Source organism: Triticum dicoccoides, chromosome 3A (assembly GCF_002162155.2).
Source record: "Triticum dicoccoides isolate Atlit2015 ecotype Zavitan chromosome 3A, WEW_v2.0, whole genome shotgun sequence".
NCBI lineage: Eukaryota > Viridiplantae > Streptophyta > Magnoliopsida > Poales > Poaceae > Triticum > Triticum dicoccoides.
The window spans coordinates 724,265,510-724,337,598 of NC_041384.1; the positions used below are offsets into that span (position 1 = coordinate 724,265,510).

Genomic DNA, 72,089 nt, shown 5'->3' on the forward strand with positions numbered 1-72,089 from the left:
AGTGGCAGTTAAAGTCAGAATCGATGCTCTGTCAGATGTTCCTGTCAGTTTGGCGGTCACCGGGGACAGGCATTTCGAAGGTGAATCTTGGACTTGCCCAATCATTATTTTTCAGGAAGAGTTGTTGGGCGGTGGCCCCCCAGTTGAGGAGCCCATTCCGGTAGATGGCAACCCACACCCAAGACCTCTTGAGCAGCATCACCATCCGAATCAGCACAACCTCTTCTTTGGACCTGTACCGCAGCATGAAAACAATGAGCAGCCTGAGACTGCTCAAGATGTTCAGAATGGAGATGCACAGAATGCAGATGATCTTGGTTGGGGCCACTGGGCAATGCCTCCTCTCCTCGATAATGCGCTGGTGCAGAATCAAGCTTCCGCGCAAGCTCTTGAGATGGATCACAGTGGCCTCACTCTCTCTCTCTGGGCATTGACTCCAACAGTGTTGAAACTGCAAATTCAGTTCAAGGTGCCGACAATCTTTTGTTGTTTGGAAATCTCCTAGTTCCACATGATCCGCCAGTCTTGATGCCAGAGATTCAGCTTCCAGATCTCAATATGCCACTTGAGGTGGAATTGCAGCAACCAGAGATCCCTGTTGCATTGCTGCATGCTGACCTGCAGGAGGAAATGGAGCAGCAACTGCCAGAAGCCCATATTGATGTTGCAATGTTTGTACCACCGGATGTGCAGGTTAATGATGCCACTGCCTTGCAGATGTCACAGGATCAGCCACCTCCAGGGATGTCAGAATTGCACAGCCAGGCCGATCCGCTACCTGATAACGCTCTGCTTCCACATCATATGTTGTCGGCCCCTTTTGCTTCTCAAGAGGACAACTTTCAGCAACAGATAGTTGGTACTGCTGCTGAGCCTGAGGAAGCTGCTTCGGATAAATTTCAAGAGCCTGTTATTTCTGCCACAGTCAACCAAACTATAAACACTGCAGCTTCAGAACTACCCAGCCTAGATTCAGGTAGTTCTAATCCTCCTCCTGGCTTCCCTTTGTCCATTTTTAAAGACCAAATTCATGTGGGTGCTTGTCAACTTTTGCCTGATGGAGCAGACCCAGTCATGCAAAAGATGTTTCTGTCCCAAGCACAGGAAGAACTACACAAGGCCTGCACTGGTCATGAAGAAGCAGAGCTTTGGAAGAAGTATTTTGCTCCTGAAGGGCAGCCTAAGGATGTGATTCAGGTACCTAATGAGTGGGCAAATTTTATTGCTCTTGCACTGCTTACTCCAGATAAGTTTGAGTGGGTTAAACAGTTGCTTTCTTCTCAGTTATGGAAAATTATTTCAGAAGATTCAGATAGCTCCAACTTGAAACCTTTTGTCTTACCTGAGAAATGTGAATCTGTCCTGCAGAGCATTTGCCAGAATCAGAATGATAAAGAGGTGCTCCCCACTGTCGTGGCTTCCACTCCACCTTCAAAGCCCTCATCAGTTGGAATGTCCTCCAGCACCTCTGCCATCCGAGTGTACAAAAAGAGGAAGGAAAAAGCTCCACTGGTTGAAACCCAGGTGAGAAGAAGTTTTAGAATTCAACAATTGAATCATGGTTACAGAAAGAAAACATGCATGGATAGAAACTGCTTGCCTTGCAATGTTAATCCTCCTTCATTACCCAACAAAGTGGTTAAAAATCTCTCTATTGCTTTTTGCAAGATTCCTGAGAAAGACTGCTCAGATGAGGCCCTACACCAAGCCTGAAGGAAATATGCCCTAGAGGCAATAGTAAAGTTATTATTTATTTCCTTATAATCATGATAAATGTTTATTATTCATGCTAGAATTGTATTAACCGGAAACATAATACATGTGTGAATACATAGACAAACAAAGTGTCACTAGTATGCCTCTACTTGACTAGCTCGTTAATCAAAGATGGTTATGTTTCCTAACCATGAACAATGAGTTGTTATTTGATTAACGGGATCACATCATTAAGTGAATGATCGGATTGACATGACCCATTCCATTAGCTTAGCACCCGATCGTTTAGTATGTTGCTATTGCTTTCTTCATGACTTATACATGTTCCTATAACTATGAGATTATGCAACTCCCGTTTACCGGAGGAACACTTTGGGTATTACCAAACGTCACAACGTAACTGGGTGATTATAAAGGAGTACTACAGGTGTCTCCAAAGGTACATGTTGGGTTGGCGTATTTCGAGATTAGGTTTTGTCACTCCGATTGTCAGAGAGGTATCTCTGGGCCCTCTCGGTAATGCACATCACTTAAGCCTTGCAAGCATTGCAACTAAATGAGTTAGTTGCGGGATGATGTATTACAGAACGAGTAAAGAGACTTGCCGGTAACGAGATTGAACTAGGTATTGGATACCGATGATCGAATCTCGGGCAAGTAACATACCGATGACAAAGGGAACAACGTATGTTGTTATGCGGTCTGACCGATAAAGATCTTCGTAGAATATGTAGGAGCCAATATGGGCATCCAGGTCCCGCTATTGGTTATTGACCGGAGACATGTCTCGGTCATGTCTACATTGTTCTCGAACCCGTAGGGTCCGCACGCTTAAGGTTACGATGATAGTTATATTATGAGTTTATGCATTTTGATGTACCGAAGGTTGTTCGGAGTCCCGGATGTGATCACGGACATGACGAGGAGTCTCGAAATGGTCGAGACATAAAGATTGATATATTGGAAGCCTATATTTGGATATCGGAAGTGTTCCGGGTGAAATCGGGATTTTACCGGAGTACCGGGAAGGTTACCGGAACCCCCCGGGAGCTAAATGGGCCATGATGGGCCTTAGTGGAAAAGAGAAGAGGCAGCCCTACATGGGCTGCGCGCCTCCCCCTTCCCCTAGTCCTATTAGGACCAGGAGAGGTGGCCGGCCCCCTCCTTCTCTTTTCCCCCTCCGCGAATCCTATTCCAACTAGGATTGGGGGGGAATCCTACTCCCATAGGGAGTAGGACTCTCCTGGCGCGCCAAGCTTTGCCGGCCAGCCTCCCCCCCTTTAGTCCTTTATATACTGAGGCAGAGGCACCCCAGAAACACACAAGTTGATCCACATGATCTATTCCTTAGCCGTGTGCGGTGCCCCCAGCCACCATATTCCTCGATAATACTGTAGCGAAGTTTAGGCGAAGCCCTGCTGCTGTAGTGCATCAAGATCGTCACCACGCCGTCGTGCTGACGGAACTCTTCCCCAACACTTTGCTGGATCGGAGTCCGAGGATTGTCATCGAGCTGAACGTGTGCTCGAACTCGGAGGTGCCGTAGTTTCGGTACTTGATCGGTTGGATCGTGAAGACGTACGACTACTTCCTCTACGTTGCGTCAACGCTTCCGCAGTCGGTCTGCGTGGGTACGTAGACAACACTCTCCCCTCTCGTTGCTATGCATCACATGATCTTGCGTGTGCGTAGGAAATTTTTTGAAATTACTACGAAACCCAACAAAGCCAAGAAGAAGAAAAGGAGCAAGGACAAAGAGGTGAAAGAGAAGAACAAGAAGAGCCCACAGAAGGGGGGACTGCCCAGCCCTGCATAAGGATTTCTTAGGAGATCTGTCTAGTTTCATTTTGAGCTATGGATGTATTGGTTATGTCATATCTAATGATCTTGTGTAAACCCATGTTTTGGGTGAGGTTGAGATGGCACTTTTAGTTCTGTTGCAGACTGAGATCTTTAAGTTATTCAAAGCTATGCAGAGTTTTTATATCCAGTTATTTCTGCATTTCTATCATGAATAAGCAGTGGAAAATCTTGAAATGTAATGTTAGAGGCATCAATGATAAAGATAAGTGGTTAGCTATTAGAAACAAAATTGATGAGACAGACTGTGACTTGATTTGCATCCAAGAAACAAAGAGGGAAACATTTGACAGCAGGTATCTTAAGCAGTTTTGCCCAAAACGTCTGAACAAGTTTGATTACCAACCATCTGTAGGTGCATCAGGAGGGTTACTAGTGGTCTGGAATGATTCCCTTTTCACGGGAGAGACTATCTCTAAAAACTCCTTCTCTATCTCCATTCGGTTCACCTCCAAGCTCTCTTCTGATACCTGGACTTTATCAAATATCTATGGCCCTTGTCATTCTTCTGACAGGGTTATTTTCATGGACTGGTTTTCTAATATTCACATTCCTGATGATTGTAATTGGTTGATGCTGGGGGATTTCAATTATATTAGGTATCCTTCAAACAGAAACAGAGAAGGGGGTAATCTCAATGATATGCTCTTATTCAATGAAGCAATCAGCAATTTGGGCCTTCTAGAAATTCCATTGAAAGGGAGAGCATTTACATGGAGCAACATGCAGACAACCCCTTTACTTGAGAAACTTGATTGGGTTTTTTCTTCTGAAGCTTGGACTTCCAACTTCCCTAACACCATGGTGTTGCCTCTCTCAAAGCCTATTTCTGATCATGTCCCATGCATCATTAATATTGGCACCAGGATTCCAAAGTCAAAGATTTCCAGGTTTGAAAATTACTGGGTGCAGATTGATAGTTTCAAGGACACTATGAAAAATATTTGGCAACAAGATGTTAATGAAACTGATAGTTCAAAGAGAATCACTGCTAAGTTTAAGAGATTGAGAAAGGGCCTGAAGATTTGTGCCAAAGAGCTCTCACAGCTGTCTAAACTTATTCAAGCTTGTAATGACCTCATTCTGCTTTATGACACTTTTGAAGATTTTAGATCTTTATCCACTGTTGAATGGAATGGCGGAGAAATTGTTAAAAAGCATCTTCTTAACTTGTTGGAAATGCAAAGAGCATACTAGAAGCAAAGAGCAACAATTAGATGGATCTTGCAAGGGGAGGCTAATACTAAATATCTGAAAGTAAAAGCGACCATTAATTTTAGAAGAAACTACATTGCTAGTTTGCAGGATGAAGCTGGTAACATGCAAGATGATCATCAGACTAAAGCTGCAATTCTGTGGAAAGCTTTCAAGCAGAGACTCAATGCTTCTGTGCCCACTTTTGATCTTCTGAACCTTGAGTCCCTTGTCCCAAAGATGCCTGAACTAATTGAGCTTGACAAGCCTTTCACAAAGGAGGAGATTGATGCAGTGGTTAAAGATCTCCCTTCTGATAAAGCACCAGGGCCAGATGGCTTCAATACTAATTTTATCAAGCATTGTTGGGACATCATTGCTCCAGATTTCTATAAGCTGATTGAAGACTTTTACAATGGCAAATTAAACTTGCAGAGTATCAACTCTTCTTTTATTACTCTTTTGCCAAAAAAAGATGCTCCTGTCAATGCTAATGATTTCAGACCAATCTCTTTGTTCAACTGCTCCATAAAAATCATCACAAAGCTTCTTGCCAACAGACTGCAGGCTATCATCCTAAAGCTGGTTCATCAAAATCAATATGGGTTCCTTAAGAAGAGATCAATACAAGATTGTCTGGCCTGGTCATATGAGTTCATTCACCAATGTCATCAATCTGGGCAAGAATTAATTATCTTAAAGTTAGATTTTGAGAAAGCTTTTGATATGATTGAGCATGAAGCTATCAGGAAAATTCTCATTGCTAGAGGCTTTGGACCTAAGTGGGTTATGTGGATGGATATGATTTTCTCTTCTGGATTTTCTTCTGTGCTGCTAAATGGGGTGCCTGGAAAGCAGTTTCTCTGTAAAAGAGGAGTTAGGCAAGGGGATCCTCTCTCGCCTTTACTATTTGTCATAGTTGTTGATCTGCTTCAAACAATCTTAACTGAAGCTATGAGGAATGGTCTGATCTCTGCCCCTATACACACTAATTCTGATCAGGATTTTCCTGTAATCCAGTATGCAGATGATACAGTCCTTGTCATGCAAGCCAATGCTGCTCAGCTGCACCAGCTCAAAAACTTGCTCATGTATTTCAGTACCTTCACTGGCTTGAGAGTCAATTATGAAAAATCAGTGATTGTTCCTATTAACACTACAAATGATAAGATGCTGGAATTGGCTAATATTATGGGTTGCAAAGTTGGATCTCTTCCCTTCACATACTTGGGTTTACCTCTCTGTCTGTCCAAGCCAAAGATTGAGGATTTTATGCCCATCATGCAAAGAATTGAAAGAAGGCTCGCTGGTTGTTCCTCCCTATTATCTTATGGAGATAAATTGGTTCTAGTGAAGTATGTGTTCTACAGCCTGCCCATTTTCTTCATGTGTACACTTGCACTTCCAGATGGTGTCATGGAGCAAATTAAGAAATATCTCAAACATTTTTTTGGAGGAAATATGGAATGGAAGACAGGGGCACTGCCTTGATTGCTTGGGACAAAGTTTGCCAACCAAAAGAAAAAGGAGGACTTGGGGTGTTGGATATTGCCAGTCACAACAAATGTTTACTTATGAAGCACGTCCACAAGTTCTTAAATCAATAGAATATTCCTTGGGTCAAATTGATTTGGGAGACTTATTATCCTGACAGAATGCTTCACACTAACCCACAAGGATCTTTTTGGTGGAAAAGTGAAAGGACATGCGGTGCCCCCATGTGTGGTTTTGCTAATTGATGACAATCTCTATGGACTAACGGTTGCCTTGAGTTATATTTGAAGCATTTGTCCATAGGATTGTCTTGAAGTCCATGTGTTGGTTTCAAGGAGTTTATGAGATGGCCAAAGTGCTTTTCAAGGAATTATCCAAAGATTGGTCATGTGTGGGTTGAGATGGCCAAAGTGCTTTTCAAGGAATTATCCAAAGATTGGTCATGTGTGAGTTGAGCTTATTGCAAGCATGTCTTGAAGAAGAAGATTGTGCGATCATTCATGTTTACCTTCAAGACATCATCCAAATGAAGAGAGTTGGAAAGATTCAATGTTGATCAAGACTAAGTCAAGGGTGAATCAAGTTGATCAACTTACAAAGCGTAGAAGAAATACCGAGAGGGATCAAGTGATCCCATGGTATGGTAAGCATTGTCCATTACGCTTTGTGTACTAACCCATGGTCTACGTGAGAGTTCTTTGTGGGGTTAGGTATGTTTCCATGGTCTTGCGTCAAGAGGAAGATCTCATACAACCCATGGAGGATGACATCAAGTGGTGATCGTCATCAAGTTTGCAGTGTGCAAGTTCAAGTGGAGCAACTCGAAGAGTGGCTCACCCATAATGGAGTATGGGGGAGCAATCAAGCTTGAAGCTTGCCGTCCATTGTGGTGTCAATGGAATTGTGAAGATGTGCCAAAGAGTGGCTCACCCATAGTGGAGTATGGGGGAGCAATCAACTAGTCTTCATCGAGCCAACACAATTAAGAAAGGTGGTCCAACTTGAGGAAGTCAAGATCGTCATCATCTAGCTCAAGTGGACTATGTGCAAGGCAAAGGTTTGCCCTTGATAGGTTTTCTATTTTACCGGTCTCATAGTGGTAGTTGGGAGACCGGGTTGTAGGATCGATTGCCGTACTATCAAGGGGGGCTCTCTAGGGAGTAGCTTGATCATATCATTAGTCGAGAGCTCAAACCATTGCATCCTTGCATCATCTTTCTTGGTTCTTATTTGGTTCCATTTGTGAGTCTGAGAGCTTATGGTCATCTTGATGACAAGCTTGAGTTCATCGAAAACGGAGTTCGCATGCATCTTCTATGATGTTTTCGGTGTTGGAGGTTTTACCGGTCTTTTCGAGGAAGGGTTCTCACCATTTTATTGTGGTCCTTTTCTCATTTGCTTCTTATTGATATTTCTCTCAAGATTGTGTTAGCCCTTGTCATTAGCTTTCCAACAAACTTGGTTTCGTTGAATTCGGAGCTCGTATGCGAAAGTTGTGGCTGTTTTGATATTGCCTGTTTTACACAGAGAGGTTGTACCGCCCCATGGAGAGGTTATACCGCTTGACCGGTACAACCGGTGTTTGGAGCGGTTGTACCGCTCCAGAATTGGTTTGGAGGTTGTACCGGTCATGTACTGCTCTACCACCGGACTGTTCTCTGTTGTTGGGCGGTTGTGGGCCGGTTGTACCGCTTATTGCCTGTTACCGGTTGTACCGCTTATTGCCTGTTATCGGTTGTACCGGTGCTCATAGAGGTTGTACCGCTTCTATGTTATTTTGTACATAACGGGCAGATTCGTGGGGACCTATTTAAGGGGGTCTTCTTCCCCAATGGTTCCCTATCTCTTGAGCTTGTTTTTGCCCCCATTGTTGACCTTCTTTGAGCTTGCTAACTCTCACTCCCTCCATGGATTCTTGCTAGTTTTTGAGGGAAAAGAGAGAGGAGATCTAGATCCACATTTTCACCAATCACTTTCTCCTCTATGTGAGGGGAACCCCTTGGATCTAGATCTTGGAGTTCTTGGTGTTCTCCTTCTTGTTCTTCCTCTCATTTTCCTCCCTAGCATTAGTTGCTCTGGTGGGATTTGAGAGAGAAGGACTTGGGCACTCCGTGTGCCCTTGCCATTGCATTTGGTGCATCGGTTTGAGTTCTCCACGGTGATACGTGGAAGTGAAGTTTGAGAAGCTTATTACTCTTGGGTGTTTGGGCACCCTAGAGCTTGTTCCTCTTGGGTGCCTTGGTGCCCTAGACGGTTGGTGTTGTTCGGAGCTCAATCATTGTGGTGTAAAGCTCCGGGCAAGCGTCGGGGTCTCCAATTAGGTTGTGGAGATCGCCCCGAGCAATTTGACGGGTACCGGTGACCGCCCCCAAGGGTTGCCAAAGTGTACGGATTCGGTGACCGCCCCCAAGGGTTGCCATTTGTACGGGTTCGGTGACCGCCCTCAAGGGTCCCTTAGTGGAATCACGGCATCTTGCATTATGCGAGGGCGTGAGGATATTACGGTGGCCCTAGTGGCTTCTTGGGGAGCATTGTGCCTCCACACCGCTCCAAACGGAGATTAGCATCCGCAAGGGTGTGAACTTCGGGATACATCGTCGTCTCCGCGTGCCTCGGTTATCTCTTACCCGAGCTCTTTACTTATGCACTTTACTTTGTGATAGCCATATTGTTTCTTGTCATATATCTTGATATCACATAGTTGCTTGTCTTGATTGGCATAAGTTGTTGGTGCACATAGGTGAGCCTAATTGTTTTAGGTTTTGTGCTTGACAAATTAACCGCTAGTTTTATTCCGCATTTGTTCAAGCCTAAATTGTAATTATTTTAAAACGCCTATTCAACCCCCCCCCCCTCTAGGCGACATCCACGATCTTTCGAAAAGTATTCTCAAGTTAGTGCCTGAGTTTAGACAAGCTGCTGTCCCCCAAGATAGGCTCTGGCAACACTATAAGATTTTGGTTTGACAACTGGAATCAAGGCATCTTGAAAGACAGATTCCCTCAGTTGTTCTCTTTCAGTAGGCAAGAGCAGATTTCTGTCCAGAAAATCAAAGGGTTGGAGGATGCATCTGAACATTTCTTTACTCCACTATCAACCCAGGCCCATCAACAATTCCAAGAACTATCTGCCCTCATGCAGGCTACCCAATTGAATAATACTCTGGACACCTGGTGCCTACCATGGAACAAGCATAAAAATGATTTTTCGGCTATCAAAATGTACTGCCACATGCAAGGAAAAGAAGTAGCCTCTCCACTCTTTAAGAGGATGTGGAAAGGTGCTGCCATGTTAAGATATAAGATCTTTCTATGGTTACTGCTGCATGATAGAGTAAATGTCAGAAATCTTCTTGCCAGAAAGCACTTTCATCTGCCAAATTACAACTGTGAACTTTGTAACTGCTCCTGCGAAGAAACCAACCTCCATCTCATCTGGGACTGCCCTTTTGCTCTGCAATGCTGGGATTCAATTGTTCCTTCCAAAGTCAGAGGTATAAATGCTTTCGATGAGATCAACTTGCTGTCAACCCATCTGCCCAAGCAGTTTGCAATGAGCATCATCACCATGGGTTGCTGGCACATTTGGATGCAGAGAAACTCCAAAATTTTCAAAGCGCAAAACCCATCGGGAGAAAGCTACTCAAAGATGATCTAAAGTTGATGATTCTGAGAACCAAAGAAAAACACAGGGAAGCTTTTAGTGGATGGATTACAGATAATCTAAATTAATTGATCATGGACATTCCTAGAGCTGGTATTGGTTAGATGGCTCCTTTTGTTTTTTCTTTACTTGTATGTAAATAACTTTGAGTTACTTTGAATGAAAATTGCCGTAGAACGATTGTTCTACGGTTTTCGGTTCAAAAAAAATACCCATCCTTGTTCATACTCATGATTTAATATGCATATTAAAACCTCCTTCTAGTTTCACCTAGAGTTGCAATTTCGGTATTGTGCTCCCTGTTCAAGAATTCATCCGATTAACCAGTTAATTTGCCGATTAATCCCTACTCATAGGGTCACCGAGTAGCCGATAAACCGAAAAATCGTCCGATTAATTGATTAAATGGCCGATTAACTTGCCGATTAGCCGATTAATACCCTACTTGCTAGCCAACCGAGCAGCTACCAGTTAACGATTTCCTCAACAATGATTGTGCTAATGAAATTTGTCTTCACCTTTTCTTTATTATCTTGCGTAGTCACATTTCATTGTATCTTTCGAGCCATCCCGATGACCTTGTTGAAGTGTGGCGGCGTGTACAATGCAAATTTTAGGTAAGGGAGGCGTTGATGATGATTTACCTCGCATGTCCAGCAGAGCTGGCCAGACGGGCTGGCCCGGCACGGCCCGACCTGGCCCATGCTAATAATGCCAGGCATGGCACAGCCCACGGGGGCACGTTTAGTAAGCAGGCCGTGTCGTGCTGACCCGTGTGCTGCGTCTCCAGGCCCAGACACGGCGTAATTAGTAAACGAACTGGCACATTGGCCCATTTAACATGCTGGGCTGCATATATAATTCCAAAAGGTATAAAAGAAATAAACAGGCCATGCCCTGCCTCCCCGCATGCCCAGCCTACAGGCCCAGACGACACGACCCCAGACGTGCCGTGACACGGCACGTTTACCCCGTGCCATGCCTGGTCCATGCATGACCGACCGTGCCGGTGTGCTTGCGGGCCGGCCAGTCTGGCCAGCTTTGATGTCCAGCAGCGCGCTGGGTTCGTCCACCTCATGGGCAGCGCTGGCGGAGCCTGCAATTCTCGACGACTTGCGGTGCAAATGAACGTCCTCTCTTGATCTGCTTCGCGAAGGAATCAACCTTAGCTAATGGCAGCAGCACCACGTGGCACGGGCAGTGGTGTTTTGATGGTTTCACTTTCACCTCCGTGGTTCCAAGGGCAAATTAACACCCAGCCAGCCGACACCCCAATTGCTGTAGACACTGCTAGTCCGTCCTCAACTACAGTTGCTTGCTGCATGTGTAAATACAAGACAAGACCGTCAGATTCTGCTCATCCCTCCATGCAGATTGGTCTCGCAAAAATGGGGGCAGTGGAACCGTGATTGATTGATGCAATGGCTGTTCTAACACAAATAGTCACTCACTCACTCACAAGTTTCGATGGGCTCCAAGGGAAGGGAACGCACAAGATGGGAAGACTGAAAGCAGCATACAAGTACTCAGATATAGTGGGCACTCAAGAAGGGCTAGTGCATTGAGAAACGGGAAGAAAATCAAGAGACTAATGATTAAAAAAAAGACTTTCGTCTCATTTTATAAATAGAGCAACATACAGAGGTAGAGCATACACAATCCTGTCGGGGATTCCAGCTATCCAAGAGAAGCTAAAAATGGCTAAGCAGGAAATAAATAAATAAACAATGATGAAACAAAGCTAAGCTAGGACAAGTTGATTACTGCATGTGCTGCCAATCTGTGACATGGGTTTTGATTCGTCCTCAATTTATTATGTGCGGTACACTGCGGACCAGCTTTTACTCCACTGTGTCAGGTCTGACATGATGATACAAAGAATTGAACTGCTCTTGTTTAATGTGTCAACTACCACGAGGGCAGCAATCAGTATGTACAGCAAATGAACAAGATACGTAGCTTGTCATTTCCGATCTGTTTAGAGCATATGCAACGGTGAGAGCATCTCCATTCGTTCGACCCCAAGCACACCGGGGATTGTGGTTTGGCCCTTCGGCCGGCGTTTTTTGGACCCTGTGGGCGATCTAGTTCCCAGTCATACGCCCTCAGATTCGGCCTCAAGACGCGTAAATTCAAACATGCCATTTCCCGCTACACAAAAAGATGTCACAAGTTCGACGTTCAACGCACAAAGTTCGGTGATCACCATGCCACAGTTCGGTGATCGATCATACTCGAAAGTTCGGCGTTCAAAAGGAAGGACGTGTAGGCAATGCATCGTGCTACTCCGGCATCGGACTGATAGGAGTCGGCGTGCTCGGGCTGGTCGGCGTCGGCGCGGCTTCTGTGCTGGGCGTCGTGGAGGCATCCTCACTCGGGCTTGGCGGTGGCGTGGGGGTCGGCGTGGAAGTTGGCGCGGCCCTCGACGTTGGCACCACTTTCCGAGTAAGCGGCGATCTCCTCGACGATCCCATGACATTTGTTGCATGCCGTTTGGATGAGCGCCCAATGGTTCGCCATGACCTTCGAGCCACGCTTCATGTGGATGGTGGTGAAGTAGGGGCCGACCAACTTGCGCTCGTCGAACTCCGACTTGATACGCTCCCAGTAAGTGTCGGCGCTCTGGTTTGTGCCGATGATCGGGTCGAGGCAGACGGTCTTCCATGCTTCGGCGAGGCACTTGTCTTCTTTGGACGTCCACTTGACACGCGGCTCGCCGGTCCTAGCCCCCCGCTTCTTCTTTTTTCCCTTTCCTCGCAGGCGCAGGAGCCGGCTCCTCCTCCTCTTCCTCCTCCTCCTCCTCGTCCTCCTCACCGTAGTCGAGCTCGTTGTCCATGTCACCGGCGAGGTCCATTGTACCGTCTTGCGCCTGGAACCCGGGGGAGGCAATCAGTATGTACAACAAATGAACAAGATATGTAGCTTGTCATTTCTGATTTGTTTAGGGCATATCCACATGAACACCCGTAAATTTTCTTCGTCCACTGACACATATATTCAAAACATCTGGCTAAACATTTGGCTAAATGAACCTACTAAAAGCATTAAGCAAGCACTAAACAAGGCTACTAAGCACACCATCATGACGGAAGCCAACCTTCCGCCAAATCTAAGCCAGGCTAACAAGCATGCCATCCAATGGCGGAAGCCCGCCAAATGAAATGAGCACCTTCCAGTCAAATAACTGGCTAATTTGTTTAATAAAAATATTAATTAGCACCTTCCACCAAATGAATTATACTATTCAGTACTACCTTCCGCCAAAATGCTAGCTATCCGCTGTAATTAGCACATTGCATTTCGCTAAATACTAGTCATCATGGGCAGACGCAGAGTAGAAACGGTATGTGGCGGCTTTTTGTTGGTCATGCAGATGTCCGGACTCCCGCAAAACTCTCCTACGTTTGTCTCAGATTTGCCGAAAAAGGTACGTTCGGACCGCTCGACAGACCGATGCAGGATCGCATTGGATGGCAAAGTGTGTCTAGACACCATGGTCCGGATACTTGCGGAGGTTTGAGGGTCTGTCTTGGAGATGCCCTTAGGTGGGAAGAGAGATTGAGAATCATAGAGAGAGGTCTTTGTCGCTAAATAGGTTGATGGGATAATTCAAAATTGTGGCAACATTAATCATCATGTCACAACCATAATTTCCTAGCCTCGTTATATAAAACATCATAACACTTCATGTTAAAACTTAAAGTATTGCTCGAGAAACTTCGTATGACATGACCGATCTGGATCCGCTAATTAACATACATAAAGAAAGTTAGAGAACCTAAAGTATCCTGACTTGCCTTCTTTCAATCCATGCCTTCTTTCAATCCATATGATAAAGCTAAAATGACTTAAATTGATTTACAAATTAAAGATCTATTGTGTACATTTAGATAGTTACATACAAACAAATTGATGTTGAAATAAAATTAATTATAGACCATGTATATGTACAGTAAAAATACCAACAGTAAACAACCTGCTAACAGTCTCTAACTTTTCTTCTTCATTTTACACTAGGCTTGCAGTGCAGCATCGTGAGTTTCCTTCTCTAAGAGCATCTCCAACAGACGCGCTATACAACCGTCGCGCTGAAAAGTTAGTGGTTTTTACGCGCGCTACCGCTCCGGGCGCTCCAGCGGAGGCGCAAAAACCGCGCGTGCGGCATAACTAGTTCAGCGCGCAGACCGAAACGTCATCGCGTGCCATTTATTTGTTGCGCCCGCTCCCGCGCGCTGGACACTCGCATGGCATGGCCAATTCCATGGCCCAAAAAAGGGTTCCACTATAATCCTTCAAGCAGTGGCCGATCAAGAGACTTGGATTTGGCATGCTTTTTTTGGAATGTCTGTATCTTTGAATGACATCAACGTTGTTAATCATTCACCACTGATGAATAAGATTGCAAATGATTAATTGCCACTAGTGCAGTTTGTAGCAAATGGCCGTACATACAACTATGGCTACTATCTTGCAGATGGCATCTATCCAAAGTGGCAAACATTTGTGAAGCCGTTGAAAAAACCGAAAGGTAAGAAAAATCTTGATTTCCACAATGCTCAGACATTGGCTAGACAAGATGTGAAGAGAGCTTTTAAGATTTTGCAAGCCTAATTTGCTACTGTGAGAGGACAGGCTAGATTTTGGGATCAAAAGATGTTTTGGTACATCATGCACGCTTGTGTGATCATGCGCAACATGATCATCGAGAATAAGCGTGGCCAAGATTTAGACTACTCTCACTATGAGCTCTTGGGACATCTCGTGCGAGTGCGGCGGAGGGCTGCCAGGGTGGCCCGTTTTGTTGCTTCCTATCATGCCATTCGACGTGCCGAAACGCATGATGATCTTCAGAAGGATCTCATCAAGGAGTGGTGGGCATGGAATGGCCGACAAAGAGCATCATAATTTGTGCGTTTGATGTTGTAATGTTGAACTATTTGTTGTAGTGAAAGATAAACTATTTGTTTGAGTTGTAATAACGGAATTGAACTATTTATTGTTGATTTATTTTGTTTGCGGTTAATCTTTTTGGTTGTGTTTGGAGTGCATATGTTATTTGTGCGAGAGCGCGCGTGCAGTATTTTTGCAACGCCCGCTAGAGCTACTCGCGCGCGCTAAACTTTACAACAGCCGCTAGAGTCAGTGCTTCGTGCCGCGTAAAAACAGACGATCAACGCGCTGCAAACGCTTTTTTAGCACACCACGCGTTGGGCGGCTGTTGAGGATGCTCTAAGTTAGAGGATCCGGTTCCGACATCTTCATCATCTAAGTTGGATGACATTTTCTTATGTCAAAGTCGGTTCAGTTTCAATTTACCAACATTACAACTTGTACTTTTCACTAAGTTGCACTTCCTTCGTTTACATTTATGTAAGCAGTTTTGCATATTTTAATACGGACTACATATGACTGAAACGGGTGAACAAATGCACTAAAACAAGAAGTCTATATACATTCAATTCAGAAGAAAAAAAAGAGGCTAGAACATCTTATATTTATGAACGGAGGGACACTATTTTGCATGTAATTTGTACTTTTCATCAATGGAAGTTGTACTCTAGAAGTTGTACTCTGTAAACCTAGAACTCTACAGTAGATTTGCTACTCCATGCTAAATTTGGGACATATACCCACCCTCATAAATCTCTGCGCTCTCCGCATGGGCACAGCATTGCACCAGCAGTACGTCCTCTGTAATTCAATTCGCTATATGATTGTGCTTGCCCCACTATTTTTTTCTACTTTTGTAGAGCGATCTCCACCTTATATACGTGGCGCTGCCTCCTGCAACAAACACACGCATGCACTCCCTGTCCTTCGTCTTGCTCTGCTCACGCTCGCCCACTGTGAGACGCGCGCAGGGATGGCCGAGACCAACGGCAACGGCAACGGCAATGGCGCCGCGAGCGGCGTGACCGCGCCGCTGATGCTCCACGGGCGCGTGGCGATCGTGACGGGCGGCGCCGGCGGCATCGGGTCGGCCGTGTCGAAGCACCTGGCGGCCCTGGGCGCGCGCGTGGCCGTGGCCTACGTCGGGGACCCGGCGCCGGCCAAGCAGCTCGTGTCCGGCATCAACGCGGCGCACGGCGACGGCCATGCCATCGCGGTGGAGGCGGACGTGTCGGACGCGGCGCAGGTGCGGGCGCTGTTCGACGCGGCGGCGGCGGCGTTCGGCGGGGAGCTGCACGTGCTCGTCACGACGGCGGCGGTGCTGGACTACTCGTACCCGGCGCTGGCGGAGACGAGCGAGGCGACGTACGACGCCGCGTTCGGTGTCAACGCGCGGGGCACCTTCCTGTGCCTCCGGGAGGCGGCCAACCGGCTGGCGCGCGACGGGCGGGGCCGCATCGTCACCTTCTCGTCGTCGGGGGTCGGGTCGCTGCGGCCAGGGTACGCGGCGTACGCGGCCAGCAAGGCGGCGGTGGAGACGATGACGAGGATCCTGGCCAAGGAGCTGCGGGGCACGGGGATCACCGCCAACGCCGTGGCGCCGGGGTCCACGGCCACCCCGATGTTCTACAACGGGAAGACGGAGGAGGAGGCCGAGCGGTACATCGCCGAGGCGCCGCTGGGGCGGCTCGGCCTGCCGGAGGACATCGCGCCGCTCGTCGGCTTCCTCGCCAGCGACGCCGGCGGGTGGGTTAACGCCCAGGTGCTGCGCTGCAACGGCGGCACCATCTAGACAGTCTCCCTCCCTCGCTCGTCCTTGGCGAAATGAGCTAGTCGTATCTGCTTCCGTCAGCGTGTTCTCTGCATGATCAAGGAGTTTGTGTTCATCGTTTTTGATATAGCTTACCACTCATGCGGAGTGGTAAGGAGTTTCTGTGTTCGAGTGACAAACATTTGTGTTCCTATGCTATGCATGGGTGTGTGCGCTCCGTGTTTGGTCTGTACTCAGTAGTGATCTAAATGCTTTTATATTTCTTTACGGAGGGAGTATTTGTTTTCGGTACAATCCCTTTCCATATATTGTCTCCAGGATTTACATTGTTTTTACATGAAGTCTCATGGATTTACATACTATTCATTTCCCTTGGGTGGGGGTACGAGAATATTGATGTCCAAAGGCGCTTTGCTAGAAAACCAAACACAAATCGCCCATGCCCAAGTACTTCGAGTCCAACACTGCTTTGACCCATTTCTGCGCAAATTCGCTTCAAACCCAAAACCCTGATCTGCAAATAGCTTGACCATTCAGACCTACATTTGAGCTCATTTAGTTGCAGATGGTCAAGCTTGGTCCTGGTCGACATTAGCCAATTGCCCATTGGCCACCGACACAATGCACCGACATAAATGTGAGATCCACCATTCATTTAGGCTATCAGTTACAACCGAGCAGTGATATTAAGCACACCTCTCCAAAATCAAGGAGCAGGTAACTTGCAGCATGTTTCAAACCTGCTGCATGCTGAACTTTTAGCTTTCAGCAAGCTATGCATGCTGCTATTCAAATGGGTTGTCAAAAGGTGATGTTTGAAACAGATTGCATGGTGCTAATGCAAACTATTACTCCTTCCGTTCCAAATTAGTTGACTTGAATTTATTTAGATACGGATGTATCTAACACTAAAACATGTCTAGATATATCCGTATCTAGACAAATCTGAGTCAACTAATTTGGAATGGAGGGAGTATTTGCGATGAATATGACCTGTAAACTATAGGCGCTTTGTTTAAAGAGGTTAAATTTCTTATACATGTCATAGTGCATTGTAAGCGTGAATATAACATAGCCACTCACACCTTAGCTGTAATGTAGCAGCTCACAGTTTAGCAGCCAGAGGCGTTTATATTGAAGTTCCCTGTTCTGATAATTGGCTAAGCCAATTTCCAAAGTTTGTATCAAATGCTCTAGCTGAATATATGCCAAGCATTTACTATATTAAATGCATTGCGTCCCTTTCTTTACAGAGGGAGTCTGTTGCAGTTAACACCAACTCCATGACTTGTGGTTTTGTGATATTTTTAATCAAAAACACAACTGAACTGAACATACAAAAGGTTTGACATGGGAGCTTCTATGAGCCCGCATGTCTTCCTTAATTGTAAGACATGCAGGCTTGTTCAGAAGAATGGACAATAATTTTGATGGAGGGTTCTTTCCCAGTTGCAAAAATCTTCAACAGCACAACTAGACATTATAGGTAACATAATTGTCCGTGGTACATCAGAATGACAGTGTAGACGACCTTCCAAAACATACCCAGGGAGACTGCCCATAAACATGTAAATAAAACAAACCGAGAAAAACCATACACATATGGACAATCACAAAACAAGCTAGAGCATATTAGGACCTTGCAAACAGCACAGCACTCAGTCCATGTACAAACGAAAGAATGACCTATAAAATTCACAAAACCAACCAACCAAAGCCACAGGTAGCCGTTCGCACAAAGATGACCAGCAATGGATCGTGCCAATCAATCAATCATGATGAGAGGGATAAAAACAAGCACATGATTGATTGATCTCATTCTGCGGGAGAACCGGAAGCAGCCGCTTATTTAAAAGAGGTCGGCTTTCCGCTTCTGAAGCTCTTGCTTCCACCCTGGCTGCAGGTAGAACGCGTCCTTGGTGATGCCGAAGACAGTCTGGAACTCGCTCTCCGATAAGTACGCCTAGAGAAGCAACAGCCAAAAACATCAGCAATTCCGCTGCAACCTAAACAAGCTTAACCCTAGTCTAAGAAACAACGCTAAACCAGCAAACCTAAAAAGTGCTTCGGAAGAATAACCTAGCAGTACATGTGGACTCTGGATATAAAGTGTTCTCGAGAACAAACCTCTCTGCGTTTGTAGTCTATCCCGCGGATAGGATCAGTAGATTTAGATATCAAGCGGTCGTAGCTAAATGTTGCTTCACCAACATGCTCAGTTTCTTGTTCCTCTGGCACCTCCGGCGCCGCAGGCTGTGCTACATCTACCTCAGGTGGCACCTCATGCACTGCAGCATCTTTCTCTGACTGAAATTCAGAGGATTCCCCAGCTTCAGAGCGAGGAGATGCCTCCGCTGGAGATATTACGACGACCTCCGCTTCTGCAATGATTAAAGGTAGCAAGCTTTGAAAAACAGAAATACCAGCAAGTCCATAAGGGCTCACTTCATCTATGGATCTCCCCACTAGTCTGGTGAACATCACGCAGTTACTCCAGTATACCAGCAAATTAAATATACAGCACAGTGGACATGCATTCACTATTCCAAAGTTATTTGCAGAGAGACGAGCACAATTGTTTTGAAGTCTTGGTGGAACACTTTTACAGAAAACACAATCCACAAGTCATTATTGTTCTCTAAGAAGATGAAATTTAAAAGGGGGGTATGGCTGTACCAGTCTTTTCTGATGTTGTGCTCGTCTTGCTAGCTCTGAGATTCTCAGATGATCCAGACTGCTCAGCAGTCAGCACAGAGGATAGCGCAGCAACTGCAGCTGCTCTTTGTGACCCTTGACCTGAACGTGACGGAGGTGGAGTTTTTGGTTTTGAGGATGGATTAAACGCATTGGACAAGGCAGCCAGTGCAGAGGCACGTTGAGTGGGTCCATCACCCGAGCTTGGAGACCTACTGTCAGTAGCCTGAAAGGGATTGCCTAGTTAGTTAATAACATGATATTCTGGTAGAGAGAATATTGAGCATTTACCTGCTTCTGCTGCGGAGCTGGATTGAATGCAGATGAGGACAAGGCAGCCAGTGCAGAGGCACGTTGAGTGGGTCCATCACCCGAGCTTGGAGGCCTACTATCATTAGCCTGGAAGGGATTGCCTAGTTAATTAATCACTCATAATATTTTGGTAGAGAAAATACTGAGCATTTACCTGCTTCGGCTGCGAAGATGGATTGAATGCAGATGATAGAGCTGCTAATGCAGATGCCCTTTGAGTGGGTCCACCATTACCAGAGCTCCTAGATGCACCCTGTAAAGTAATTATGGCATCAATATCATGCTACTATTATATTCTCTATATTTTGCATCTCCAACGAATTCATGAAATTTGTATCATGTACTACAGCATGATCAATTGTCTAAATATTGGGTTTATGAAGTTCATTCTGTAAAAGCAATTCAGCTATACTATACTTGTTATACATCCAAGCAATGCTGCGAGTGTTACCCAAATTACCTCTGAGCGTAATCCAAAAAGAAGTGAAAGTTTCTTTTGGAACGAATTCCCATGAATCTGCACAAAACAAGATACCTGTTAATAGCCCATAACAAGCGCTAACAGAATAAACAACACGAATAGCATACACAAGTAGAAGTGAACAAGGAGAACTACAACGAAGACTGCCTTCAGAAGTACATGAAACCACAACTGTTCAGTAGGTTTTCACTTTAATTAACTTAAGTAGATCATATCATCACTATAAATTAATAATAGACAATAGCACACAAAGATATAGCAGCATAAGATATCCGACAGCATACCACAGATTTTGTGTTATCCCAAGAGAAGTATGTCTTGAAGAAGCATGGCTCATTCCCTTCAGAGACTTTGTAAAGTGGTACATACGGGGAAAGATCTTCAATCGACATTGCATGCTCTATGTATTTCTGTGGTAAAGAGGTATAAGAAGAATCAAGTGTTGATTGTAAAACGACAGCAAACTATAATAACAAGGTCAAAGCTTCAGTTCACCTGGCCAACTTCGAACGCCTTTTGTTTCTCTTTTGGTTCCACGCACTGACCAATCCAAATAAAGACCTCTCCGTGTGTGTCAAGAATCATCAAGTCTTCAGTCAACAAATCATCTTGGCAAAAATTGAATATCTCGGTAACCTGCCGAAGCTCATTGACATCACATACCCTGAATTGCTATAAGCAAGTCTAATTTAGGAAAATCAAGGGCAAGAGGAATACCTCCAGTCTCCCTGATCAATGGTAAATTGATGACCATGTTACCATGAATGAAACCAAGCAACAAAAGATAATTAGGACAAGTACATGTACCATATAGATATTGACATAATGAGCAAAGAAGTCAAAGTAAGAAATCTACAATGACTAACCTTTCCTAATTGAGAAGGCATACAAATGAGGATCTCTGACAATAGTATCCTGCATGATGGGTTTGCTTGTATAGCTCTGTTTTCCATCAAGAGCAAACCAGAAAGCAGAACTCTCTGTTCCCTCCTTGCAATGTTTCACTGTCACACCAGGCTGCAATATTGGATACAGAAATCTTAGCAAGGGATAGTTGGGAATGGCAGTGATTCATGAAACAATGCTTCATAAAAAAATTGTTATGGAACAACTTTGCAGCAATCCATAACCACGTTCATTTAATTCGATGTGATATTTTTAAAACTATGCTGTATCACGATTACTAAAACAGAAGAACTCTTTAGGTAACCGTGACACTATGACCATCCATCGAGCTACAGTGAATAGACATTTAGAAATGTCTTCCATAAATAAACAGGGGCATGTAACCGAAAAGGTTGTGCCGACCAGTAAAGAGTCGAATAAAAAATTAGATACATGCTGCTGCAGATTGGCTGTATTTGAGATGTGCCATTGAAAAGGTCCTTCGTGATGTGACATTAAGTGGCTGATTTCAGATATATGCCATTATGAATAGGACGCCAGAGCTTTGGAGATGGGCTGTGTTCAGGAAACACGTGGAAAGAGCATGGCTGTATTTTTATGTACAAGAACGTTGGGGTGGGACGCTAATATTACAACTAGGGTACAGTGAAGTCTGCAACGGCTCTACACAGGTCGGTACAGTGAAGTCTGCAACGGTTCTACACAGGTTGGTGCAAGGATGGCTCAGATGGCACCCAAAAAAAGGAGAAACGGGAACTCGATAATATTGGCGCAAGAATATGTGGTGGAAGCAGCTCAGTTACGACAATGGTGTGACTGGAGTTTACCCAGCAGTTTCAAGTGGTGGCATCAACAGAGAGTGGTGGGACACAATGATTGAAGATTGTATCCAAAGTTCCAGAAGCAACCTTACTGCAAATTCCATGGTTCAATGTTGCAACAGCGGCATCCTCAATGATGCAACGCGATGAGATTGTACAGCCTCAAATAGCCTGGCAAGCAACGGAGTCTGTCCATGGAGAACACTATGGAATAACGTGGAAGAAGTCAGGACTGGTGTGAGGTTGACAAAGGAAACAGGGGTAGTTCCATCCATACTGACGTATTTTTAAAATCAGACAATTTGAGATTCAAACGGTAAAACAGACAATCTGCAATGGCATATCTCGAAGAGGGGTCCTTTTAGTAGCACATCTCTAATATGAACACACAGTGGCATGTATCTAAATTTTCCATCCAAAGAGATTACATTGAATTTTTACCTCGTAAATTTTGGCAAAAGCCAGCAATCAGTACAAGTACTGAACTGCAATCAGTACAAGTACTGAACTGCAATCAGTAGTAGTGCTGAACTGCGTCGGTACACAGAGAAATTATATTATATAACTAACTGGACCGGCACTTTTTGCTAATTGTGCAATAGCTTTATTTCAGTTGACACTGACATTGTGATACATGTTACCACAAGCCACCAGAATGATGAGCTTCAATCTTCATATGTCACCTTTATAAGGTTCCCATTTCCATTCAAAATCAGCGTATAAGCTTGAATTTTTCACGAGTTAAACTGTTAGTGTCACTATTAACATCTTATATGTATGTGGTAATAACTTGTATCTGTAAGATGGATGAGTCATGGGTGAATCTGTCATTCAACAAACTCAATAACAAATCACGTTATAAAGACTTCTGCAAAAGGTGCATAGACATTTGAAAAGATCTCTGTTTAAAGATGGTCATGTACCTTCAAGAATTCAGCAACTTTCGCTGCCCACTGCTGTTGCTCGTAAGTGCTAGAATTGCCATGCCATGTAAACATAGCACTTCCAGTTTGCAATACAAAACAGTCTGTGGAGCTTAAAGATGTAGCTAGCTGTAAAATAATAACCAATTAGCTCAAGGGAAAAATAACAGAATTTATGTACAGTTGTAGATTTTGCGAATATTCTCTGTGCATCAGAGGTATATTTTTTCTTAGAAATGGGCACAAAGGTATACTTTTGAAAGACTAATCTTGGTAGCTCGAAGCCCAATATTCTCACTTGCACAGCTTTTGTTGTACTAAATCAGCGACAATTAATATAGATCGGAGGGAGTATGTGTCATTCACTCATTCTAGATATCAACAAAAATAACAGGGGGGCAGATTATACCGCGTCAACGTGAAGCGTTTTATTGTTATGGATAGCTGTTCCAGACACCCGAAGCAGAGCTATGCCCTCGGGAGAGTAAGTTCCACTGGCCGCACCCTTTTCTTCTGTAATCTTCTTGTATCCAGAACTGATACCACCCTACATGATTAATAAAAGAAAAATACTTTACATATATTATTTAGACTCAGAGACTGGAATGTACCCAGCGATTTGGCTCTGGCTAGAACTGCATGGAAATCAGCAATCCATGTACCAGAACTTTAATTTACTTTCCTTCACTGTGTTTACTTGTACTTGATCACTTCATTTATGGGTTCTCATAGGTTTCTGTTGGGTTTCATCTCTAGCCTATACCAACTTGCTTGGGACAAAAGGCTTTGTTGTTGTTGTACATTATTTTATACTAAGAATTGAACTATGCAGTCCTTTTAGCATAACAGTATCAAAGGGAAGCCACCACACAGGTGGTGAGTGATTGTCAAAAAAAAAAGATAAATTCAGAAACAGTGATACCTTCAAGATAACCATGGGCTGGAAAAGAGCAACAAATTGCGGTGGTTCCTTCCCTTGATAAATACGACCCTACAGTACAACTACAAATAAATTAAACTCTTCTCTTGGGAATAAATATTATATACACTTGTTTAAATGTGAAATAAAATGCAGCACCAGAACAGGCCTTCCTTTCAGTGAATTCCACATTGTATTGGCTAGTTCAGCTCCCATCACTTGATCATCCTGCACAGAGTACACCAAAAAGGTAAACATAGACACCAGCTCACTTTTAAAAGCACATGAGTCATGTTGATGTAAAAATGTGATAAACAGAGATCAGTTAACTCTTTTAATACCAATAACGTGAGTTTGTCCTTGGAAATCTATTCTAACATAGAACAGACACACTTAAATTTAAGCTATGTATGGAAAGATTTTGGCAGGCAGATCTGGAGCATCCTAGCAACATCTGCAGTTTAAAGATGAACCCTTCCAGCAAAAACATTCTGAGACTAGTTGCTGCAACACCTGTTTTATGCATGCACCCTGATTTATCTATTTATAACCTTTCTAATATGATCAGGCAATGTGGCTTCGACATTTGCATTGACAGTGAATATAAATAATTCTACAGAAGGGCTTAGGCATAGGTTTTATTTAAAGTACACCATAATGTAAGTAAATGCACGATATATAAAACAGCAAACGCCGAATCACCAAGACAATCACTAATTCATTATCATGCTAAGAAATTATTATTTGAAAAGAGCATCAACAATTAGGATCAAGTGAAAAGAAAAGGTTAGGCATTAGCTAAGTGGGGCAGCATGCAACGTATTATTACCGCTGTGCTTTCCTTCCCAATCCAGTAATTGAGATAATATTCTTCTTTCTTGTCACCCGAATGATATGTATAAAGAACAATATAACAGTCTCCACTGTAAAATTTTCCATTGTCCTCTTTTGGAAGTGGACTCCTAGCATTTCCATCGATGCACCACACCTGAAATAGGAACAATTTATTTGTAAGGGCATTTTCATTAATGCATTTTGGGAATAAATATTTTAATGAATGCAACTCATAAAGTAGAACATAGGATCAGCCAAACCTCGAGCCTTCCACCACCTTCAAGCAAAGGAGGAACTTCCTCGTTTACTGGAGTGCTGCTTTTTGGAGCTCCCTTTACATCAACGCCTTGTTGCTTCAATAAAGCTAGAAGAAACGCCAAAGATCATCAGCAATAATCAAAATAGAATTTTTGTTATCCTGTTAGTTGTAACTGAATAAACTACCTGCAACTTTTCCCCGCCCGTCCTCTGCACCTGAGTTCCCTGTTGCAGTACCCGCAGGCCATGATTCAAATTTTGACTTGAATGCATGGCTTTCATAACCCTGAATCACTTGTGTCACTCTTGTTGTCTTTGGCCTTTTCTGATTAATGATGAATTCCTACAAGAGGCAAAACCATAACAGTGTTGCAAATCTGAAATGACAATCAAAAACATAAAAAGAGAAGGAGAGACTTTCTGTAAGCTCACCTCAACTGCTTTAGTGGCAGCTTTTCTGTCCTCGAGTTGTGTTACCCGACCAACCCATACAAACATTTCAGCCCCACAGTCAAGTAAGAAACATCTTGTGTTCTCAAGGACTGCTTTTGTAAGAGGTATATCTTCAAACTTTAATTCACCGCCATTGATACTGCAAGGAGAACAATGGACAGGGCAAACAGTAAAATATCAATAGAGCCACGTCTTCCAACATCAAGTGATATTTACAGATACTGCAACTATAAACATTTGACAAGTAACTGCTTCTAGGCAAACCTCCTGGCTACCTTTGCACCCCCACCTCCTAGCAGTCTTTTAAAGGCCTTTAGCTGGTGGTCCGGGCTATTTCCAGAAGGAATGTGGAATACACAGATTAGGGACACAAGAACTTGAGGCAAGCTATGACAGTCTGTGGGTCGCTGTATTGTATTGTGTTGTGTTGTGGACTATTTGCTGCTACAATCATCATTACTGATGCTAATAAAATCTTATTACTGTGTTGCTGCTCCCGAAAAGATACTTCTGTTTAGTTAATATCTTATAGAGTAGAAAGCAAAATTTATGGGTGTAAAAGACATGTAGCCTATCATGCAAAAAGGTATGTAGCCAAGGACTGGCTAGAAGCCATTTTTAAGTGTAGGAGGCACAACTGAAGAAAATAACAAGCTATAACTAAGCATTCATCTGTATCGTCTAGCGATGAATAGAGATTCAATTTATTTATTTTAAATGCCAACCATACGCTCATTTCTAAATAATTATTAACTTGTACGTGCTTATCTTACAAATGTGAGAACATAAACAACAATAATGTCATGCACATGGCCCCAGCAAGTAGCAACAGTAGACATAGAATTTTGAATCATGATGATTAGTTTCCTTTAATTATCTTATTTCCTTTGGATTGGTTGCTACCATTAAGTATCAACAAAAGTCACTTCTATTAATAAATACCTGTAGAGCTTGGGTGCTGTAGTTTCCAGTACAACATCGTCATCACTAACAGTTTTTTTCCCAATAGGTGCAAAACCTCCAAAAAGGACCCAGAATTCACCAGAGTCTGATTCCGCTTGTAGTTTTCCATCATCTGGCATTATTAGAGTTAAACCACGTGAGTAGAGAAAAAGGCACATCAGTTAACAAAGATACTGATGCCAGGTTAAATATCCCCTTACCAACGATTGCAACATCACACACACCCCCATGGTACTTCTCCTTTAAATGTTGGATCACTTCCAGTGATTTAGCCCTTTCTTGGATATTGGAGTTTGCACCATTGAATTGATAAATTTTATTTTCAGTATCTAAGATAAACACATCATCATGGTTTAATGATGACCGTGCAAAGGGAACCTGAACAATGTAGGCACCATATTAATGTAGCATACAGAATTGACAAGCTGAGATTTGAAAAGAATATGCAGGAAGAGTGTAAAATATCCCATACCTGCTTAATTCTAATAGCTCTCTTTCCTTTGCAAATATATAACCGTGTTTCAAACGTCTCCTCTTCTGGCGTTTTGAACCCAGAGGCAAAACCACCCTCCATAGGTATAATGCAAGGTTTGAAGTATGACAGGAACTTGTCAGATTCATAACCTTGGAGCTCCCTATACTGGACTGCACGACCCCCAAGTACAGAATCGAGTTCGACCGTCTTGATTGCTGCAGTGCCAGCTTCATCCTGCACAGCGACAAGTCGTCAGTTGGTTGAAAATGTATTTCTGAGTGTCACAGAAATTGAATTTTACACGGTGTGTACTTGGCTTGAGTCTTTCCCAATCCAGAAGTGGACGTCGTACAGATATGCACCACCCTTAGGAGAAGTTGTCTAGAAAAATACAAAGAAATAGCTTAGTAACTTTTGTATGATAGAAAAATAGAAAGACCAATGATGCATCAGAGAATGCAAGAGTCAAAGCAATCACCTGCAAAACTATATATGAATCTCCAGAATAGAATTTACCATAATCAGATTTTGGCAATGCAACTGGCTTAAAATCTTCAATTCGCCATATTTCTATCCCACTAAGTGACGTCAAGGGGCACGCATACATAAATAAAGAAGTACAGTCCAGATTTGTGAGCTTAAGGAACAAAATCAATTCAATCAAAGATAATTAACTGGCTGACAGTCATGTGGAAGGATACACTTTTTGGCCAGCCCCTTGGAAAGCAGGATCCACCACTTTCGGGGTCGACATTTGGAAGCAACTTTACCAGGGCTCACTTTGAAGGTGATGAAATAGCAGCAATGGCTCCACTATACAGCAAGGGCCCTGAAATTTGAGAGTAGGTCATAAGCTGAAAAGGGAACACGCTGAACCAAATCAAACAACAATTGTAATATGAAAACACATTCAGTTACTCCAACAAGGAAATCGAAGAAGAAAAAACTCCAATCAAGTGCAGATAAGATAACTAATGAAGTCGTGTGTGAGATGCTGAGAGTAGAATGCATCAAGCCGTGGACAATGCTCATGAATCAGCGCTGGGCATCTGTCTAGATAGAGGTCTAAAATAATCAGCATTGATGTGCTCTCTCTTTGACAACATATATCCATCAACGCATGATTTCTATTAAAAAAGCTTACGCTGTAAAAATACATGTGTTGAGATTTATGTTGGTGTCAAAAAAAAAAATCCAGAAGCCTCACTCTCTCTCTCTCTCCAAACTCCATGACACGGAAGCCTCCTCTTTCCACCCTGCTCCAAAGTGAGCAGAGAAGAGCACAGCTTCCCCTGCACGCATAGGAGTCCGCCATGGTCACACAAGCAGCACATGGCCAAGGTGTGTCTTATTACTGCAAGGACTTGATGCATTTGAATGGCTTTTTGATCTCTTCGAAAAATGAGTTCCAATTGTACCATCTCTCGACGATAACTTGTGCTATACTGCTAGTTCCAACTGTTTACCCCCCAGGACAGGATCAGCGGCGGCTGAGGTGCAAGCACACACACTTATGTCTGGTCCAGTTAAATCGATTTTCAGGAAACATGTGCCCCTCCCTCCAGGCGATGCTAGTCTTCGTCCGAGCTGTGAATTCCACTTGGCATAGGGAACGCAATAACTTGCATACGGTGGCCGGCAGCTAGCCGGCCTGGCCGATGTAATGAGCACAAAAAAAAATCTGAGCGTGCGGAGGGAGAGTGACAGTCTGAAATTCAGCGAGCTGCCCAACGCACGGCAGAATAATGAATGAGCATTCATTATAATCCGGAGAGTGCGTATGTAACGCCGGGATCACGGCGTAATGGCCCGGATCTCACGATCTAGCGGGGCGGATCCGAGCGCGTGATCCCCGATCCTGCCGACGATCCCGGCCCCCGGGGCCTCCGTTCACGGGCCCTCGGCGCACGCTGCCGGAATTCGCGGGCGGGGAAGGGAGGGGGAGGGGAGGATCTGCAGAGCGAGGCGAGTAGAGGGAAGGCGACTCACCCTTGCCCGGGGAAGGGGGTGCCGGTGGGGCCGCCGACGCTGATGGAGGGCCCCCGCGCCGTCCGCGTAGATCCGCCGCCGCCGCCGCCGCCGCAGGCCCGGGAGGAGGAGCGCGGTGGCCGCTGATCCGGCGGTGGCGAGGGGGAGGGAGGGGCTCGTCGACGGGATGGCGAGGCGAGAGTGAGGAGGGAAAGGGGCCGTCCCACCGCGTGTGTGGGGAGGAAGGGGAGGGAAGGGGAGGAGGGAGGGAGGACGGGTTGGCTGGGCTGGGCTGAGCTGGGGCGTCGATGCGGGGCTCGTGCCACCAGCCACCGCACCGGGGGTAATAATGGTCGCTGCATGGCACGGCAATGGATCCAGCCATCCAGCCAGCCCAGCCAAGGTCGCCCCGGTCGGTCGGTCGGTCGCCCAGTGGCGGCCATCATCACTCGTCGCCGCCCTCGCCCGACCCCGACCTGGCCTGGCCTGGTACAAGTGTACACACTGCGCAATAAGTGCCACATGGCGCGCGCTGCAGGGCCAGAGCAGTACATACACATACACACTGGCTGCAGTATATTCTTTTTTTTAGGGGATACGCATAGTATAGTATATTCGGCTGCCTTGTCCGGCAGGAGAAAGATATATCTTGTTCCTCTCCTTCTTCTTGGAAAGAAAAGGGAGGAGAATGTCCGTGGCATACGTTTTCTTCTTCTTCTCCTTCCTCTTCCAACCGGCCGGTTGACGATTCCTTGCACGTTTCGTGGTTTCTCTGCCTCTGATTTGATGACGGCGACACGTTTCTGTTTGTTTTCTTGCGTTTGAGACGGCGCAGAGAAATGTATGCATGGCCACGATGCGTCCTGCGGTTTGGCCGGCTGGAGCCCCTTTGTTTTATCCGGTCGTGTCGGTGTCAGTCTTCTCCAAACTAGTCCAGATAATAATATAGGTGCATTCCTATTCAACAACAACAAAAACTATATCTATACTCCCTCGCCTCTAGAAAAAAAAAGAATACTCGTATATATACAGTAGGATGGCTACAAGTATTGCACCCAGCAGGTCCTGACGCTCGGCGATTCTTCACTCGACCGCGTGCTCGTGTTCCGCAAAGTGAAAAAAAAACATGGCGTGCTCGAATCATTCCATCTGGCGTGCTCGTGTTCCTGCGACGTACGTACAGCGATCTCGATCTTCCTCCCGCTCCCGATGGGCCGTCGCGATTTCTTTAATTCGATTCGATTCCATACTGCCACATCGATCTAGTAGTACTGTTTACTCCTGCCTGGCCGGGGCAGGATTTTACCAGTACTACTGTTTACTACCCGATCCAAGATTATGAACACGTGGATGATTGCCGGGCCATCTCTAAAGATTATGAACAAGATTTTTTTCTTTTTCTTTTTCGTTAAGCGACCCCTCTGCATTGTAAAGGAAAACCATGAACTCGTTCAAGGCTTGGTGTCCACTCAGCTTGATGAATTGCGTTCAAACGTGTTTACCGACATTTGGCAACTCCATTTGCTTGCGTTGAAGATGCCCTCTTAACCCAACAGCCGTACGTGCAGCGCTGCGCGTGACTTAAATTGATCGATCGGCCCTTCGGTCGGGGCTCCGCGGCGGCGTCGCCGGCCGGCCGGCCGGCATGCCATGTGCGTCGCCACGGCCTGCTGCTTTGCGCGCCACCGCAGCCTCTGCACCGGCGCAGTGGCAGAGGATCTGCTAGCTCAGGCCAGAAAGATCCCCATAATTGAGGCGCATGCAGGGGCAGCTCCGGCTCCGGTCGTTGGTTGGGAACGGCACGATCCATCGATCCATGCTTTAAGACCCGGCCGGCTCCATGATTAGATTTCTTCCGGCCTCACGTGACCGTGCTCGCTCCGGCAGGTTCCACAATCCACACCGTGTACATGTTGACGTTGCTCATGTAGTTACTAACAGATTTTCCCACACACAAAAAAAAAACTAGAGAAAAGTATACTTTTCGTCCCTCAACTCTTGACCGAGTCTAAATTTGGTCTCTCAATTTCGAAACCAGACAACTTGCACCCTCAACTATTGAAACCGGACAAGCTTCGTCTCTGGTCTTGGTTTTGACCGGTTTTGGAGCTGACTCACCCTGGTTTTGACCTGTGCTGACTCAAATTCGCGTATTTTTTTGGTCCGTGATTTTTTTTAAATTCACGTATATTTTCATATGTGTCCACTCTTTGAAATTCGTATACTTTATTCAAAACATTATTATTTTTAAATCTGTAGACCTTTCTGAAATTCGTGTACCTTTCTCAGTTCGCGTAATTTTTTCAAACCCTTTACTGTTTCTAATCCATGAACTTTTCTACAATTCATGTGCTTCCAATAATCCATGCACCTTTTCCAAGTTAGCCTATTTTTCAATATTCTTGTAATGTTTTCATGTTCGCATATTTTTTTTTAATTCACGAACTTTCTACAATATTCGTGTAAACCTTTTTGAAATTCACGAATATTTTTCAACTTCACGTACTTTTATTCTAGTTCATGTACTTTTTTCATATTCAGATATTTTTCTACAAACCCACGTACATTTTTCAAGTTTGCATCTTTTTTTCAAATTCACCTACTTTTAGTATAGTTTGCATACTTATTTAAATTCACATGTTTTTCTACAAAACTGCTTACATTTTTCAAGTTCGCATATTTTTGAAAATTCACGTATTTTTATTCTAGTTCACGTACTTATTTAAATTCACGTATTTTTCTACAAAACACGTACATTTTTCAAGTTCGCGCATTTTTTTCAAATTTGCTTACTTTTATTATAGTTCGCATACTTATTTAAATTCACATGTTTTTCTAAAAAATACTATGCGGATTTGGAAAAAGTATGTGAATTTGAAAAAATTACGCAAACTTGAAGAAAGTACGTGGATTTGGATAAAGTACACTGATTTGAAATATACATAAATTTAAGAAAATGTGCAAACTTGGAAAAAGTATGTGGGTTTGGAAAAAAAACAGGAATTTGAGTTAGCTCAGTCAAAACCGGGTGAGTCGGCTGCAAAACCGGTCAAAATAGAGTCCAAGGACGAACCTTGTCCGGTTTCAATAGTTGAGGGTGCGTGTTATCCGGTTTTAAAGTTGAGGGACCAAATCTAGACTCCGTGAAGAGTTGAGGGACGAAAAATATACTTTTCTCAAAAAAACTACTAAGAGATTTGAAATTTGAAAAACAAACTTGAAATTTGTAATTGGACTTATGATAGCGAAGAGTTTGGTGTCAGAGTCAGATCATATATGTAATGGCATCTCCAATCGGACCCTACTACGCCCCCATATTTTTTCTAGACAATCTCGCGAAGCTTTTATTCAAGTTGTCATAATGTTTACAGGGATAACACCAAGATCTCCGGGGTGCCCTAACCAGACATGGCGACCCACCCCTAACGCTAAATTGTGAGCCTTGAAATTCGAGCTCCTAAACTCATGGACAAAATTACAAACACTAAAAGAAGAACTGTGATCAATGATTTCATATATGATTGCTCCACAGCTAGCCTTGCTCCGATGCTTGATGTCGTCCACCACCACCTTACAATCGGATGCCACATGAATTCTTTGCAAGTTTAAATCATGGGCGAGGGCTAGAGCCTCCCGAACCGCCAAGGCTTCCAGAGATGGGAGACCACTGACCCCTTTGATCAGCATGGACGAAGCACCCTGGAAATTACCTTCATGATCTCGACATATGGCCGCTACAGCCCCTCGGCCCCGGTTCCTAGCCACCGAGGCACCAACATTAATCTTGGAAAATAGTTCTGGTGGTTGTATCCAGTGAGCTGGGCGCACAACTGGTTCCTGAGTACATTTTCTCGTGTCAAAGCAATGGCTTCCAGATCATCTATGTAAGATTGTATAAACTCCACACAGCCCAGAGTGTCACCACCAAGAGCACAAATTCTTTCTGCGACAGATCGTCAGATAACTCAAACAGCCAGTTATTCGCATTGGTATTTTGGTTCAGGTTCATCTTCGCCACCATGTCTTCATCAGAGAGCGCCCAGACGCATCGATACATCGTGCAGTCTAGAAGCGCGTGCCTCCACGAGTCCTCTTCTCCACAGAGCGCACATGCCGATGAGGTAGACATATTACGGTGATTCAGCAGTGCAGCCGCCGGGATCGACTGTCGCGCCAGTCTCCAAGCGAAAATTTTCAGTTTTGATAGGACCTTCATATGCCACAGTGAGGTCCATGCATTGCTGCTCTTGTTCAGGTCCGATGCTCCTGCATTCTCCTCTAACCAGCTCTCTCTATGCTCTTTGGTGTTCAAAATCATTTGGTAAGCCGATTTGACTGAAAACCTCCCTCTATATCCGGGCGCACACCATCCGGACCAAAAAAAGTCACTCAGCCGGATTTTCAAACTCAGCCCATATGTTAGTGTTGTCCAGCACCCTTCAAACCTAGCTCATATATGAGACGGATTTTTAAGCTCGGTCCATATATTCGTATTGTCCGGCACCCCTTAAACATAGCCTATATGTGATTCACCACATCGGATCCAACCTGCAGGGCCCATCGCAAATCCCTTCAAATTGACCAAATAGACCACCCTTCCTCCCACACATGCCCCCCTTTCATGCGTCTGCGCCCTGGCCCTCCTTCGCCCTTGCTTCGTGCCTTTGCCGCTAACCTTCTCCTCTATCCTAGTTTTCAGCACCTGCTCAGTCGTCCACCCGCACCATGGATGATCATTGAGAAGGAGATGATACACACGGAGAAGCATGAGAAAATGGTTGAAGATGGATCTTGAAAAAGGCAAAGAATTGTGAGACAATTGATCTTGAGAAAGAGAAGATGAGGCTAGTCAGGGACACAGAGTAGCCAAGCATCATGTTGCAGGACACTAGCCTCTTAGACAACGAAACCAAGAAGTGGTATCACAACAAGAAAAGGAAATCAACGAGAGCAACAAGGGAAGCGACTATTTCATTTGTGTAGTGCTTATGTTTGAATTATTGTTTTTTTATTTTGGATTGTGTTGAATTGTTGAATAATGGTTTGTTTTGTTTTGTTTTGAATTGGTTATGAATTGGTTGTGTGTTATATGATCTACGTGCATGCACTTGCATAAATATGAGGGGCGTGCTTGCCCGGGCAGACAAATGAGGGGCGGGTCGACATTGCCCGTGGACTTTTAGGGGGTCAAATTTGCCTAGTCTGGCTGGAAATGCTCTAAGTACGAAATCGAGTATAATATACAAGGATGTCAATGACACACAACTAGCCATGGTGGGCCGATCAGAGACGACATCGAGGCCCCGATGGGTGCGGGTGCTTGTATCATGTCGATTACACAAACATGGGCGCATGTGTAAGGCATCTACAGAGAGAATGTCAGCAAGATCGTCCCGCCATCGTCTATTTTCTATGTTGATCAGAAATTCTACTAATCTAGTCCCCTTCAAACCCTAAAATCTAAAGTTTCCTTCTTTGACTCTTAACTAAGAGTCAGATACAAACCCTACCTGCCCCAAGGGGCCTCAATGCGACTTTTGAGCAAGGGTATCTGCTTGTTGGGAGATTTGGTCTAGTTTATTAGTACATTTTAGTCTCCTCTTATCATTCGTAAGGGAACTGAGGTGTTGGCACAGTGACATAAGTACCTATGGACATGTGAGGGTTTCCCATATCCAATCCTTCGTATTGTGGGCGTGAGTCATTGTCTCATTGACCATAATGCTTCCACCCGAGTTCACAACCCCGTCAATGGTCTCTTCAATAACATCTTGCGATGGCGCTTTCAGAGTCGATGTGGCATTCAGTTTTCGTGTTCGGCTTTCGCCTTATTCTCTTGTGCAACAATATGTGCTTGGAGTATCATGACAACGTCAGATGACTTCATGGTGGTCGACAGTGATGCGGAGCAAGTGCAACATCGAGATCGAATCATGACATGACATCGACTTGTGGAGGTTTGGAGACGACACCGAATTTTCTTGGACTTATTTGTATTTTTCATTTTCTTTAGGGGTTTTCTTATAAGACTTGGACTTATTTAATCTAGGGCTTCTGGCCTTTGTAAAAATAAATATTTTTAATTAAAAAGTTTTTCTTGTTTCCTTTTGTAAAAAGACCCTAAGTATCTAAAAATCCATAGCTGATCCCGGGCTCATGTGCTCCCCGGTGAACAAGTTCAAATAAAATAGCAAAAAAGTCTGAAGTTTCTGTACATCAAAGATGAACAAATTTTTTGTGTGCGTGATAATTTAATGCCAATATGACATTGGAGGAGCTCGGTACAACATGAGTGCTCTAAAACCAAAAATGTTAAACCTATCTTAGAACTCTGATTTTTTTTTTACCTGAACTCTGATTTTTTTGTCATATCACCATGAGATTTTGCACACACCTAGAAAACTTGTGCATCCTTGGTGCCATTTTCTTTTTTGTTTTCACTGCTCATACACAGAGCAGATGTTCGTCCTCCCAAGTATATCTAGCTATAATCTCCCCGCAAAAAATGGTATATCTCTACTCCTAATGGAGAAGTTGGTAGCCTGGTACGGTTTATTTTCATACGGTTTTTATTCGTCACCTCCCACCACCCCCACCAACTGGTTTTTCTCCTTTCCATTAAAAAACCAAATCTTATTAAAGGGGATATCTTGTTTCGTTCTTACTTTGGCAGGTTCTGATTCATTCCAATCGCGTAAATAAATAGGTAATTAAGAATTCAGAACTCGCACCATATATTTGAGATTACCTTTCTGAAATATAGACATACTATTTTCCTCGATAACCTTCCAAAACAAAATGAGATATTCCTCAATAACAAATCATTAATCCTGCGCACTATGTCATTATTATTATCTCCACTAGGTAATTAAGAATTCAGAACTCGCATCATATATTTGAGATTACCTTCCTAAAATATAGACATAATATTTTCCTCGATAACCTTCCAAAACAAAATGAGATATTCCTCAATAACAAATCATTAATCATGTGCACTATGTCATTATTATTATCTCCACTATTAATTGACTATCACAGGTTTCTTAAACAACAAAAGAATATATCTATTACTTGTGGGCGTACGCATCCGCGCGCCCCTACGGAGGACGCCGTGCGCGACATCATGGAGGATGTGACGGCCGAGCCTAACACTTGCGTGATGCTCGAGAATGCCAAGGCATGCATCACGACGTCAAGGACGACCATGACAGAAGGCATGTCGTCATACTGCGCTTCACTCCCCGGCAACGACGCCAGAAAAGAGTCTTGATGACCCACAAGTATAGGGGATCTATCGTAGGCCTTTCGATAAGTAAGAGTGTCGAACCCAACGAGGAGCAGAAGGAAATGATAAGCAATTTTCAGTAAGGTATTCTCTGCAAGCACTGAAATTGTCGGTAACAGATAGTTTTGTGATAAGGTAATTTGTAATGGGTAGCAAGTAATAAAAGTAAATAAGGTGCAGCAAGATGGTACAATCCTTTTTATAGCAAAGGACAAGCCTGGACAAACTCTTATATGAAGGAAAGCGCTCCCGAGGACACATGGGAATTATCGTCAAGCTAGTTTTCATCACGTTCATATGATTCGCGTTCGGTACTTTGATAATTTGATATGTGGGTGGACCGGTGCTTGGATACTGTCCTTACTTGGACAAGCACCCCACTTATGATTAACCTCCATTGCAAGCATCCGCAACTACAACAGAAGTATTAAGGTAAACCTAACCATAGCATGAAACATATGGATCCAAATCAGCCCCTTACGAAGCAACACATAAACTAGGGTTTAAGCTTCTGTCACTCTAGCAACCCAATCTACTTATGACTTCCCAATGCCTCCCTCTAGGCCCAAACAATGGTGAAGTGTCATGTAGTTGACGTACACATGACACCACTAGAGGGATGACAACATACATCTCATCAAAATATCGAACGAATACCAAATTCACATGACTACTTATAGCAAGACTACTCCCATGTCCTCAGGAACAAACGTAACTACTCATAAAGCATATTCATGTTCATAATCAGAGGGGTATTAATATGCATAATGGATCTGAACATATGATCTTCCACCAAGTAAACCAACTAGCATCAACTACAAGGAGTAATCAACACTACTAGCAACCCACAGGTACCAATGAGAGGTTTGGATACAAAGATTGGATACAAGAGATGAACTAGGGTTTGAGATGAGATGGTGCTGGTGAAGATGTTGATGGAGATTGACCCCCTCCCGATGAGAGGATCGTTGGTGATGACGATTAGGGGTGGAAACGGATCGGATGCGGGTCGGATAGTGCTCTTACCACTTCCATTTTCATATTTTCAAAACGAATACGAATCCGAATACGGATGTTCTCGGATACGGATGCGGCTCGGATATTATTCGAATACGGATACATATCAGATATTTTCTTGATTCGGAACGGATACGAATAATATCAACATGTTGCTTAAGTAAATTAGTCGATAGCTATGTGACCTAAAATAATCAACTTGCGACATACAATAAGTGAATGATAAATAGGTTTATGAATAAATACTATTGTAATGCATAATAATTTATAAGTTTAATCATATAAATAGTAAAATTTAACCACTTATTTGGCTTTTATGTTGGATAATTGGAATATTGGGCCTAAAATTTTAAAAAATACCTCCCATAATTTTCTTCGGATACGGATATATCCACTTCCATATCCATATTTGTGTCAAAATCTCCTACCATATTTTATTTTATATTTGTTTAATAAATTCGGATACAGACAATTTCCATTTCAATTTTGGTTCGGATGCGGATGTTTTGGATACGAATAGGCATTTTCTCGAATATGAATATCGGATATTTCGGATTATCCGCTATCACTTTCCAGCCCTAATGACGATGGTGATGATTTTCCCCTCCCGGAGGGAAGTTTCCCCGGCAGAATAGCTCTGCCGGAGCCCTAGATTGGTTCCGACAAGGTTCCGCCTCGTGGCGGCGGAGTTTCGTCCCGTGAGCTTGCTTATGATTTTTCCTCGACGAAAGACTTGATATAGCAGAAGATTGGCATCGGAGGGCCACCAGGGGGCCCACGAGGCAGGTGGGTGCCCCCCCTCTGGTACTTCTTTCGCCCAATATTTTTCATATATTCTGAAACATGCTCCCGTGAAGTTTCAGGACTTTTGGAGATGTGCAGAATAGGTCTCTAATATTTGCTCCTTTTCCAGCCCAGAATTCCAGCTGCTGACATTCCCCCTCTTCATGTAAACCTTGTAAAATAAGAGAGCATAGGCATAAGTATTGTGACATAATGTGTGATAGCAACCCATAAGGTAATAAATATCGATATGAAAGCATGATGCAAAATGGACGTATCAACTCCCCCAAGCTTAGACCTCGCTTGTCCTCAAGTGAAAGCCGTAATCGAGAAATATGTCCACATGTTTAGAGATAGAGGTGTCGATAAAATAAAATATGAACATGAGGGCATCATGATCATTCTTAGAACAACAACACACACACACACACACACACACACACACACACACACACATATATATATATATATATATATATATATATATATATATATATTGTCATATGATCTCTTATGCTAAAGTAACAATTCAATCACAATTTCAAGTATGAATCATAAACTTCATTGAGAACCAACAAACTCTAATCTCAGTCATTGAGGCAATTGCAATTTATCATAACATAGGAAAGAGTCGATATAAGAGCTTTTCAGCAAGTCCACATACTCAACCATCTTTTAGTCTTTCATAATTGCTAACACTCACGCGATATTTATGGTTATGAAGTTTTAATCGGACATAGAGAAAGATAGGGGCTTATAGTTTTGCCTCCCAACGTTTTACCTCAAGGGTAATGTCAACAATAATAGTTCATGAAAACTCACATCCAATTAGCTATATATACCAGTATCTTTCCAACACATTGTGCTTGCCAAAGGATAAAATGTAAAAAGGAAAGGTGAATATCACCATGACTCTTTGCATGAAGTATAAGACAAGAATAAAAGATAGGCCCTTCGTAGAGGGAAGCAGAGGTTGTCATTGTTGGAAATATGCCCTAGAGGCAATAATAAAATGGTTATTATTATATTTCTTTGTTCATGATAATTGTCTATTGTTCATGCTACAATTGTGTTATCCGAAAATCGTAATACATGTGTGAATACATAGACCACAACACGTCCCTAGTGAGCCTCTAGTTGACTAGCTCGTTGATCAAAAGATAGTCATGGTTTCCTGACTATGGACATTGGATGTCATTGATAACGGGATCACATCATTAGGAGAATGATGTGATGGACAAGACCCAATCCTAAGCATAGCTCAAAGATCGTGTAGTTCGTTTGCTGTAGCTTTTCCGAATGTCAAGTATCATTTCCTTAGACCATGAGATTGTGCAACTCCCGGATACCGTAGGAGTGCTTTGGGTGTGCCAAACTTCACAACATAACTGGGTGACTATAAAGGTACACTACAGGTATCTCCGAAAGTATCTGTTGGGTTGGCACGAATCGAGACTGGGATTTGTCACTCCGTATGACGGAGAGGTATATCTGGGCCCACTCGGTAATGCATCATCATAATGAGCTCAATGTGACCAAGTGGTTGATCATGGGATCATGCATTACGGCACGAGTAAAGTGACTTGCCGGTAACGATATTGAATGAGGTATTGGGATACCGACGATCGAGTCTCGGGCAAGTAACGTACCGATTGACAAAGGGAATTGTATATGGATTGATTGAATCCTCGACATCATGGTTCATCCGATGAGATCATCGTGGAGCATGTGGGAGCCAACATGGGTATCCAGATCCCGCTGTTGGTTATTGACCGGAGAGGCATCTCGGTCATGTCTTCATGTCTCCCGAACCCGTAGGGTCTACACACTTAAGGTTCGGTGACGCTAGGGTTGTAGAGATATTAGTATGCAGTAACCCGAAAGTTGTTCGGAGTCCCGGATGAGATCACGGATGTCACGAGGAGTTCCGGAATGGTCCGGAGGTAAAGATTTATATATGGGAAGTCAAGTTTTGGCCATCGGGAAGGTTTCGGGGGTTACCGGTATTGTATCGGGACGACCGGAAGGGTCCCGGGGGTCCACCGGGTGGGGCCACCTATCCCGAAGGGCCCCATGGGATGAATTGGGTGGGGAACCAGCCCCTAGTGGGCTGGTGCGCCCCCCCCCTTGGGCCTGCCCTGCGCCTAGGGTTGGGAAACCCTAGGGGTGGGGGCACCCCCCACTTGGCTTGGGGGGGAAGCCACCCTTGGCCGCCGCCCCCTTGGAGATCCATCTCCCTAGGGCCGGCGCCCCCCCAAGGCCCCTATATAAAGAGGGGGGAGGGCAGCCTTACCCCTTGCTCTTGGCGCCTCCCTCTCCCTCCGTAACACCTCTCCTCCGCGCTTGCGCTTGGCGAAGCCCTGCCGGGATCCTGCTGCATCCACCACCACGCCGTCGTGCTGCTGGATCTTCATCAACCTCTCCTTCCCCCTTGCTGGATCAAGAAGGAGGAGACGTCTTCCTAACCATACGTGTGTTGAACGCGGAGGTGCCGTCCATTCGTCACTAGGTCATCGGTGATTTGAATCACGTCGAGTACGACTCCATCAACCCCGTTCTCTTGAACGCTTCCGCGCGCGATCTACAAGGGTATGTAGATGCACTCCTCTCTCCCTCGTTGCTAGATGACTCCATAGATTGATCTTGGTGATGCGTAGAAAATTTTAAAATTCTGCTACGTTCCCCAACAGTGGATCAGAGCTAGGTCTATGCGTAGTTACTATGCACGAGTAGAACACAAAGCAGTTGTGGTCGTCGATATTGTAAATTTGCTTGCCGTTACTAGTCTTATCTTGATTCGGCGGCATCGTGGGATGAAGCGGCCCAGACCGACCATACACGTACGCTTACGTGAGACTGGTTCCACCGACTAACATGCACTAGTTGCATAAGGTGGCTGGCGGGTGTCTGTCTCTCCCACTTTAGTCAGATCGGATTCGATGAACAGGGTCCTTATGAAGGGTAAATAGAAATTGGCAATTCACATTGTGGTTTTGGCGTAGGTAAGAAACGTTCTTGCTAGAAACCTATAGCAGCCACGTAAAAACTTGCAACAACAATTAGAGGACGTCTAACTTGTTTTTGCAGCAAGTGTTTTGTGATGTGATATGGCCAAAGGATGTGATGAATGATATATGTGATGTATGAGATGATCATGTTCTTGTAATAGGAATCACGACTTGCATGTCGATGAGTATGACAACCGGCAGGAGCCATAGGAGTTGTCTTTATTTATTTATGACCTGCATGTCAACATAAATGTCATGTAATTACTTTACTTTATTGCTAAAGCGTTAGCCATAGTAGTAGAAGTAATGGATGACGAGACAACTTCAAGAAGACATGATGATGGAGATCATGATGATGGAGATCATGGTGTCATGCCGGTGACAACGATGATCATGGAGCCCCGAAGATGGAGATCAAAAGGAGCAAATGATATTGGCCATATCATGTCACTATTTGATTGCATGTGATGTTTATCATGTTTTACATCTTATTTGCTTAGAATGACGGTAGCTTAAATAAGATGATCCCTCGCAATAATTTCAAGAAAGTGTCCCCCCTAACTGTGCACCGTTGCGAAGGTTCATTGTTTCGAAACACCACGTGATGATCGGGTGTGATAGATTCTAACGTTCGAATACAATGGGTGTAAGCCAGATTTACACACGCAATACACTTAGGTTGACTTGACGAGCCTAGCATGTACACACATGGCCTCAAAACACGAAAGACCGAAAGGTCGAGCATGAGTCGTATAGAAGATACGATCAACATGAAGATGTTCACCGATGTTGGCTAGTCCGTCTCACGTGATGATCGGACATGGCCTAGTTAACTCGGATCATGTTTCACTTTGATGACTGGAGGGATGTCTATCTGAGTGGGAGTTCATTGAGTAATTTGATTAGATGAACTTAATTATCATGAACTTAGTCTAAAATCTTTACAATATGTCTTGTAGAACAAATGGCCCACGTTGTCCTCAACTTCAATGCGTTCCTAGAGAAAACCAAGCTGAAAGACGATGGCAGCAACTATACGGACTGGGTCTGAAACCTGAGGATCATCCTCATAGCTGTCAAGAAAGATTATGTCCTAGAAGCACCGCTAGGTGACGCACGTGTCCCACAGAACCAAGACGTTATGAACGCTTGGCAGTCACGTGCTGATGATTACTCCCTCGTTTAGTGCGGCATGCTTTACAGCTTAGAACCGGGGCTCCAAAAGCGTTTTGAGAGACACGGAGCATATGAGATGTTCGAAGAGCTGAAAATGGTTTTTCAAGCTCATGCCCGGGTCGAGAGATATGAAGTCTCCGACAAGTTCTTCAGCTGTAAGATGGAGGAAAATAGTTCTGTCAGTGAGCACATACTCAGAATGTCTGGGTTGCATAACTGCTTGACTCAGCTGGGAGTTAATCTCCCGGATGATGCGGTCATTGATAGAATCCTTCAGTCGCTTCCACCGAGCTACAAGAGCTTTGTGATGAACTTCAATATGCAAGGGTTGGAAAAGACCATTCCTGAGGTGTATTCAATGCTGAAATCAGCAGAGGTGGAAATCAAAAAGGAACATCAAGTGTTGATGGTGAATAAAACCACTAAGTTCAAGAAAGGCAAGGGTAAGAAGAACTTCAAGAAGGACGGCAAGGGAGTTGCCGCGCCCGGTAAGAAAGCTGCCGGGAAGAAGCCAAAGAATGGACCCAAGCCCGAGACTGAGTGTTTTTATTGCAAGGGAAGTGGTCACTGGAAGCGGAACTGCCCCAAATACTTAGCGGACAAGAAGGCCGGCAACACTAAAGGTATATGTGATCTATACATGTAATTGATGTGTACCTTACCAGTACTCGTAGTAGCTCCTGGGTATTTGATACCGGTGCGGTTGCTCACATTTGTAACTCAAAGCAGGAGCTGCGGAATAAGCGGAGACTGGCGAAGGACGAGGTGACGATGCGCGTCGGGAATGGTTCCAAGGTCGATGTGATCGCCGTCGACACGCTGCCTCTACATTTACCTATGGGATTAGTTTTAAACCTCAATAATTGTTATTTAGTGCCAGCTTTGAGCATGAACATTGTATCAAGATCTCGTTTAATTCGAGATGGCTACTCATTTAAATTCGAGAATAATGGTTGTTCTATTTATATGAGAGATATGTTTTATGGTCATGCTCCGATGGTGAATGGTTTATTCTTAATGAATCTCGAGCGTAATGCTACACATATTCATAGTGTGAGTACAAAAGATGTAAGGTTGATAATAATAGTCCCACATACTTGTGGCACTGCCACCTTGGTCACATAGGTGTCAAACGCATGAAGAAGCTCCATACAGATGGACTTTTAGAGTCTCTTGATTACGAATCATTTGACACGTGCGAACCATTCCTCATGGGTAAAATGACCAAGACTCCGTTCTCAGGAACAATGGAGCGAGCAACCAACTTATTGGAAATCATACATACTGATGTGTGCGGTCCAATGAGTGTTGAGGCTCGCGGTGGCTATCGTTATGTTCTCACCCTCACTGATGACTTGAGTAGATATGGGTATGTCTACTTAATGAAACACAAGTCTGAGACCTTTGAAAAGTTCAAGGAATTTCAGAGTGAGGTTGAGAATCAACGTGACAAGAAAATCAAGTTCTTGCGATCAGATCGTGGGGGAGAATACTTGAGTCACGAATTTGGCACACACTTAAGAAAATGTGGAATAGTTTCACAACTCACGCCGCCTGGAACACCTTAGCGTAATGGTGTGTCCGAACATCGTAATAGCACTCTATTGGATATGGTGCGATCTATGATGTCTCTTACCGATTTACCGCTGTCATTTTGGGGCTATGCTTTAGAGACTGCCGCATTCACTTTAAATAGGGCTTCGTCGAAATCCGTTGAGACGACACCGTATGAATTATGGTTTGGGAAGAAACCTAAGCTGTCATTTCTAAAAGTTTGGGGATGCGATGCTTATGTCAAGAAACTTCAACCTGAAAAGCTCGAACCCAAGTCGGAAAAATGCGTCTTCATAGGATACCCTAAAGAAACTGTTGGGTATACCTTCTACCTCAGATCCGAAGGCAAGATCTTTGTTGCCAAGAATGGGTCCTTTCTAGAGAAAGAGTTTCTCTCGAAAGAAATAAGTGGGAGGAAAGTAGAACTTGATGAAGTATTACCTCTTGAACCGGTAAGTGGCGCAGCTCAAGAAAATGTTCCTGAGGTGCCTGCACCGACTAGAGAGGAAGTTAATGTTGGGGAACGTTGCAGAAAACAAAAAAAAATTCCTACGGTTTCACCAAGATCCATCTGTGAGTTCATCTAGCAACGAGTGATCGGATGCATCTACATACCTTTGTAGATCGCGAGCGGAAGCGTTCAAAGAACGGGGATGAGGTAGTCGAACATGACGTGATCCAAATCACCGGAGATCCTAGCACCGAACGGACGGCACCTCCGCGTTCAACACACGTACGGTCAGCGTAACGTCTCCTTCTTCTTGATCCAGCAAGAGGGAAGGAGAGGTTGAGGAAGATGGCTCCAGCAGCAGCACGACGGCGTGATGGTGATGGAGCTGCAGTACTCCGGCAGGGCTTCGCCAAGCACTATGGAGGAGGAGGAGGTGTTGGAGAGGAAGAGGGAGGCACCAAAGATCAAGGTAAGAAGTCCTCCATCTCCCCACTATATATAGGAGGGCCAAGGGGGGGGGGCGCCGGCCCTAGGAGATCTAATCTCCTAGGGTGGTGCGACCAAGGGGAGGAATCCCTCCTCCCCAAGGCACCTAGGAGGTACCTTCCCCTCCTAGGACTCTTCCCCTTTGAAACCCTAGGCGCATGGGCCCCTTGGGGCTGGTGCCCTTGGCCCATGTAGGCCAAGGCGCACCCCCTACAGCCCATGTGCCCCCCGGGACAGGTGGCCCCACCCGGTGGACCCCCGGGACCCTTCCAGTGGTCCCGGTACAATACCGATGACCCCGAAACTTGTCCCGATGGCCGAAACAGGACTTCCCATATATAAATCTTTACCTCCGGACCATTCCGGAACTCCTCGTCACGTCCGGGATCTCATCTGGGACTCCGAACAAAATTCGGGTTACTGCATATACATATCCCTACAACCCTAGCGTCACCGAACCTTAAGTGTGTAGACCCTACGGGTTCGGGAGACATGTAGACATGACCGAGATCGCTCTCCAGTCAATAACCAACAGCGGGATATGGATACCCATGTTGGCTCCCACATGCTCCTCGATGATCTCATCGGATGAACCACGATGTCGAGGATTCAAGCAACCCCGTATACAATTCCCTTTGTCAATCGGTATGTTACTTGCCCGAGATTCGATCGTCGGTATCCCAATACCTCATTCAATCTCGTTACCAGCAAGTCACTTTACTCGTACCATAATGCATGATCCCGTGACCAGACACTTGGTCACTTTGAGCTCATTATGATGATGCATTACCGAGTGGGCCCAATGATACCTCTCCGTCATACGGAGTGACAAATCCCAGTCTTGATCCATGTCAACCCAACAGACACTTTCGGAGATACCCGTAGTATACCTTTATAGTCACCCAGTTATGTTGTGACGTTTGGTATACCCAAAGCACTCCTACGGTATCCGGGAGTTACACGATCTCATGGTCTAAGGAAGAGATACTTGACATTGGAAAACTCTAGCAAACGAACTATACGATCTTGTGCTATGTTTAGGATTGGGTCTTGTCCATCACATCATTCTCCTAATGATGTGATCTCGTTATCAATGACATCCAATGTCCATAGTCAGGAAACCATGACTATCTGTTGATCAACGAGCTAGTCAACTAGAGGCTTACTAGGGACATGTTGGTGTTTGTTATTCACACATGTATTACAATTTCCGGATAACACAATTATAGCATGAATAAAGACAATTATCATGAACAAGGAAATATAATAATAATGCTTTTATTATTGCCTCTAGGGCATATTTCCAACAGTCTCCCACTTGCACTAGAGTCAATAATCTAGTTACATTGTGATGAATCGAACACCCATGGAATTCTGGTGTTGATCATGTTTTGCTCTAGGGAGAGGTTTAGTCAACGGATCTGCTACATTCAAGTCCGTGTGTACTTTACAAATATCTATGTCTCCATCTTGAACATTTTCACAAATGGAGTTGAAGCGACGCTTGATGTGCCTTGTCTTCTTGTGAAACCTGGGCTCCTTGGCAAGTGCAATAGCTCCAGTGTTGTCACAGAAGAGTTTGATTGGCCCCGACGCATTGGGTATGACTCCTAGGTCGATGATGAACTCCTTCACCCAAATTGCTTCATGTGCTGCCTCCGAGGCTGCCATGTACTCCGCTTCACATGTAGATCCCGCCACGACGCTCTGCTTGCAACTGCACCAGCTTACTGCCCCACCATTCAAAATATACACGTATCCGGTTTGTGACTTTGAGTCATCCAGATCTGTGTCGAAGCTAGCGTCGACGTAACCCTTTACGACGAGCTCTTCGTCACCTCCATAAACGAGAAACATTTCCTTAGTCCTTTTCAGGTACTTCAGGATATTCTTGACCGCTGTCCAGTGTTCCTTGCCGGGATTACTTTGGTACCTTCCTACCAAACTTATGGCAAGGTTTACATTAGGTCTGGTACACAGCATGGCATACATAATAGAACCTATGGCTGAGGCATAGGGGATGACACTCATCTCTTCTATATCTTCTGCCGTGGTCGGACATTGAGCTGAGCTCAATTTCATACCTTGTAACACAGGCAAGAACCCCTTCTTAGATTGATCCATATTGAACTTCTTCAATATCTTATCAAGGTATGTGCTTTGTGAAAGACCTATGAGGCGTCTTGATCTATCTCTATAGATCTTGATGCCTAATATATAAGCAGCTTCACCAAGGTCCTTCATTGAAAAACTCTTATTCAAGTAGGCCTTGATGCTGTCCAAAAGCTCTGTATCATTTCCCATCAAAAGTATGTCATCTACATATAATATGAGAAATGCTACAGAGCTCCCACTCACTTTCTTGTAAACATAGGCTTCTCCATAAGTCTGTGTAAACCCAAACGCTTTGATCATCTCATCAAAGCGAATGTTCCAACTCCGAGATGCTTGCACCAGCCCATAAATCGAGCGTTGGAGCTTGCACACCTTGTCAGCATTCTTAGGATCGACAAAACCTTCCGGCTGCATCATATACAATTCTTCCTTAAGGAAACCATTAAGGAATGCCATTTTGACGTCCATTTGCCATATCTCATAATCATAGAATGCGGCAATCGCTAACATGATTCGGACGGACTTCAGCTTCGCTACCGGTGAGAAAGTCTCATCGTAGTCAACCCCTTGAACTTGTCGATAACCCTTAGCGACAAGCCGAGCTTTATAGATGGTCACATTACCATCCGTGTCTGTCTTCTTCTTAAAGATCCATTTATTTTCTATGGCTCGCCGCTCTACGGGCAAGTCAGTCAAAGTCCATACTTCATTTTCATACATGGATCCTATCTCGGATTTCATGGCTTCTAGCCATTTGTCGGAATCCGGGCCCGCCATCGCTTCTTCATAGTTCGAAGGTTCACCGTTGTCTAACAACATGATTTCCAAGACAGGGTTGCCGTACCACTCTGGTGCGGAACGTGTCCTTGTGGACCTTCGAATTTCAGTAGGAGCTTGATCAGAAGTATCTTGATCATCATCATTAACTTCCTCTCTAGTCGGTGCAGGCACCTCAGGAACATTTTCTTGAGTTGCGCCATTTTCCGGTTCAAGAGGTAATACTTCATCAAGTTCTACTTTCCTCCCACTTACTTCTTTCGAGAGAAACTCTTTCTCTAGAAAGGACCTATTCTTGGCAACAAAGATCTTGCCCTCGGATCTGAGGTAGAAGGTATACCCAATAGTTTCTTTAGGGTATCCTATGAAGACGCATTTTTCCGACTTGGGTTCGAGCTTTTCAGGTTGAAGTTTCTTGACATAAGCATCGCATCCCCAAACTTTTAGAAACGACAACTTAGGTTTCTTACCAAACCATAATTCAAACGGTGTCGTCTCAACGGATTTCGACGGAGCCCTATTTAAAGTGAATGCGGCAGCCTCTAAAGCATAGCCCCAAAAAGATAGCGGTAAATCGGTAAGAGACATCATAGATCGCACCATATCTAATAGAGTGCGATTACGACGTTCGGACACACCATTACGCTGAGGTGTTCCAGGCGGCGTGAGTTGTGAAACTATTCCACATTTTCTTAAGTGTGTGCCAAACTCGTGACTCAAGTATTCTCCTCCACGATCTGATCGTAGGAACTTGATTTTCCTGTCACGTTGATTCTCAACCTCACTCTGAAATTCCTTGAACTTTTCAAAGGTTTCAGACTTGTGTTTCATTAAGTAGACATACCCATATCTACTTAAGTCATCAGTGAGGGTGAGAACATAACGATAGCCACCGCGAGCCTCAACACTCATTGGACCGCACACATCAGTATGTATGATTTCCAATAAGTTGGTTGCTCGCTCCATCGTTCCTGAGAACAGAGTCTTGGTCATTTTACCCATGAGGCATGGTTCGCACGTGTCAAATGATTCGTAATCAAGAGACTCTAAAAGTCCATTAGCATGGACTTCTTCATGTGTTTGACACCTATGTGACCAAGGCGGCAGTGCCACAAGTATGTGGGACTATCATTATCAACCTTACATCTTTTGGTACTCACACTATGAATATGTGTAGCATTACGCTCGAGATTCATTAAGAATAAACCATTCACCATAGGAGCATGACCACAAAACATATCTCTCATATAAATAGAACAACGATTATTCTCGGATTTAAATGAGTAGCCATCTCGAATTAAACGAGATCCCGATACAATGTTCATGCTCAAAGCTGGCACTAAATAACAATTATTAAGGTTTAAAACTAATCCCGAAGGTAAATGTAGAGGTAGCGTGCCGACGGCGATCACATCGACCTTGGAACCATTCCCGACGCGCATCGTCAGGTACACATCAATTACATGTATATCACATATACCTTTTGTTTTGCCGGCTTTCTTGTCCGCTAAGTATTTGGGGCAGTTCCGCTTCCAGTGACCACTTCCCTTGCAATAAAAGCACTCAGTCTCGAGCTTGGGTCCATTCTTTGGCTTCTTCCCGGCAGCTTTCTTGCCAGGCGCGGCAACTTCCTTGCCGTCCTTCTTGGAGTTCCTTTTACCCTTGCCCTTCTTGAACTTAGTGGTTTTATTGACCATCAACACTTGATGTTCCTTCTTGACTTCTACCTCTGCTGATTTCAGCATAGCAAATACTTCAGGAATGGTCTTTTCCATCCCCTGCATATTGAAGTTCATCACAAAGCTCTTGTAGCTCGGTGGAAGCGACTGAAGGATTCTGTCAATGACCGCGTCATCCGGGAGATTAACTCCCAGCTGAGTCAAGCGGTTATGCAACCCAGACATAGTGAGTATGTGCTCACTGACAGAACTGTTTTCCTCCATCTTACAGCTGAAGAATTTGTCGGAGACTTCATATCTCTCGACCCGGGCATGAGCTTGGAAAACCATTTTCAGCTCTTCGAACATCTCATATGCTCCGTGTCTCTCAAAACGCTTTTGGAGCCCCGGCTGTAAGCTGTAAAGCATGCCGCACTGAACGAGGGAGTAGTCATCGGTACGTGACTGCCAAGCGTTCATAACGTCTTGTTCTGCAGGGAGAACAGGTGCGTCACCTAGCGGTGCTTGTAGGACATAATCTTTCTTGGCAGCTATGAGGATGATCCTCAGGTTCCGGACCCAGTCCGTGTAGTTGCTGCCATCGTCTTTCAGCTTGGTTTTCTCTAGGAACGTGTTGAAGTTGAGGACTACGTTGGCCATTTGATCTACAAGACATATTGTAAAGATTTTAGACTAAGTTCATCTAATCAAATTATAATGAACTCCCACTTAGATAGACATCCCTCTTCTAGTCATCTAAGTATAACATGATCCGAGTTAGCTAGGCCGTGTCCGATCATCACGTGAGACGGACTAGTCAACGTCGGTGAACATCTTCATGTTGATCGTATCTTCTATACGACTCATGCTCGACCTTTCGGTCTTCTGTGTTCCGAGGCCATGTCTATACACATGCTAGGCTCGTCAAGTCAACCTAAGTGTTTGCATGTGTAAATCTGTCTTACACCCGTTGTATGTGAACGTTAGAATCTATCACACCCGATCATCACGTGGTGCTTCGAAACAACGAACTGTCGCAACGGTGCACAGTTAGGGGGAACACTTTCTTGAAATTATTATGAGGGATCATCTTATTTACTACCGTCGTTCTAAGTAAACAAGATGAAAAACATGATAAACATCACATGCAATCAAATAATAATAATGACATGATATGGCCAATATCACATAGCTCCTTTGATCTCCATCTTGGGGCTCCATGATCATCTTGTCACCGGCATGACACCATGATCTCCGTCATCATGATCTCCATCATTGTGTCTCCATGAAGTTGCTCGCCAACTATTACTTCTACTACTATGGCTAACGCGTTTAGCAATAAAGTAAAGTAATTTACATGGCGTTTCTCAATGACACGCAGGTCATACAAAAATAAAGACAACTCCTATGGCTCCTGCCGGTTGTCATACTCATCGACATGCAAGTCGTGATTCCTATTACAATAGCATGAACATCTCATACATCACATATAGATCATTCATCATTCATCACAACTTTGGCCATATCATATCACAAAGCACTTGCTGCAAAAACAAGTTAGACGTCCTCTAATTGTTGTTGCAAGTTTTACGTGGCTGAAATAGGGTTCTAGCAAGAACGTTTTCTTACCTACGTAAAAAGCCACAACGTGATTTGTCAACTTCTATTTACCCTTCATAAGGACCCTTTTCATCGAATCCGCTCCAACTAAAGTAGGAGAGACAGACACCCGCCAGCCACCTTATGCAACTAGTGCATGTTAGTCGGTGGAACCGGTCTCACGTAAGCGTACGTGTAAGGTTGGTCCGGGCCGCTTCATCCCACAATACCGTTGAAGCAAGATAAGACTAGTAGCGGCAAGAAAGTTGACAACATCTACGCCCACAACAAATTGTGTTCTATTCGCGCAAGAAGAACTACGCATAGACCTAGCTCATGATGCCACTGTTGGGGATCATTGCAGAAAACAAAAAAAATTTCCTACGGTTTCACCAAGATCCATCTATGAGTTCATCTAGCAACGAGTGATCAGATGCATCTACATACCTTTGTAGATCACGAGCTGAAGCGTTCAAAGAACGGGGATGAGGTAGTCGAACACGACGTGATCCAAATCACCGGAGATCCTAGCACCGAACGGATGGCACCTCCGCGTTCAACACACGTACGGTCAACGTAACGTCTCCTTCTTCTTGATCCAGCAAGAGGGAAGGAGAGGTTGAGGAAGATGGCTCCAGCAGCAGCACGACGGCGTGATGGTGATGGAGCTGCAGTACTCCGGCAGGGCTTCACCAAGCACTATGGAGGAGGAGGAGGTGTTGGAGAGGGAGAGGGAGGCAACAAAGATCAAGGTAAGAAGTCCTCCATCTCCCCACTATATATAGGAGGGCCAAGGGGGGGGGGCGCCGGCCCTAGGAGATCTAATCTCCTAGGGTGGTGCGGCCAAGGGGAGGAATCCCTCCTCCCCAAGGCACCTAGGAGGTGCCTTCCCCTCCTAGGACTCTTCCCCTTTGAAACCCTAGGCGCATGGGCCTCTTGGGGCTGGTGCCCTTGGCCCATGTAGGCCAAGGCGCACCCCCTACAGCCCATGTGGCCCCCCGGGATAGGTGGCCCCACCCAGTGGACCCCCGGGACCCTTCCGGTGGTCCCGGTACAATACCCATGACCCCGAAACTTGTCTCGATGGCCGAAACAGGACTTCCCATATATAAATCTTTACCTCCGGACCATTCCGGAACTCCTCGTGACGTCCAGGATCTCATCCGGGACTCCGAACAACATTCGGGTTACTGCATATACATATCCCTACAACCCTAGCGTCACCGAACCTTAAGTGTGTAGACCTTACGAGTTCGGGAGACATGTAGACATGACCGAGATCGCTCTCCAGTCAATAACCAACAGCGGGATCTGGATACCCATGTTGGCTCCCACATGCTCCTCGATGATCTCATCGGATGAACCACGATGTCGAGGATTCAAGCAACCCCGTATACAATTCCCTTTGTCAATCGGTATGTTACTTGCCCGAGATTCGATCGTCGGTATCCCAATACCTCGTTCAATCTCGTTACCGGCAAGTCACTTTACTCGTACCTTAATGCATGATCCCGTGACCAGACACTTGGTCACTTTGAGCTCATTATGATGATGCATTACCGAGTGGGCCCAGTGATACCTCTCCGTCATACGGAGTGACAAATCCCAGTCTTGATCCATGTCAACCCAACAGACACTTTCGGAGATACCCGTAGTATACCTTTATAGTCACCCAGTTATGTTGTGACGTTTGGTATACCCAAAGCACTCCTACGGTATCCGGGAGTTACACGATCTCATGGTCTAAGGAAAAGATACTTGACATTGGAAAACTCTAGCAAACAAACTATACGATCTTGTGCTATGTTTAGGATTGGGTCTTGTCCATCACATCATTCTCCTAATGATGTGATCTCGTTATCAATGACATCCAATGTCCATAGTCAGGAAACCATGACTATCTGTTGATCAACGAGCTAGTCAACTAGAGGCTTACTAGGGACATGTTGGTGTCAGTTAATCACACATGTATTACGATTTCCGGATAACACAATTATAGCATGAATAAAGACAATTATCATGAACAAGGAAATATAATAATAATGCTTTTTATTATTGCCTCTAGGGCATATTTCCAACAGTTAATGATGATGATCATGAAACTTCAGATTAAGTTACTACTGAACTTCGTAGGTCCACGAGGACACGTTCTGCACCACAGTGGTACGGCAACCCTGTCTTGGAAATCATGTTGTTAGACAATGGTGAACCTTCGAACTATGAAGAAGCGATGGCAGGCCCAGATTCCGACAAATGGCTGGAAGCCATGAAATCCGATATAGGATCCATGTATGAAAATGAAGTATGGACTTTGACTGACTTGCCCGATGATCGGAGAGCCATAGAAAATAAATGGATCTTTAAGAAGAAGACAGACGTGGATGGTATGTGACCATCTATAAAGCTCGGCTTGTCGCTAAGGGTTATCGACAAGTTCAAGGGGTTGACTACGATGAGACTTTCTCACCCGTCGCGAAGCTGAAGTCTGTCCGAATCATGTTAGCAATTGCCGCATTCTATGATTATGAGATATGGCAAATGGACGTCAAAACGGTATTCCTTAATGGTTTCCTTAAGGAAGAATTGTATATGATGTAGCCGGAAGGTTTTGTCGATCCTAAGAATGCTGACAAGGTGTGCAAGCTCGAACGCTCGATTTATGGGCTGGTGCAAGCATCTCAGAGTTGGAACATTCGTTTTGATGAGATGATCAAAGCGTTTGGGTTTACGCAGACTTATGGAGAAGCCTGCATTTACAAGAAAGTGAGTGGGAGCTCTGTAGCATTTCTCATATTGTATGTGGATGACATACTGTTGATGGGAAATGATATAGAATTCTTGAAAAACATAAAGGCCTACTTGAACAAGTGTTTTTCAATGAAGGACCTTGGAGAAGCTGCTTATATATTAGGCATCAAGATCTATAGAGATAGATCAAGCCGCCTCATTGGTCTTTCACAGAGTACGTACCTTGACAAGATATTGAAGAAGTTCAAAATGGATCAGTCAAAGAAGGGGTTCTTGCCTGTATTGCAAGGTACGAGATTGAGCACGGCTCAATGCCCGACCACGACAGAAGATAGAGAAAAGATGAGTGTCGTCCCCTATGCCTCGGCCATAGGGTCTATCATGTATGCTATGCTGTGTACCAGACCTGATGTAAACCTTGCCGTAAGTTTGGTAGGAAGGTACCAAAGTAATCCCGGCATGGAACACTTGACAGCGGTCAAGAATATCCTGAAGTACCTGAAAAGGACTAAGGACATGTTTCTCGTGTATGGAGGTGACGAAGAGCTCGTCGTAAAGGGTTACGTCGATGCTAGCTTTGACACAGATCTGGATGACTCTAAGTCACAAACCGGATATGTGTATATTTTGAATGGTGGGGCAGTAAGCTGGTGCAGTTGCAAGCAAAGCGTTGTGGCGGGATCTACAGGTGAAGCGGAGTACATGGCAGCCTCGGAGGCAGCACAAGAAGCAGTCTGGGTGAAGGAGTTCATTACCGACCTAGGAGTCATACCCAATGCGCCGGGCCCGATGACTCTCTTCTGTGACAACACTGGAGCTATTGCCCTTGCCAAGGAGCCCAGGTTTCACAGGAAGACCAGGCATATCAAGCGTCGCTTCAACTCCATTCATGAAAGTGTTCAAAATGGAGACATAGAGATTTTTAAAGTACATACGGACCTGAATGTGGCAGATCCGTTGACTAAACCTCTCCCTAGAGCAAAACATGATCAACACCAGAACTGCATGGGTGTTTGATTCATCACAATGTAACTAGAATATTGACTCTAGTGCAAGTGGGAGACTGTTGGAAATATGCCCTAGAGGCAATAATAAAATGGTTATTATTATATTTCTTTGTTCATGATAATTGTCTATTGTTCATGCTATAATTGTGTTATCCGGAAATCGCAATACATGTGTGAATACATAGACCACAACACGTCCCTAGTGAGCCTCTAGTTGACTAGCTCGTTGATCAAAAGATAGTCATGGTTTCCTGACTATGGACATTGGATGTCATTGATAACGGGATCACATCATTAGGAGAATGATGTGATGGACAAGACCCAATCCTAAGCATAGCTCAAAGATCGTGTAGTTCGTTTGTTGTAGCTTTTCCGAATGTCAAGTATCATTTCCTTAGACCATGAGATTGTGAAACTCCTGGATACCGTAGGAGTGCTTTGGGTGTGCCAAACGTCAGAACGTAACTGGGTGACTATAAAGGTACACTACAGGTATCTCCGAAAGTATCTGTTGGGTTAGCATGAATCGAGACTGGGATTTGTCACTCCGTATGACGGAGAGGTATCTCTGGGCCCACTCGGTAATGCATCATCATAATGAGCTCAATGTGACCAAGTGGTTGATCACGGGATCATGCATTACGGCACGAGTAAAGTGACTTGCCGGTAACGAGATTGAACGAGGTATTGGGATACCGACGATCGAGTCTCGGGCAAGTAACGTATCGATTGACAAAGGGAATTGTATACAGATTGATTGAATCCTCGACATCGTGGTTCATTCGATGAGATCATCATGGAGCATGTGGGAACCAACATGGGTATCCAGATCCCGCTGTTGATTATTGACCGGAGAGGCGTCTCGGTCATGTCTTCATGTCTGCCGAACCCGTAGGGTCTACACACTTAAGGTTCGGTGACGCTAGGGTTGTAGAGATATTAGTATGCAGTAACCCGAAAGTTGTTCGGAGTCCCGGATGAGATCACGGACGTCACAAGGAGTTCCGAAATGGTCCGGAGGTAAAGATTTATATATGGGAAGTCAAGTTTTGGCCATCGGGAAGGTTTCGGGGGTTACCGGTATTGTACATGGGACGACCGGAAGGGTCCCGGGGGTCCACCGGGTGGGGCCACCTATCCCGGAGGGCCCCATGGGCTGAATTGGGTGGGGAACCAGCCCCTAGTGGGCTGGTGTGCCCCCCTTGGGCCTACCCTGCGCCTAGGGTTGGGAAACCCTAGGGGTGGGGGCGCCCCCCACTTGGCTTGGGGGGAAGCCACCCTTGGCCGCCGCCCCCTTAGAGATCCATCTCCCTAGGGCCGGCGCCCCCCCAAGGCCCCTATATAAAGAGGGGGGGGAGGGCAGCCTTACCCCTTGCTCTTGGCTCCTCCCTCTCCCTCCGTAACACCTCTCCTCCCCGCTTGCGCTTGGCGAAGCCCTGCCGGGATCCTGCTGCATCCACCACCACGCCGTCGTGCTGCTGGATCTTCATCAACCTCTCCTTCCCCCTTGCTGGATCAAGAAGGAGGAGACGTATTCCTAACCATACGTGTGTTGAACGCGGAGGTGCCGTCCGTTCGGCACTAGGTCATCGGTGATTTGAATCATGTCGAGTACGACTCCATCAACCCCGTTCTCTTGAACGCTTCCGCGCGCGATCTACAAGGGTATGTAGATGCACCCCTCTCTCCCTCGTTGCTAGATGACTCCATAGATTGATCTTGGTGATGCATAGAAAATTTTAAAATTCTGCTACGTTCCCCAACAGTCATGCGCTTTTATGGTTGGATGCACGAAATCTTAGTGCAAAATAACGTCACTTTATATTGCCACTTGTGATATGGACCTTTATTATGCAGTCCGTTGCTTTTATTTCTTCCATATCACAAGATCGTATAAACCTTATTTTCTCCACACTAATAATTCATACATTAGAGGGAAATTTTTATTGCATGCATTGACGACAACTTACTGATGGATCTTACTCAATCCATAGGTAGATATGGTGGACTCTCATGGCAAAACTGGTGTAGGGATATTTGGAAGCACAAGTAGTATATATACTTGGTGTAAAGAAATTGGCTAGCAAGAGAGAGAAAGGCAAGCTCAATATGTTGGATGATCCATGACAATATAATTTATCTCAGATGTAAGAAAACATAGCCCATTACGTTGTCTTCCTTGTCCAACGTCAACTCTTTAGCATGTCATATTTTAATGAGTGCTCACAATCATAAAAGATGTCCAAGATAGTATATTTATATGTGAACCTCTCTTTCTTGATTACTTCCTATTCATTGCAAGGATGACCAAAACTATGTTTGTCAACTCTCAACAACTTTTATTCATCATACTCTTATATGTGAAGTCATTACTCTCCATAAGATCGATATGATCTCTTTATTTCTTCTCTTTTATTCATTTCCCTCAAGATCATAGCAAAATAATCAAGCCCTTGACTCAACACTAATCTTTATTATATATAGCTCACGGACTCGATTACATAGGAAGACCATAAAGCAAAACTCACAACTAGATCATACTAAAACTTTATTCTACTAGATCAAAATATTATCAAAAGGATCGAACTAAGAAAAACGGTAAAGATAAAAGTGATGGCGATACGATACCGGGGCACTCCCCCAAGCTTGGCAGTTGCCAAGGGGAGTGCCCATACCCGATGCTCGGTTCTTCTTTGTTGGTGAAGAAGGTGTTGTTGATGATGGGTAGTCGCACATCGAGCGTAAGAGATCCTCCAATTTGCGGATAATGCCCTTGAGTGCGATGATATGCTCCTTCAACAAAATATTTTCACTTGTGAGATACTTGTTTTGAATACGAGCTAACTCAATCATCTCGAAAGCCTCAATCTCTATTGGGGTAAAGAGATTGTGGCGAGGTGGAAGGATGTCTTCTTCTGCTACTGCCGGAACTTGGTCCCCCATGGCCTTCCTGATCCCATCATGCTTGTTGATCTCTCCGGGTTCTTCTCTCTTCAGCTCTATCTTCATTAGCCAAGCATCGTTACCCTCATTGTTGGAGGAGGAGGGAAACAACATGATGCTTCGCCTTGACAACCCTGGCAGAAAACAGCTCGAAACAAGAACATGAGATTTTTGCATGATACGGTGGTCAAAACCTTCGGGAGATTATATAATGAATTTTTACCGACCAAAAGAAGTATCATGCAAGAAAACGAAGTCCGGAGAGCACACGAGGTGCCCACGAGGTAGGGGGCGCGCCCAGGGGGTAGGGCGCACCCTCCACCCTCGTGGAAGCCTCGTGTCCTTTCTGGTCTACTTCTTATTTTCCTATTTTCTTAAATATTCCAAAACGGAGAAAAATTGCCATTAGAACTGTTTTGGAGTCGGTTTACTTAATGTACCACGTACCTGATACGTCTCCAACGTATCTATAATTTTTGATTGCTCCATGCTATATTATCTACTGTTTTGGACTATATTGGGCTTTATTTTCCACTTTTATATTAATTTTGGGACTAACCTATTAACTGAAGGTCCAACCTAGAATTGCTGTTTTTTGCCTATTTCAGTGTTTCGAAGAAACGAAATATCAAACGGAGTCCAAACGGAATAAAACCTTCGGGAACGTGATTTTCTCACCGAACGTGATCCAGGAGACTTGGACCCTACTCCAAGGAGTCAAAGAGGCGGTCACGAGGGTGGGGGGCGCCCCCCAGGGCGCGCCCCCTGCCTCGTGGGCCCCTCGATGCTCCACCGACGTACTGCTTCCTCCTACATATACCTACGTACCCCCAAACGATCAGAACATGAGCCAAAAACCTAATTCCACCGCCGCAACTTTTTGTATCCACGAGATCCCATCTTGGGGCCTGTTCTGGAGCTCCGCCGGAGAGGGCCGTCATCACGGAGGGCTTCTACATCATCATAGCCTCTCCGATGAAGTGTGAGTAGTTTACCTCAGACCTTCGGGTCCATAGTTAGTAGCTAGATGGCTTCTTCTCTCTTTTTGGATCTCAATACAAAGTTCTCCCCCTCTCTTGTGGAGATCTATTCGATGTAATCTTCTTTTTGCGGTGTGTTTGTTGAGACCGATGAATTGTGGGTTTATGATCAAGTCTATCTATGAATAATATTTGAATCTTCTCTGAATTCTTTTATGTATGATTGATTATCTTTGCAAGTCTCTTTAAATTATCCGTTTGGTTTGGCCAACTAGATTGGTAGTTCTTGCCATGGGAGAAGTGCTTAGCTTTGGGTTCGATCTTGCGGTGTCCTTGCCCAGTGACCGAAGGGGCAGCAAGGCACGTATTGTATCGTTGCCATCGAGGATAACAAGATGGGGTTTAGTTCATATTGCATGAATTTATCTCTCTACATCATGTCATCTTGCTTAAGGCATTACTCTATTTTTTAACTTAATGCTGTAGATGCATGCTGGATAGCGGTCGATGAGTGGAGTAATAGTAGTAGATGCAGAATCGTTTCGATCTACTTGTCACGGACGTGATGCCTATATACATGATCATGCCTAGATATTCTCATAACTATGCTCAATTCTGTCAATTGCTCAATAGTAATTTGTTCACCCACCGTAGAATACTTATGCTCTTGAGAGAAGCCACTAGTGAAACCTATGGCCCCCGGGTCTATTCTCGTCATATCAATCTCCGTCACTTTAATCTTGCTTTGCTTTTTCACTTTGCTTTTACTTTTTACTTTGCATCTTTATACCAAAAATATTATATCTATCAGATCTCACTCTCGTAAGTGATCGTGAAGGAATTGACAACCCCTAATCGCGTTGGTTGCGAGTAGCTATTGTTTTGTGCAGGTACAAGGGACTTGAGCGTGGCCTCCTACTGGATTGATACCTTGGTTCTCAAAAACCGAGGGAAATACTTATGCTACTCCGCTGCATCATCCCTTCCTCTTCGGGGAAAACCAAAGCAAGCTCAAGACGTAGCAGTACCTATTCCTTTTCAGAGTCTGAAACGTTCCGGAAAGGGTCCCTTATGTATTCCTCCGGGGTTACGGTTTCAATATTATTTGTTTCAACATTTATGGGATTACCTGAGATATAATGTTTGATTCTTTGACCGTTCAGCACCTTCGGATTTGTGCCTTCGAAGTTTTTGATTTTTATGGCACCGGAACGATAGACCTCCTCGATAACGTAAGGACCTTCGCATTTAGAGAGAAGTTTGCCTGCAAAAAATCTTAAACGAGAGTTGTATAACAATACATAATCACCTACATTGAACTCACGTTTTGTATCCTTTTATCATGCCATCTTTTAACTTTTTCTTTAAATAGCTTGGCATTTTCATAAGCTTGGGTTCTCCATTCATCAAGTGAGCTAATGTCAAAAAGACTCTTCTCACCACCAAGTTTGAAGTCATAGTTGAGCTCTTTAATAGCCCAATATGCCTTATGATCTAATTCAAGAGGTAAGTGACATGCTTTACCATAAACCATTTTATATGGAGACATACCCATAATATTTTTATATGCAGTTCTATAAGCCCATAATGCATCATCAAGTTTCTTGGACCAATTCTTTCTAGATCTATTAACAGTCTTTTGCAAAATTAATTTGAGCTCTGTGTTACTCCACTCTACTTGACCACTAGACTGTGGATGATATGGAGATGCAATTCTATGATTAACATCATACTTAGCAAGCATTTTACGAAAGGCACCATGAATAAAATGTGAATCACCATCAGTCATTAAGAATCTAGGGACTCCAAACCTCGGAAAAATAACTTCTTTAAGCATCTTAATAGAGGTGTTATGATCAGCACTACTAGTTGGAATAGCTTTTACCCACATAGTAACGTGATCAACAACAACTAGAATATGTGTATACCCATTAGAGGAAGGAAAAGGTCCCATATAATCAAAGCCCCAAACATCAAATGGTTCAATAACAAGTGAATAATTCATAGGCATTTCTTGACGTCTACTAATATTACCAATTCTTTGACATTCATCCCAAGACAAGACAAACTTACGGGCATCCTTGAAGAGGGTAGGCCAATAAAAACCGGATTGCAGTACCTTATGTGCAGTTCTATCTCTAGCATGGTGTCCTCCATAAGCTTCAGAGTGACACTTGCATATATAGGATCTCTTCCTGTTCATGCTCAGGAACACAACGTCTAATAACCCCATCTACTCCTTATTTATAAAGATGTGAGTCATCCCAGAAGTAATGTCTTCAATCATAGAAAAACTTTTTTTTGCTGGTATGTGAAACTAGGTGGTATAAATTTAGCAACAATGTAATTAGCATAACCAGCATACCATGGAGCAGTACGAGAAGCATTTATGACAGCTAATTGTTCATCAGGAAATCTATCATCAATAGGTAGTGGGTCATCAAGAACATTCTCTAACCTAGATAAATTGTCTATAACGGGGTTCTTGATACGTCCATTTTGCATCATGCTTTTATATCGATATTTATTGCATTATGGGCTGTTATTTCACATTATGTCACAATACTTATGGCTATTCTCTCTTATTTTACAAGGTTTACATAAGGAGGGAGAATGCCGACAGCTGGAATTCTGGGCTGGAAAAGGAGCAAATATTAGAGACCTATTCTGCACAACTCCAAAAGTCCTGAAACTCCACAGAATACCTTATAAAAAATAATGAAAAATCCTCGCCAAAGATGAACACCAGGAGGCCCACACCCTTTCCACGAGGGTGGGGGGCGCCCCCCTAGGGCGCGCCCCTACCTCATGGGCCCCCTGGTGGCTCTCTAATGTCCATCTTCTGCTATATGAAGTCTTCCGTCGAGAAAAAAATCGGAGGCAAACTTTTCGGGACGAAACTCCGCCACCACGAGGCGTAACCTTGTCGGATCCAATATAGGGCTCCGGCAGAGCTGTTCTGCCGGGGAAACTTCCCTCCCAGAGGGGGAAATCATTGCCATCGTCATCACCAACGCTCCTCTCATCGGGAGAGGGCAATCTCCATCAACATCTTCATCAGCACCATCTCATCTCAAAACCCTAGTTCATCTCTTGTATCCAATTCTTGTCTCCAAGTCCGGGATTGGTGCTAGTAGGTTGCTAGTAGTGTTAATTACTCCTTTTAGTTGATGCTAGTTGGTTTAATTGGTGGAAGATCATATGTTCAGATCCTATATGCATATTAATACCCCTCTGATTATCAACATGTTTATGCTTTGTGAGTAGTTACGTTTGTTCCTGAGGACAAGGGCGAAGTCTTGCTATTAGTAGTCATGTGAATTTGGTATTCGTTCGATATTTTGATGAGATTTATGTTGTCTAGCCTCTAGTGGTGTTATGTGAACGTCGACTACATAACACTTCACCATTATTTTGGTCTAGAGGAAGGCATTGGGAAGTAATAAGTAGATGATGGGTTGCTAGAGTGACAGAAGCTTAAGCCCTAGTTTATGCGTTGCTTTGTAAGGGGCTGATTTGGATCCATATGTTTCATGCTATGGTTAGGTTTACCTTAATACTTTTGTTGTAGTTGCGGATGCTTGCAATAGAGGTTAATCATAAGTGGGATGCTTGTTCAAGTAAGAACAACACCCAAGCACCGGTCCACCCACATGTCAAATTATCAAAGTACCGAACGCGAATCATATGAACGTGATGAAAACTAGCTTGACGATATTCCCATGTGTCCTCGGGAGCGCTTTTCCTTATATAAGAGTTTGTCTAGGCTTGTCCTTTGCTACAAAAAGGATAGGGCCACCTTGCTGCACTTTATTTACTTTTGGTACTTGTTGCTCGTTACAAATTATCTTATCACAAAACTATCTGTTACCACTTATTTCAGTACTTGCAGAGAATACCGTGCCGAAAGCCGCTTATCATTTCCTTAGTGGGATGCTTGTCCAAGTAAGGACAGTACCCAAGCACCAGTCCACCCATATATCAAATTATCAAAGTACCAAACGTGAATCATATGAACATGATGAAAACTAGCTTAACGATAATTCACATGTGTCCTCGGGAGTGCTTTCCTTCATATAAGAGTTTGTCCAGGCTTGTACTTTACTACAAAAAGGATTGGGTCATCTTGATGCACCTTATTTACTTTTATTACTTGCTACCTGCTACAAATTACCTTATCACAAAACTATCTGTTACCGATAATTTCAGTGCTTGCAGAGAATACCTTACTGAAAACTGCTTATCATTTCCTTCTGCTCCTCGTTGGGTTCGACACTCTTACTTATCGAAAGGACTACGATAGATCCCCTATACTTGTGGGTCATCAAGACTCTTTTCTGGCGCCGTTGCCGGGGTGTGAAGCCCCTTTGGTAGGTGGAATTTGGTAAGGAAATTTTTTTATATAGTGTGCTGAAATTTACTGTCACTTGTTACTATGGAAAGTAATCCTCTGAGGGGCTTGTTTGGGGTATCTTCACCCTGACCAGTAGAGCAAAGAATTTCTCCTCAACCTACTAAACCTATTGAAAATGAAATTCCTTATGACTATCCTTCGGGTATGATAGAAAAACTGCTAGCTAATCCTTTTACAGGAGATGGAACAAAGCATCCTGATGAACACCTAATATATGTGGATGAAGTTTGTGGATTATTTAAGCTTGCAGGTATACTCGATGATGTTGCTAAGAAGAAGGTCTTCCCTTTATCTTTGAAGGGAGATGCATTGACATGGTATAGGCTATGTGATGATACGAGATCATGGAACTATAGAAGATTGAAATTGGAATTTCATCAAAAGGATTACCCTATGCATCTTGTTCATCATGACCACAATTATATATATAATTTTTGGCCTCATGAAGGAGAAAGCATCGCTCAAGCTTGGGGGGTGGGGGGGCTTAAATCAATGTTATATTCATGCCCCAATCATGAGCTCCTAAGAGAAACAATTCTTCAAAAAATTTATGCTCGGCTTTCTGAAAATAATGACACCATGCTCGATACTTCTTGTGCTGGCTCTTTTATGATGAAGACTATTGGATTTAGATGGGATTTATTGGATAGAATTAAACACAACTCTGAAGATTGGGATCTCGACAAAGGTAAGGAGTCAGGTATGACACCTAAGTTTGATTGTGTTAAATCTTTTATGGATACCGATATTTTCCGTAAGTTTAGCACTAAATATGGACTTGATTCTAAGATAGTAGCTTCTTTCTGTAAATATTTTGCTACTTATGTTGATCTCCCTAAGGAGAAGTGGTTTAAATATCATCCTCCCATAGAAGTAAAAGTAGCTGCACCCATTAAAGTTGAAGAAAAGACTGTCACTTATAATGATCCTATTGTTCCTACTTGTTATGTTGAGAAACCACCTTTCCCTGTTAGGATAAAGGATCATGCTAAAGCTTCAACTGTGGTTTGTAAAAGCAATATTAAAACATATACACCTCCTGAGCAAGTTAAAGTAGAACCTAATATTGCTATTGTTAAAGATATCTTGTCTGATAATATATATGGGCATGTTATTTACTTCTGTAATGAAACTGCTAGAATTGCTAAACCCCGTGATACAGATAAACCTAGACCTGTGGTAGGCATGCCTGTTATTTTTGTTAAAATAGGAGATCATTGTTATCATGGCTTATGTGATATGGGTGCCAGTGCTAGTGCAATACCTATTGACTTATACAAAGAAATTATGCATGACATTGCACCTGTTGAGTTAGAAGAAATTGATGTTACTATTAAACTTGCTAATAGAGATACTGTTTCACCAATGGGAATTGTTAGAGATGTTGAAGTCTTGTGTGGGAAAACTAAATATCCTGCTGATTTTCTTATTCTTGGTTCCCCACAAGATAGCTTTTGTCCCATTATATTTGGTAGACCCTTCTTAAATACTGTTAATGCTACCATAGATTGCACAAGGGATGTTGTTACTGTCGGCTTAGATGATATGACTCATGAGTTTAATTTCTCTAAATTTAGTAAACAACACCGTGAATAAGAATTGCCTAGTAAGGATGAAATTATTGGTCTTGCTTCTATTGCCATACCTCCTAGTGATCCTTTAGAACAATATTTGCTAGACCATGAAAATGATATGTTTATGAATGAAAGAAGGGAAATAGATGAAGTATTCTTTAAACAGGAACCTATACTGAAAAACAATTTGCCTATTGAAATCCTAGGGGATCCCCCTCCACCTAAGGGTGATCCCGTGTTTGAGCTTAAACCGTTGCCTGATAATCTTAAATATGCTTATCTTGATGAAAAGAAGATATATCCTGTTATTATTAGTGCTAACCTTTCAGAGCATGAAGAAGAAAAAGATTATTGAAAACTCTGAAGAAGCACCGTGCTGCTATTGGATATACTCTTGATGATCTTAAGGGCATTAGTCCCACTCTATGTCAACATAAAATAAATTTGGAAGCAGATGCCAAACCAGTTCGTGATCCTCAACGACGTCTGAATCCTAAAATGAAAGAAGTGGTAAGAAAAGAAATACTAAAGCTTCTGGAGGCAGGTATAATTTATCCCGTTGCTGATAGTCAGTGGGTAAGTCCTGTTCATTGTGTCCCTAAGAAGGGAGGTATTACTGTTGTTCCTAATGATAAAAATGAATTGATTCCACAAAGAATTATTACAGGTTATAGGATGGTAATTGATTTCCGCAAATTAAATAAGGCTACTAAGAAAGATCATTACCCCTTACCTTTTATCAATCAAATGCTAGAAAGATTATGCAAACATACACATTACTTCTTTCTAGATGGTTATTCTGGTTTCTCTCAAATACCTGTGTGGGCTAAAGATCAATCAAAGACTACTTTTACATGCCCTTTTGGTACTTTTGCTTATAGACGTATGCCTTTTGGTTTATGTAATGCACCTGCTACCTTTCAAAGATGCATGATGGCTATATTCTCTGACTTTTGTGAAAATATTTGTGAGGTTTTCATGGACGACTTTTCCGTCTATGGATCTTCTTTTGATGATTGCTTGAGCAATCTTGATCGAGTTTTGCAGAGATGTGAAGAAACTAATCTTGTCTTGAATTGGGAAAAGTGTCACTTTATGGTTAATGAAGGTATTGTCTTGGGGCATAAAGTTTCTGAAAGAGGTATTGAAGTTGATAAAGCCAAGGTTGATGCTATTGAAAAGATGCCATGTCCCAAGGACATCAAAGGTATAAGAAGTTTCCTTGGTCACGCTGGATTTTATAGGAGGTTCATTAAGGACTTCTCAAAAATTTCTCGGCCTCTGACTAATTTATTACAAAAAGATATACCATTTGTCTTTGATGATGATTGTGTAGAAGCATTTGAAATACTTAAGAAAGCATTAGTCTCTGCACCTATTGTTCAGCCACCTGATTGGAATTTACCCTTTGAAATTATGTGTGATGCTAGTGATTATGCCGTAGGTGTTGTTCTAGGGCAAAGAGTTGATAATAAATTAAATGTTATCCATTATGCTAGTAAGACTCTAGACAATGCTCAAAGAAATTATGCTACTACTGAAAAAGAACTTTTAGCAGTTGTATTTGCTTGTGATAAGTTCAGACCTTATATTGTTGATTCTAAAGTAACTATCCACACTGATCATGCTGCTATTAAATATCTTATGGAGAAGAAAGATGCTAAACCTAGACTTATTAGATGGGTTCTCTTGCTACAAGAATTTGATTTGCATATTGTTGATAGAAAAGGAGCTGAGAACCCCGTTGCGGACAACTTATCTAGGTTAGAGAATGTTCTTGATGACCCACTACCTATTGATGATAGCTTTCCTGATGAACAATTAAATGTCATAAGTACTTCTCGTAGTACCCCTTGGTATGCTGATTATACTAATTACATAGTTGCTAAATTTATACCACCTAGCTTCACATACCAACAAAAGAAAAAGTTCTTCTATGATTTGAGACATTACTTTTGGGATGACCCACATCTTTATAAAGAAGGAGTAGATGGTGTTATTAGACGTTGTGTACCTGAGCATGAACAGGAATAGATCCTACGCAAGTGCCACTCCGAAATTATGGAGGACACCACGCGGGAGATAGAACTGCACATAAGGTATTGCAATCCGGTTTTTATTGGCCTACTCTCTTCAAGGATGCCCGTAAGTTTGTCCTATCTTGTGATAAATATCAAAGAATTGGTAATATTAGTAGACGTCAAGAAATGCCTATGAATTATTCACTTGTTATTGAACCGTTTGATGTTTGGGGCTTTGATTATATGGGACCTTTTCCTGCCTCTAATGGATATACACATATTTTAGTTGCTGTTGATTACGTTACTAAGTGGGTAGAAGCTATTCCAACTAGTAGTGCTGATCATAACACTTCCATTAAAATGCTTAAAGAAGTTACTTTTCCGAGGTTTGGGGTCCCTAGATATTTAATGACTGATGGTGGTTCACATTTTATTCATGGTGCTTTCCGTAAAATGCTTGCTAAATATGATGTCAATCATAGAATTGCATCTCCGTATCACCCACAGTCTAGTGGTCAAGTAGAATTGAGTAATAGAGAACTTAAATTAATTTTGCAAAAGACTGTCAATAGGTCTAGAAGGAATTGGTCCAAGAAACTTGATGATGCATTATGGGCCTATAGAACTGCATATAAAAATCCTATGGGTATGTCTCCGTATAAAATGGTATATGGAAAAGCATGTCACTTACCTCTCGAACTAGAACATAAGGCATATTGGGCTATTAAAGAACTCAACTATGATTTCAAACTTGCCGGTGAGAAGAGGTTATTTGATATTAGCTCACTTGATGAATGGAGAACCCAAGCTTATGAAAATGCCAAGTTGTTTAAAGAAAAGGTTAAAAGATGGCATGACAAAAGCATACAAAAGCGTGAGTTTAATGTAGGTGATTATGTATTGCTATACAACTCTCATTTAAGATTTTTTGCAGGAAAACTTCTCTCTAAATGGGAAGGCCCCTATGTTATCGAGGAGGTCTATCATTCCGGTGCCATAAAAATCAACAACTTCGAAGGCACAAATCCAAAGGTGGTAAACGGTCAAAGAATCCAAACATTGTATCTCAGGTAATCCCATAAATGTTAAAACCAATATTATTGAAACCGTAACCCCGGAGGAATACATAAGCGACACTTTCCAGAATGTTTCAGACTCCGAAAAGGAATAGGTATGTGGTACGGTAAGTAAACCGACTCCAAAACAATTTTTAAGGCAATATTTCTCCGTTTTGGAATATTTAGAAAAATAGAAAATTAAGTAGCAGTCCGGGAAGGACACGAGGGCCCCACGAGGGTGGAGGGCACGCCCTACCCCCCTGGGCGCGCCCCCTACCTCGTGAGCACCTCGTGTGCCTTCTGGACTCTGTTTTCTTGCATGTTACATAATTTGGTCGGTAAAAATTCACTATATATTCTCCCGAAGGTTTTGACTCCCGTATCACGCAAATATTCTCTGTTCTTGTTTCGAGCTATTTTTTGACAGATCTAGATTATCATGACGTCCCCAAGTGCTTCCAAGGACAATTTCTTCGATAAGGTCATCAAACCTTACCTCGCAGAGGTGCTGCGACACCCTCAAACCATTGAGATGCGTGATGGGTTGCTGCACATCCGCGATGCTGAGGGACCAAAGGGAACCGGAAGCGTGGAGACGAGGCCCGAAGAAATGGAGCAACTAGTTTTCAAGTGCCAGGGGATGGTGGAGCGTGGAATCAATGCTAGCCACACGATGCTCGCGGAGTTCACTAACAACTACAAGCCGGATGCCAAGAACACCGAGGAGGCCATCTTCAAGCTACATGAGAAGATCGAGCACCTCCAAGCCCAAATCTATGACCTGCAAAACCAAAACTGTGAGTATGAATATAGATTCAAAAGAATGAGTTTGGCTGCAGATTCGAGGATTCCGGAGACTCGATCATCCTTCTATGATGGTGAACCTATGCCTTGGAAGATGGATGACAAGCCCTCATCATCAACAACACCTCCACCTTCTTCACCAACTAAGGAGATATAATCACATGGGTATGGGCACTCCCCTTGGCAACTGCCAAGCTTGGGGGAGGTGCCCCGGTATCGTATCACAATCACAACTCCTATCTTTACCATTTTCCTTAGTTCGATCCTGTTAGTAGTATTTTGATCTAGTAGAATAAAGTTTATGGCATAATCTAGTTTTAAGTTTTGCTTTATGATCTCTCTATGTAATCGAGTCCGTGAGCTATATAATAAAGATTAGTGTTGAGTCAAGGGCTTGATTTTCTTGCTATGATCTTGGGTGAATAAAAGAAAAGAGAAAAAGAATAAGAAGAAACAAAAGTTCATATTGATCTTATTGATAGTAATGACTTCACATAGAAAGAGTGTGATGATTAAAAGTTGTTGGGAGTTGGCAGACATAGCTTTGGTCATCGTTGCAATTAATAGGAAGTAATAAGGAAAGAGAGGTTTCACATATAAATATACTATTATTGACATCTTTTATGATTGAGAGCACTCATCAAAATATGACATGCTAAAGAGTTGATGTTGGACAAGGAAGACGACATAATGGGTTATGTTTTCTTATATCTGAGATAAAGTATGTTGCCATGGATCATCCAACATGTTGAGCTTGCCTTTCCCCCTCATGCTAGACAAATTCTCAGCACCAAATAGATGTACTACTTGTGCTTCCAAATACCCTTAAACCAGTTTTGCTATGAGAGTCCACCATATCTACCTATGGATTGAATAAGATCCTTCAAGTAAGTTGTCATCGGTGCAAAGCAATAAAAAATGCTCTAAATATGTATGATTAGTGTGGGATAAATAAGCTTTATACGATCTTGTGATGTGGAAGTAATAAAAGTGACGGACTGCATAATAAAGGTTCATATTACAAGGGGCAATATAAAGTGACGCTCTTTCGCATTAAGATTTTGTGCATCCAACCATAAAAGCGCATGTCAACCTCTGCTTCCCTGTGTGAAGGGCCTATCTTTTATTATTATCTTCTACCTTATGCAAGTGTCATGGTGATCTTCACCTCTCCCTTTTTCATTTTATCCTTTGGCAAGCCCAGCATGTTGGAAAGAACCTGATATATATATCTAATTGGATGTAAGGGGCATGAGTTATTATTTTTGACATTACCCTCGAGGTAAAAAGTTGTGGGGCGAAACTATAAGCCCCTATCTTTCTCTGTGTCCGATTAAAACTCCGTAACCACAAGTATTGCGTGAGTGTTAGCAACTATGAAGGACTAGATGATAGTTGAGTATGTGGACTTTCTTTTTAGCTCTGACATAGACTCTTTCTGATGTTATGATAAATTACAATTGTCTCAATGACTGAGGTTATAGTTTGTTGGTTCTCAATGAGGTTTCTGATTCATACTTTTGCATTGTGAATAGATCATCACTTGAACATAAGTAATCATATGACAATATCTATATATGTTGCTGTTATGAGAATAATCATGATGCCTTCATGTCCGTATTTTATTTTTATCGACACCTCTACCTCTAAACATGGGGACATATTTATTGTTAACGGCTTTCGCTTGAGGACAAGCGAGGTCTAAGCTTGGGGAGTTGATACGCCATTTTGCATCATGCTTTTATATCGATATTTATTGCATTATGGGTTGTTATTTCACATTATGTCACAATACTTATGACTATTCTCTCTTATTTTACAAGGTTTACATAAGGAGGGAGAATGCCGGCAACTGGAATTCTGGGCTGGAAAAGGAGCAAATATTAGAGACCTATTCTGCACAACTCCAAAAGTCCTGAAACTCCACGGAATACCTTATAATAAATAATGAAAAATCCTCGCCAAAGATGAAGACCATGGGGCCTGATACGTCTCCGTCATATCTATAATTTTTGATTGTTCCATGCCAATATTATTCAACTTTCATATACTTTTGGCAACTTTTTATACTATTTTTGGGACTAACATATTGATCCAGTGCCCAGTGCCAATTCCTGTTTGTTGCATGTATTTTGTTTCGTAGAATATCCATATCAAATAGAGTCCAAATGGAATAAAAACTGACGGAGATTTTTTTGGAATATATATGATTTTTGGGAAGAAGAATCCACGCGAGACGATGCTCGAGGGGCCCACGAGGTAGGGGGGCGCGCCCCAGGGTGTCAGGCGCGTCCCTGACCCTCATGGCCACCCCGTAAGGCGGTTGGTGCCCTTCTTTCGCTGCAAGAAAGCTAATTTCCGGATAGAGATCGTGTCAAAATTTCAGCCCAATCGGAGTTACGGATCTCCGGGAATATAAGAAACGGTGAAAGGGAAGAATCTGAGAACGCAGAAACAGAGAGAGACAGAGAGACAGATCCAATATCGGAGGGGCTCTCGCCCCTCCCGTGCCATGGAGGCCATGGACCAGAGGGGAAACCCTTCTCCCATCTAGGGAGGAGGTCAGGGAAGAATAAGAAGGAGGGGGGCTCTCTCCCCCTCGCTTCCGGTGGCACAGGAGTGCCACCTGGGGCCATCATCATCACCGCGATCTACACCAACACCTCCGCCATGTTCACCAACATCTCCATCACCTTCCCCCCTCTATCTATAGCGCTCCACTCTCCCGCAACCCGCTGCACCCTCTACTTGAACATGGTGCTTTATGCTTCATATTATTATCCAATGATGTGTTGCCATCCTATGATGTCTGAGTAGATTTTTGTTGTCCTATCGGTGGTTGATGAATTGCTATGATTGATTTAATTTGCTTGTGGTTATGTTGCTGTCCTTTGGTGCCCATCATATGATTGCATGCGTGGATCACACCATAGGGTTAGTTGTATGTTGATAGGACTATGTATTGGAGGGCAAGAGTGACAGAAGCTTCAACCTAGCATAGAAATTGATGCATACGGGATTGAAGGGGGACCAATATATCTTAATGCTATGGTTCGGTTTTACCTTAATGAACATTAGTAGTTGCGGATGCTTGCTAATAGTTCCAATCATAAGTGCATAGAATTCCAAGTCAGGGATGACATGCTAGCAGTGGCCTCTCCCACATAATACTTGCTATCGGTCTAGTAAAGTAGTCAATTGCTTAGGGGCAATTTCGCAACTCCTACCACCACTTTTCCACACTCTCTATATTTACTTTAGTTGCTTCTTTACCTTAACAGCCCCTAGTTTTATTTTCGTGCTCTTTACTTTCTTGCAAGCCTGTCCGAAAACACCTACAAAGTACTTCTAGTTTCATACTTGTTCTAGGTAAAGCGAATGTCAAGCGTGCGTAGAGTTGTATCGGTGGTCGATAGAACTTGAGGGAATATTTGTTCTACCTTTAGCTCCTCGTTGGGTTCGACACTCTTACTTATCGAAAGAGGCTACAATTGATCCCCTATACTTGTGGCTTATCATGACCTTTTTCTGGCGCCGTTGCCGGGGAGCAATAGCGTGGGGTGAATATTCTCATGTGTGCTTATTTGCTTTATCACTAAGTAATTTTTATTTGCTGTTCTTAGTTGTTTTCTATCTTTAGTTATGGGTAGGAAACACAAAATACCAAAAACATTAGTTGTACCTACTGAACCAATGGTTGAAGAACCAATCAAAATCTATCACACTGTTGAAGCTTATTACTTGGATCATCTTCGATCCCTTTGTGCTCATGCCGAAACCCCAACTAGCTTAGTTGAGGGCAAATCTTTAGATGAGCATGCTTGTTATGTGCGACACCGTATATCTGAAAAAGGGAAACTATTATGGGGTCAAATTCAACGTTTGCAATGCTATGCTTGGAATTTATGTGAAATATATGATTTTACTTGTTGTTTTGAAAACCCTAAGAAACACCTTCTCTACCAATGTGAGTTTATTGATAATGGAATCTTATCTTCATATGCTAAGGGTGATTATAATTACTATGATGTTCAAC

General features: G+C 43.5%; 2 protein-coding genes across 2 annotated transcripts; one reads left to right on the forward strand and one right to left on the reverse strand.

The window, feature by feature from the left end:
• The first annotated feature begins 15,775 nt into the window (after positions 1 to 15,775).
• Positions 15,776 to 16,859, forward strand: LOC119273486 (NADPH-dependent aldehyde reductase-like protein, chloroplastic). Its single transcript, XM_037554630.1, has one exon. It carries the CDS (start codon positions 15,791 to 15,793, stop codon positions 16,607 to 16,609), a length of 819 nt encoding a protein of 272 aa, XP_037410527.1. The 5' UTR covers positions 15,776 to 15,790; the 3' UTR covers positions 16,610 to 16,859.
• A 1,159-nt stretch (positions 16,860 to 18,018) lies between these two features.
• Positions 18,019 to 28,897, reverse strand: LOC119270505 (villin-2-like). Its single transcript, XM_037552509.1, has 25 exons — positions 28,617 to 28,897; positions 27,329 to 27,456; positions 27,106 to 27,205; positions 26,940 to 27,008; positions 26,625 to 26,861; positions 26,353 to 26,530; positions 26,132 to 26,264; positions 25,169 to 25,328; positions 24,923 to 25,079; positions 24,739 to 24,842; positions 24,474 to 24,632; positions 23,804 to 23,872; positions 23,648 to 23,716; positions 23,135 to 23,272; positions 22,726 to 22,854; positions 20,942 to 21,092; positions 20,793 to 20,803; positions 20,571 to 20,711; positions 20,360 to 20,485; positions 20,055 to 20,111; positions 19,749 to 19,847; positions 19,574 to 19,681; positions 19,265 to 19,508; positions 18,716 to 18,969; positions 18,019 to 18,551 (listed from the first exon to the last, which is right to left on the reverse strand). Exons 2-25 carry the CDS (start codon positions 27,379 to 27,381, stop codon positions 18,438 to 18,440), a joined length of 3,060 nt encoding a protein of 1,019 aa, XP_037408406.1. The 5' UTR covers positions 27,382 to 27,456; positions 28,617 to 28,897; the 3' UTR covers positions 18,019 to 18,437.
• Between the last annotated feature and the right edge of the window lie 43,192 nt (positions 28,898 to 72,089).

Excerpts from the sequence above, each read along its gene's own strand:
- LOC119270505 (XM_037552509.1), bottom strand. The coding sequence starts at position 27,381 with ATGTCGACCCCGAAAGTGGTGGATCCTGCTTTCCAAGGGGCTGGCCAA. Across the intron at positions 26,862-26,939 it reads TTGGGAAAGACTCAAGCCAA|GATGAAGCTGGCACTGCAGC; the intron begins GTACACACCGTG and ends GTCGCTGTGCAG. Across the intron at positions 23,717-23,803 it reads TGAAAGGAAGGCCTGTTCTG|GGTCGTATTTATCAAGGGAA; the intron begins GTGCTGCATTTT and ends GTTGTACTGTAG.
- LOC119273486 (XM_037554630.1), top strand. The coding sequence starts at position 15,791 with ATGGCCGAGACCAACGGCAACGGCAACGGCAATGGCGCCGCGAGCGGC.